This window comes from Candoia aspera, chromosome 2 (assembly GCF_035149785.1).
Source record: "Candoia aspera isolate rCanAsp1 chromosome 2, rCanAsp1.hap2, whole genome shotgun sequence".
Taxonomy (NCBI): Eukaryota; Metazoa; Chordata; class Lepidosauria; order Squamata; family Boidae; genus Candoia; species Candoia aspera.
This window is the reverse complement of record NC_086154.1, coordinates 46,751,061-46,823,149: the sequence shown is the minus strand read 5'-3', so window position 1 is coordinate 46,823,149 and position 72,089 is coordinate 46,751,061. Positions and strand designations below refer to the sequence as shown.

General features: G+C 41.2%; 1 protein-coding gene across 1 annotated transcript; it reads left to right on the top strand.

The window, feature by feature from the left end:
* The first annotated feature begins 50,591 nt into the window (after nt 1-50,591).
* IP6K2 (inositol hexakisphosphate kinase 2) lies at nt 50,592-69,624 on the top strand. The gene is made up of 6 exons (XM_063291724.1): nt 50,592-50,679; nt 62,780-63,077; nt 65,184-65,406; nt 66,041-66,216; nt 67,416-67,591; nt 68,825-69,624. The coding sequence occupies exons 2-6, from the start codon at nt 62,876-62,878 to the stop codon at nt 69,320-69,322; spliced, it is 1,275 nt and encodes a 424-aa protein (XP_063147794.1). The 5' UTR covers nt 50,592-50,679; nt 62,780-62,875; the 3' UTR covers nt 69,323-69,624.
* The last annotated feature ends 2,465 nt before the right edge of the window (nt 69,625-72,089 follow it).

The following is a 72,089-nucleotide window of genomic DNA, read 5'->3' as shown; positions in this document are numbered from 1 at the left end:
AGTGGCCTGCTAGAACCACCTAAAGGAGCAGAGCTTAACACAGCCGAGAACTTGTGCACAAAAAATGAATATTATCTAAAATAGCTTTAATGAGCACATCAGAGAAACATAGGTTATTGATCTTACACATTGAGCCCTCCCAAGCATAAAGGATCACACACTTAGACATAGTAGGTTTAAGATAAGTAAAAAGATTCTTACTGACTTTATTGTTGGTTCAGTTACATGTGAACCAACATGTAACTGTTGGTTCACATGTTCCTTGTATCTTCTGTTCTTGCTAAACTTAATTCACCTTAAACTCTCAGCCCTATAGCTGCCAAGAGCTGCATGGAAGAAAATGTGAATTCCAGGCTGCATGGTGCCCAGAAGGACTGAGCAGCACACAGCTGTGTGCTTCGCTCCTGGTGGAAGAAGGAGGAAGAGAGAGAGAGGAAGTGGGAGTGGCAACAAACAGCTTCCTCAATAGCATGGAGAATTTGCATCCTAGAGCAACCATCCATATGCTAATGAGGCATGCTGGATTTGCCAGGACTTCCAACAAACTTTTCCTTTGTCTTTTGCCTGGGCAGATGAGCACCCTTGCAAACAAAACATTTAGCTGCATTTTTATTTTCTAAGACTGTCTGAAGGACCTCTGGGGTCCACAGTTACTGTTGGAAATACAGAATATACTTAAAGGTTGTACTTTGCAACATCTAGCTTCCTATGCATTCTTTAAAATAAAAGAGTAGTTTAGAAATAATATTAGATAGAGCAGGTATCCTGGTGAGCACCAAGAAATGATCATTGAGCATAAGTCTGCCCCTGAATGTCTCATTGGGGACCCAGATCTTAAGCTAAATGGTTTAGACCAGGTGTCTGAGGAGAACCTCTGACTTACTGCTCCATCCATCCATCTATCCATCTGAGGCCATCTATCCTATAAAGGAGAAAGCCCTTTATAGGAATGCCATAATTTTGGGTTGTCCTTTTGAAGGGAATAATAACTGATGCCAGTTCTATTCTTTTCACTGCCAAGTCACAAAACAAGTATATATATATTTTCTAGGCATTCAAAATGGATTGTTTTGTTTGTCCTTAGGACAGTCATGTCTGTGGTTTTATTATATTGATTTCATGGTTATTATGGCAGTATGCTACATATTTTTTAAATTGTTCAATAAAGTAACAAAAAAAGGAACAAAAGTCTCACACATCTAATTTTATCAGAGAAACTTTTGAAGCTGGTGATTAAGGGTATTAATAGCATATATTAAGTTCCTTTTGGATCCATTGGGCTGTTTTTGTTAAAATTAATCTGAATCAACCACATCATTCAAGTGACTGCATGACCATAAATGCTCAGAGGCGTGGTGTGCGAGAAGCCTCAGTGGGTTTGCTTGATATTAAAAACGGTTGGTGTGCATTCTCAGAGCACTGAAAATGGAGAAAGGGAGGGTGTTGATGAATGGCTGGGAAATTACTAGATATACAACCTCTGGGGAAGTTAAACAGAGATAGCCTTTCATAATGGAAAAAATGTCACCTGTTGTCACCTGGAAAACCAAATACTGTATATTATAGCAGCCAGTGCCTTATTCATCACAACAGTCTCATCCCTTTATTTCTTCTGTACAAAGCTTCTGTCCCTTTAAATTCTAAGAAGTTGAACTTCAAGAAGGAAAATGAACCTTGAAAAGAAAAATACAATCTGGATAGCAAAGTAGTGGGAACGTCATGGTTTCTTCCCTTTAGGATGCCTGAAGTTATGCAAGAGAAAAGGAATGAAACAGATTGAGACAGCTAAGAAAGATAGTTGGGTTCTAGTCTAGGCTACCTGCTTCATCTTTTATAGTGGTCCCAAAATACAGCATTAGATAATCTATTTAAAATCTTTTTTTCCAATCTGCCATAAATTTTACTAAATCATACTTGACATGGCAAATCCTGGACAGATGTATATTTGGTGAATGTGGTGACACAAGAAAAAGAGAACAATTGGATAAAACGATTAAGCTTGAAACTTCTGCCAGATGTGTATCAGCCACATCTCCTTGCTTATACTGAGTACATGTTTCTAACAATGAATTAATTAATGAGCTCCCCATTTTCCTATCGCTCTTCCCAGCCAGCCATTGTGTTTCAAGCAGCAGCATTACAGGCAAAAATCAGCAAATTAATTTTTGCAATGAACGGAGGCAACTATTAGCTACAAGTGTCCACTCCACACATCTAGCTACTGTTCAAAAAGGCACAGCAACAGAACAGTTGGCAGCCATGCTTTGCCTCATCATTGTAATATGTAACTCCTATTTTTTTCCTGAAAATAATGCAAGGGGATGTGAATAAAATGAATATGAAACTGCAGTCTTTCTTGAACAATGTTCCAAAACTGTTTATGGCTTTTTCAAGTTCATAACAAGCTCCTGGTGCTGAGAGCTTTTGTAATGCTGAACATCATAATTAATTTAATGACATGTATTATTATGTCAGATTAGGTGTGATGGTTTCTGCTAAATGTGCATTACTCTATTTAAGTGGCCTTTTTTATGTGACACCCAAATTCCAGAATAACATGGTTTCCAAATCTATTATATAGGGGCTGATTTATAATTCTGGGTGAATGCTGGTGTTCATGCTGAAAACTCTCAAGAGAAACTATTGGGTAGGGTAACACCACTGGCACTGGCGGATCAGCGGCATGGAACTCAGCCGTGCAGGAGCTTATGCCTGAAACTCAGGGCATGGAGTTAGATGTCCCATTTCACAATCTAAGGCTCTGAAATAAAGGGACAGGCTCACTGAGCAACGCCTGTTTGTGAAGAGGCCTCAACAGGAACCGGGTATTGTTCAGGCCTGCCGCAAGAACAATCAAGAACAATCGGCCCCTTTCCTGGGAGTTCCCTTAGCAGAGAGGAAGAGGAAGAGGAAGAGGGAGGGAGGGAGGGAAAGGGGTGCCAGAAAAGAGGGAGAAGAGGAAGGAGTGGTCTGCTTAATGCCTGTTTAAAAATTCCCTGCCACCAAGCGACCCAACCCAAAATAGACACTGTGTTGTAGGAATAGAGTAAATTATATGGCTTTTAAAAAAAAGAATTGGTGGCAATACAGATGCTCATTTCAGACAGAAATACTACTGATGGCACTATTTGCCCTTGCAATTTGTAAATAGCAGCCTTTAGTTTCACTTCTACCAGTCTAAAATTAACTGGCATGCACATTGGCCTTTGCTTTATTTTAATGTCAATATTGTTGATGGTTTGCAAGTCCCTGTGATTTTTATATGTTAGGTTTTATTGTGTTTTAAATTTGTACAACACTCCAGTTAGGCTGAATAGCAGATAATTAAATTGTTGCATAAACAAAACAGTTACTGATCAATCCAGCTTACTATAACTTTCTCTCCTCTCCTTTATCCAACTCATACAGGTTCAGAAAATGATTTTTTAAGGATGATAATCCCTCCTAATTATGCATGAAGAGGTTTCCATATTTATCTGAAAGGAAATGACTCTGAATGTAAAACTTCTTAGAAAGAAAGACTGGACAGAAAAATGATGAAAAGCATCCAAAAAATCCTAACCAATGCCCAGTTTCCCAATTTTGTCAGGCTTCCAACTCCCACTGAAACTAAACCTGGAGATTTTCCCCCCTCTTTTTAATAAATGTGTACACAGGACACACTTCTTTATTCATGGATATGTGTTTTTACTCATATGTACACACATACATATACAGCAAGACAGATCAAGACAAAAATTGCCAGTGAAGAAAAGACTATGTTTATAAAACATACTGATGTTCCATCTGCATACACAAAACACAAGCCATTTTCTTGTACACACACACACACACACACACACACACACACACACACACACAATTACAGTCAGGCAGAGAAAAGCAAATTACAGAAATCTGGTCTGATAAAGCATAGATCTACACATGCTTACTCTACAGTAAGTACAATTGTGATGATGGCTCTTACTCCCACATAAGTATGCATCGACTACTATTATACCAAGGACAAACTCAGAAGACATAAGGAAAAAAGTCGACATATGTCTTTGTGGTTGGCTGCAGGCACAAAAACCAGCATGGTGTGGTCATTAAATGTTGGACTAGAACTGTGCACATCCTAAACTTTGCTATCTGTGGGGATCCAGCTGCAGCCTTCTTTGAATCGCTCCTCATGGGGGAATTGTCAGATTCATAAAGCTGAACTCCCAGGAAGTTATATTTTACATTTTCCCTTTTGCATCTTGTGTATTACAGTTCTTTGTATGCAGGACTCTTTTGTTGGATGCTTCCTCTTGCCTGGTGAGCTGGACAAAATGCTGCTCAGTAAGCAATAATTTGTAGCATCACTTGAGGCACTGCCTCTTGTTAACAACGTGTGACTGTAGTTCATGCTGGTCAGGACTGCAGGAGGGCTAAGCTCTAACGTGCGGGCACGTCCGTAAGTGTATCTTGACTTTTTAAACTGTTTCTCACCAGTTCAAATGTTCCCTCCACCGGTTCCTCAGTCAAAATGGTGCTATGAATTTATCTCTTTTTGACTGATTGTGCTTCTAATCTGTTCAATAACTGAAGTTTCCTGAATAGATTAGAAAGTTACTGAAAACATTTTAAAAAACAGTAAAAGCAGTAAAAAAAGTTTAATAAATAGCACAGGAAAGTTATAACACAAAATGAAGGTAGACAAATGCATGGATTTTTAAAGCTAAACTAATTAACAGAAGAAAATGTATATACACACATGGTATTAACAATCTTCACTTCAAAATTAATTATCATGGTAATTTTTTTAAAAAAAAAGGAAAAAGGAGAAGAAGAAAAAAGCTGGAAAATTATCTTGCACACTGAACAACTCCTAAAAGTTGATCCTTATTGTTCAAATTTTCTTCCTCGCCCTTCTAAAGAAAAACTCTAATTCTAATTTTGACAAACAAGACACAACAATCTATTGCTACAAATCACATACAGTTTTCTCCTTCCAATGTTGCATGGTCATTCTCTGAACATGTCCCACACCCAAAATATCCATAATTCTTGATTCCAAAAACTAACATAACAGAAAAGAGCATGTACACCTAATGAAAGTATAGCTATTGAATTTGTCTATTTTGAGTTAAAGCAAAAGCATTGATTACAGATCCGATATTGTCAGAAACTTGGCTTGGGAGTGGGTTGGCAGGGCCATATTACATTTCACTTCAACAAATATGCAGATGCATGTTTTCTACATAACAGAACAAACAGAAGCTTGGAGAAGGCAATCTAGATGAAGAAAAAATTGTGACCCAGCTCTCCACCCACAGACACACCTACTTTTGAAGGAGTTAAGAGATGAAAGGTATCACTTGGTTTGGGCCACAGATTGCTACTGAACATTTCTGTGATGTAACTCCTGAGAAACAACACAGCTCCCTTCTCTACCTGTAAATTATTGCAAACCTTTAAGGGATGCTTTTGGTTTTTTTTTAAAGTGTTCTCAAGCTTCTTTAAAGTTAAACCATCCTACCCAAATTTTGACAAAGCCAGATCAAACACATTTAGAGTTGCCAAGATAGTCCTTATTCTTTAAAGGGCTGTTAATGAAATGCATTAAACTTGAGGAAGATGGGCTGGATCTGCCTGAATGAAGAAATCCATGTTATAGAAGCAAAGCAACATGACTCTCTTCATGGAGCTGAAGAGGCAAGATCATTCGGGTCAGCAAGACCTTTGCCTTGTCCTGCAGCTTCACCTGGCAATTTGTGTGTGCGGGTGGGAGGGGTGGTTACTCAAGACTCAGAACAAAGCACTCCCTTCAAAGACCTCCACAGCCCCACAGCATCCAGATGCTGTGGACAATAAGCTGAAGTTATCACAGAGGTGTAAAAAAGCTGGAAACCCTCAAGAGCCAGGTCTGGCCACTTTCCCATTTGGCTGGTTCGGCTATTAATTTTAAAAAGTAGAATATTATTATCAAAAACAATAAAATTGTACAGATGGAAAGGACCTAGGGGAAGCAGGATGCTGCTCCCATAGTTGTGGCAGGTGGCTTTATTTTTTCCAACTCCAGGCCAAAAAAAGGAAGCTTTTCCTAGCTTGGGGATATTCCAGAATATGACCTGCATGACACTTGAGGCTTGGGGGCATGCTTTGTGGCCTGCCAGGAGTCCCCTAACAACATCTGGACATGGTTCTTCCATGACACAGTGCAATTAAGTCATCCTCCTTGGCTCCCTTTGGCTTTCATGTACTTTCCTATGTTATTGTCTTTGTTTTTACTTTTCCAAGGCATGAAAGGTTGTTGCTTTGTGTACAGTCTACTGAATGAAGTGATGCTGTTCCCTCCAATTCCCATAGCACTCCCTTTTGTGAAGAGGCTTTGATATCATGTAATTCATTACCATAGCAAAGTTGTTTTCATGGCAGCGTGGACATTTTTTTTTCCCTCTGGTGAGCATTGTTTTAACAGAAAAAACTGGACAAAGTGGCTAAAAATAGAGTCCTTCAAACTGTCATGCAGAGCCCTTGTGGAGAAGAATGCTGTTACATAACAGTTTTCAGAGCAGAAGTAGGACAATGCTGACATTAATGTTGCACCTACTCAGGAGTAACGTCTTCAGGAGAGACAAAAGAGTCAAGCTGGCAGCTGCAACTGTGCAAGATGGTGGCTGCATGACTCATGTAAGGAAGGGGCTGGGCTTCAATCATGCAGTCATGGCTGCCATCTTGATTGAATTTTCAGGCATTACCTGCAGACACCCTTGTGCCTCAGTCATGTACAATAGCATGGTCACTGACCATCATTGCCAGAGAGGATACTGCTAAATATAATTTAGTATATACGCTCTATCAATCATCATCTATCATCTATCCATCATCTATCCCAAATATAATTCCAGGGTCCTAAAATGATGTTTTTATGACCACTCTTCATGTGAAGGCTGAAGTTACCAAAGATGGAATCAAAGATCCTGAGATCAAGCATGATTGTTATCAAAGCGTGAGTTGCAAGTTCTGTTATCATGTAAGGGTAGGGGAAAGAAATCTGAGATTTATAAACCCTAAATATATAGTGGGATGGATTGCTAGATTATGTAGTAGATTATATTCTTTCTTGTGTGGGTTTCGTCTATCTGCAATAGAAGCAATTTATCTGCCCAAGCCTTGTCACTGACTCTTCTGCTGCTAAATCCTGAGTGCTGGTAGCGTTTTCTCAAAGAGAAATCTTTTGAGGGAGATGGGCAGTGACAAAATTTGAATAAATAAATAGATAGATAGATAAATAGATAAATAAATAAAAAATATTGCCATGGCCTGAGTGAAGCTTAGACACTTCCCCATCTTGATACCCTCTGGATATGTCAGGTTTTAATTCCAAGAATCCCTAATCCATTTTGGTGATCTGTATTGGGAATTCGGGGAGTTATAGCTTCAACACATCTAAAGATTACGTCCAGCTTGAAATGTTATACCAGGGCAATATTTTCAAAAAGCCAGAACAAAAACTAAATTTGAATTGATTTTATTTATACTTGATTGAAATTAATTAAGGATCCTCAGTATGTGGATGTATCTCCATGTACCTCCTAGTTAGTGGGATGCAAGCAACAATATGTTGCCTTGCAAAGTAGTCTCTGGATTTTATCCATTTTTTTTTAACCCAAGCTTTTCCCAAGCTTTCATTGAATAGCATGACCATGCTTGGTTATACTTGGTTTTGTTTGTTCCTGTGCCAGAATGTACTAAAACTGACTGGTTCCAAACTCAGTAGAAACATTCCTTTTAAAATTCAAATTAAATTTACATTTCCCTGAGCTACCTACTTTTCCACTGGAGCTTTTTTAAAAAATAAGTCCACCAGTGCACCATTGAAATACTGAACAAAACTTCCCTTCCCTTCCCTTCCCAGCTCACAAGTAGCCCAAATACTTACCACAAATAAGAAATGAATAAAATGAAAGTAATAAATGCTGTGAAAATATTGAAAATGATAAGGGTGAAGATGTGGTGGTGTGACTGGAGAAATGTTAAAATATGGATACGGGTTGCTTACGAAGCAGCTATATGATTTGTTTAATGTGTGTGTGAAGACCACATTTATGCTTGATGATTGGAAAAATGTCATTATTGTTCCTAATCCAAAGGAAAAGCAAGCAAGAGTGAATGCAAAAAACTACAGCAAGGCTGATTTGCTAAGTGTTCCTGGGAAGGTGTTTGGCAGAATGCTGATAGAAAGACTGTGAAAGGGGAAAATGAGGAAAATCTGGGTAGTGCAATGCAGGGGTTATGCAGACCAGAGTTTAGACTCTCTCATGGAATTGTTGAGATCCTGGAGAGAGAGAGAGAGAGAGAGAGGAGTAAGTTTAAAGAACAAAATTCGGTATATTAAATGATGGAAGCAAGGATGATTTGCATGGATAGAAAGGAATGAAGAGGTATAGTGAATGTTGTTGGTATAAACTCTTCTTTTTCTTATCTCAGGCCTTTAATTTTGTAGGCTTACTATTTCTTACACCATTTCAGCTTTCTTCATAATGTTGCTTACTCCAGAATGAAATAGCATAATGGGTACATATAAAAGGATGTATGTTAATGTGATTCCTCTCCAGTCATGGTTTTGAGCATTTCCTCATTCTATCCCAATTTGGTCACAAGTTTCTGGAGGATGCACAGAAGGCTTTGGGAGATCTCATGAAATAGTGAGGCCTCCAGTTGTGTACTTCTAATGTAAACCAAGGGGTAAGGGGTAGATTGGAATAACCAGGAGAAGATGATGACCTTCAGACAGCAAAAGAGATCTAGAGACTGATATCCCAGATCAGAAGGTAGTAGATGAGGTAGTGTTGGAACACACAGCAAGGCCAATCTATTGGTTAAGCCATCACTCCTTTGACCTCACATTCAAAAAAGGCTGATTATACCTTTTATAATAGCATTGACTTATAATAGCATTGACTGAGTCTCTGCCAACAGGAGTGTATTTTGAGATCCAGAGCTATAAGCCCAGATGCCTTGTGCTAAGATCAGAGGCTTCGCCAGCTTTGACATCCATGGCAGTTTAACAATTCCAGCCTTAGCCTAATGAAGAAAGTAAAAGCTGGCCTCACTTCCGAATCTGCTTCCCTGGGTTTTCAGCCCCTGTGTCATGTTGCTCATTTCAATGTTCTGTTAACATTGTAACGTTTCACATGTCAATTCATTTTCCGTGTATACTCGCTTGGCTCGTTCGGGGTTTTTCCATTCCTGCGCTCTCCTTTGTTTTGGATCTGTGGAATGTATGTTTGGGTTTGCAATCCTGTTCAAGGTTACTTTCCCAGGCGTGTGTAACGGTTCCTAACACCTGGGAGGGGGTGCGTGCTGACGAGCGCTTGGGGCGGAACTGGATTGAAGGCAAGGCTTTTAAAGTTTGTATTTGGCGCGCTTTTGCTCATTCTCAGCTTTCTCTGTATTTGCATACTATTCCTTTAATAAATCAGTTATCTTTAAGCCCGAGCTTGTGAGACTGAGTATTTGGGATTAGGCAACCATTACATAAAGCTGAGAAACAATTTCAATCATATTCCGCTAGCCCCATCCAATCGTTGGATAAGAGGGAATGCTAGCGATGACCGACCATCAGCTTCGCGCGAGCGAAGGGAGCGAAGAAGAGTTGGAGGCGGCAAGGACCTGGCCAGCTCTAACCTCGAGAGCGCAAAGAGCAGCACGTCGGGAGATGCGGGATGTCCAATTAGATGAGTTGCTGATATCTATGCAGGAGAGTCTGAGGAGTGAACACAAAACCGTGATGGAAAGAGCAACGGGGAGGGGGTCTCCACAACTATCCTGGGAGCCCGAAATCCCCTTGTCACCGAGGGTGGTGGTAACCAACCAACCCCTTGAAGAGCCGGTCACTCCTGCTCGTATGAAAGCACTCGAGGACAAAATGAATCTAATAGTGACAATCCTGAAGGATCTCCCCAGGGGTGCAGAGCCAAGCCAGGAAGATTGGGAGGAAGAGCCATCACAGCTGGCTTACCCCAGGCCCAGCACCCTACCACCCAGGGGGAGAAGCACGATTCGAGCATCCCGTCAGGTGGGGGGGCATGAGGCAAGACCTCCTAGGGATCGGCCACCCCTGGGGGCTCAGCGTACCCTGACATTTACGGAGCCACCACAGCCAGCGGAGCCGGTAAGAAACTTCCCACCATTTGGAGTGAAGTTCGATGGGGATCCCACTACCCTCTCCTTCTTTATCACTAACGCTAAGCATTATATGGAGGATTGGGGCCGAAGCTTTCGTTCGGAACACGGCAAAATCAATTTTATTGCCAATAAACTGAGAGGGAGGGCAGCCGATTGGTATGTGCAACTGTGCCAAACCGAGGCGACAGAATTAGAGGACTTCGATGACTTTTTGTGGGCGCTTAAACAGCATTTTGAAGACCCTCTAGCCCAAGAGACAGCCAAAAACTCCCTGAGGAAACTCTACCAAGGGTCCCTCTCAGTTGCCAATTATGCGCTCGAATTTAAAGCCTTATCAGGGAAGGTGGAAGATTGGTCCGAGCCAACTTTAATTGAAATGTTTAAGCAAGGGCTAGAACCAGAAATCCTCCGTTGGGCACTGGGAAGAGACGACCCTAAAACACTATACGGATGGATTCAATTAGCAGGCAGCGCCGAAAATGCCCTGCAGACCTATGCCCATACAAAAGAGCTTAGACAATCCCGAATTGCCAGAGGAGCGCGGACGACTGGACCTGCCAGCCGCCCCAAACCCAAAACCTGGGAAGAGGAAAGAGAACGGCGCTTTTCCAAAGGTCAATGCCTGAGATGTGGAAAAGAAGGGCATCGCGCCACTTCATGCCCTAGACGACGTCCAGAAGAACGGCAAGCAAAACCTTCAGGGAAGTCGCCTGCCCTACCGCGGAAGATGAAAGCTGCCATCGCAGAACTTGACCCACCAGAACTACCATTCGGGGAAGAGGAGGAGGAATTACAATTCGAACAGCCGGCGGGAAAAGCCTACCACCTGCCCTGAAGGGTGCCCTAGGGCAGGTGGAAGAAACCGGGCGTGACCACGATTCGGTGAGTGGGAATTTCCCTACGCTGACTGTAAAAGTTAAACTAGGCTCAAAGACCAAAACTGTGGAAGTTTGGGCCATGCTTGACTCGGGCTGCTCCCGCTCCCTTATGCACCCTGATGTCGTAGCGGCTCTGGAACTGCCTACGTTCCCTTTGCCAAGACCTATGATCTTCATCCAATTGGATGGAACTATGGCGGGGGGGAAAGCAGTCACTCATTCCACAGGTCTGGTGGCTCTACAAATGGGTTCCCATCGGGAAAAGCTACCATTTGTTGTAGCTCCAGTGGGGGGCCCTTTAGTGATTTTAGGTATGCCCTGGTTTGTACAACAAAATCCTTTTATCAACTGGCTACATAGAACTGTCACCTTTGCGGATGGATTTTACAAAGTACCCGAGAAGGATCTCCTAGATGACATGGAGGGTGGAGGGATAGCACACACCTCTGTACAAACACTTCAACCCCTTGAGGGACTACCCAGTCAATATCAGGATTTAGCTGATGTGTTTGGGGAAAAGGAAGCAGATCGCTTGCCACCCCACCGAAAAACAGACTGTGCCATTGAGTTTTTGCCTAATGTGAAGTTACCTCCCCCAAAAATTTACCCCATGTCTCCCAAAGAGCTAGCAACACTAAGGGAGTTCATTGATAAAAACTTGGCTAGGGGTTTCATTGAACCTGCTAACTCCCCGGTTGGGGCTCCTGTCCTCTTTAGACCAAAAAAGGATGGCTCATTGAGGCTTTGTACCGATTTCCGCGGGCTCAATGCGGTCTCAATATTAAATAAATATCCTTTGCCCTTGCTAAAAGATATGTTATCACATCTGGCAAGAGGCAAAATCTTCTCAAAACTAGATTTGAGAGAAGCCTACTTTCGTATTCGCATAAGGGAAGGGGATGAGTGGAAAACGGCATTTAACTGTCCTCTTGGGGCTTTTCAATACAAAGTTTTACCCTTTGGGTTGTCGGGGGCGCCTGGGGTTTTTATGCAACTAATCAATGAGGTCTTGCATGACCACCTATTTAAGGGAGTACTGGTATATTTAGATGATGTATTGATTTATACTGAAACCATGTCAGAACATATTCAATTGGTGCGTCAGGTGCTAGCCAAATTGAAAAAAGCAGAGTTGTATGCCAAACTGTCTAAATGTGCCTTCCATCAATCACAAATTGACTATCTAGGATATAGAATTTCCGCTAAGGGCATTGAAATGGACCCTGCTAAAGTGGAAGCCATTGTGGCATGGGAGCCTCCCCATACCAGGAGACAATTACAAAGTTTCCTTGGATTTGCCAATTTCTATCGGGCATTCGCCCAAAATTTTGCCGAAATCGCCCTCCCCCTCACTGAACTGTTGAAAACTAAAGCGCAGGGGGATACGCGGCGTTCAAAAAACCCAGGAGCGCTCCTTAAATGGACTCCAACCTGTCAACAGGCATTCGAAGCGCTTAAACACATCTTCACAACCAATTTTACTGAACCAATTTTACAACATCCAGACCCAACCAAACCATTCGTGGTACAAGTGGATGCTTCTGATTTCTCAATCGGAGCACTCCTACTGCAATCCGACCAATCTGGCACCTTAAAACCCTGTGCCTACCTCTCCCGCAAGTTCACCGAAACAGAGAGGCGATGGCATGTTTGGGAAAAAGAGGCTTTTGCTGTAAAAACGGCTTTAGAGACTTGGCGACACTTATTAGAAGGGACTTCAAAACCTTTTGAAGTCTGGACTGACCATAAAAACCTAGAGGCACTAAGTACCAGCCGCAAACTCAGCCCCAAACAGCTTCGCTGGGCTGAGTTTTTCAGCCGTTTTGACTTCACCCTTAAATTCATACCAGGCAAGAAAAACTTTTTAGCTGATGCGCTCTCCTGCCGGCCCCAAGATGCTGGCCCGGGGCCAACAGTCCAGGGCACCGTCTGGACAGAAAAACAATTAAGTTTGGCAGCGGTGACGCGCAGTCAGACGCGAGCACATCAAACACAAACTCCAGCCGCCCCGCCTCCCAGCGGCTCGCCGCGCTTGCCAGTTCCATTGGATTTGCAACAACAGTTGCTCCTCCACCTGAAAACTGACACTTGGTTACAAACGAATAGAAACATTGTAACTTTCACCGACGGTTTTGCTTGGTGCAACGATCGTCTCTATGTGCCTGAGGCTTTGCGTAAAACAATCCTCCAGCGCTGTCACGACGACAAGCTGGCTGGGCATTTTGGTTATTTAAAAACACTCCACCTCGTACGGCGCCAATTCTGGTGGCCAACGTTGCTCAAAGACCTTAAAGCATATATCACCGCATGCCCTATTTGTGCAGCAACGAAGCGCAAACCAGGCAAACCTCAGGGTCTCCTGCAACCTGTCGCCACCCCATCAGTCCCATGGCAAGACATCTCCATGGACTTTATCGTTGACCTACCCCCCAGTCAACGAAAGACCGTCATTTGGGTAGTCAAAGACTTTTTCTCGAAACAAGCCCATTTCATTCCATGCGCTTCAATCCCCACCGCGCAACAACTGGCACGCCTCTTCCTCGTTCACGTGTACCGCCTTCATGGTATCCCTGCCCGTTTGGTGACTGACAGAGGCACACAATTTACGTCACAATTTTGGCAGGCATTTTTGAAACTACTTGGCACCAAGCAAGCCCTCTCCACTGCGTGGCATCCACAGACGGACGGCTCTACAGAGGCGGTTAATTCTACACTTGAACAATATTTGCGAGCTTTTGTCAATTACCAACAAGACAACTGGGTCGACCTACTCCCTTTTGCAGAAGTCGCTTATAACAATGCCTTACATCAAAGCACTGGCCAGGTTCCATTTAAAACTGTTTTCGGTTGGGACTTCGTCCCTATCCCTGAACTTCCTCATCCACAACCCCTACCAGCCTCCCTCACTGACTGGGCTGACTCTCTCAAAGACTCATGGCTAAACATTCAGCAAGCTCTGCTCCATGCCCAAACCACTTACAAACATCATGCAGATGCAAAACGTTCACCTGAACGTGCCTTTACTGTGGGGGATAAAGTCTACTTGTCAACCAGGTTTATCAAGTCACCACAACCTTCCAAAAAACTTGGCCCTAAGTTTGTGGGTCCTTTTCCTATTGTTGCACAAATTAACCCTGTTACTTTTAAACTTGAATTGCCACACAACCTAAAACGTTTGCATCCTGTTTTCCATTGTAGCTTACTCAAGCCCTACCTGCCATCGGACCGCTGGCATCCCCAACCCATTCCACCGCCTCCTCTCATGATTGACAACCAGCAACATTTCGAGGTGACAGACGTCCTGGACTCTCGCCGCCAACGCTCCACTTTACAGTACCTCGTTCGCTGGAAACATTTCCCTCACCCTGAATGGGTTGCTGCTCCCAATGTACACTCGCCCCGGCTAGTGGCTCGTTTTCACTCTGCCTACCCTGACAAGCCCGCTCCTTAGCATTGTTTTGGGGGGGGGGCGATATGTCATGTTGCTCATTTCAATGTTCTGTTAACATTGTAACGTTTCACATGTCAATTCATTTTCCGTGTATACTCGCTTGGCTCGTTCGGGGTTTTTCCATTCCTGCGCTCTCCTTTGTTTTGGATCTGTGGAATGTATGTTTGGGTTTGCAATCCTGTTCAAGGTTACTTTCCCAGGCGTGTGTAACGGTTCCTAACACCTGGGAGGGGGTGCGTGCTGACGAGCGCTTGGGGCGGAACTGGATTGAAGGCAAGGCTTTTAAAGTTTGTATTTGGCGCGCTTTTGCTCATTCTCAGCTTTCTCTGTATTTGCATACTATTCCTTTAATAAATCAGTTATCTTTAAGCCCGAGCTTGTGAGACTGAGTATTTGGGATAGGCAACCATTACACCCTGCACTGAAAGTAATTGAATCAAGTGGGAAAACATTATGTTAAAAAAAATGCTACAGTGTAACTAAAATAGGTGTACACAACTTGTGACCTACAACACTGAAATGAGCCCACTCACTGAGGTTCCTGTCAATTCTTATCTGATGCTCTATTTTGCAGGCTAAGGAAAAGCAGAAGTCTTCAGCACAAGCAGAAGGTCACTGAGCCCAAGGAAGGCTACCTAGTTATTTTGATTTGGTGGGTCACAGTGTGTGTAGATCTGATCAGAAAACATTCCTTCTGTACCCTCCAGGGCCACAACTGGGGGGGGGGGCAAGCGGGGCATGTGCCCCAGGCACTGTGCGGGGGGGGGGGGAGGGTGCCAAAATGAGCGCTGGGGGGTGCCAAAATGGGCATGGAATCTGTTTGCCCCGGGTGACACAGACCCTAGTTGCGGGCCTGGTACCCTCCCCCTTCCAACTCTCTTCATTATAAAACCTGGTGTTTTCACATTGTGTGGGACTCACTGTCAGATTTGCTAGGAAGATTATGACTCTCTTCCCATTCTAACATCCTTCTTCTGGTTTCTTCATTTATTAAGTTTAACTGACCTGATTCTGTAAGACAAGGATGTGGAGTCTCTGGACTTGAGTTGTGGCAGAACTACTGTACAGTTCCCAGCAGCTTTCACCAGTGTTAGCTGGGGTTCCTGGGAGTTGCTTTTCAGCAGTATCTGGATGGCCATACATTCCCCATTCCAGCTCTAAGCCCTTACAAAACAGACAGTAGATTAGCAAGTTCAGCTGGGCCAGGCTATTTGCAGGACTTTCTTGCTCCCATTGTTTCTGCTCACATCACCAGATTTAGATTTTTGTTAGTGTGCATTTGTAATCCTTGTATGCCACCCATTGCCAGATTTGTGAGATGGGTGGCTATATAAATTATGTAAATAAATAAATAATTTCCCCCACCAACATGGGCTTATCTCAAACCCATAGAGCAGTGTTTCTCAACCTTGGCAACTTTAAGATGTATGGACTTCAACTCCCAGAATTTGGTGGTTGGGGAATTCTGGGAGTTGAAGTCTGTACATCTTAAAGTTGCCAAGGTTGAGAAACACTGCCATAGAGCAAGTTACTATCTCCCCAGTTGTTGTTTATACTGACTGGGTAATAAGAATTTTCATATATCCAGAGCATCACTACAGCAGAGTGATATCGGTACCCCCAATACAATTAAAGCCAACGATAATCCCAGACTAATGGTAGGTGTCAGGTATCTCTCTGTTTAAAAGCCTTCTTTGTAGTTGCAGCAGCTGTTCTGTGCACCGCTTCATCTTTTTTTGGATAACTTTTTAATTTTCCTTCCCCTTTCCTCTCATCATCTCCCATGAATCCCTTCATTTATATAGAACAAGAGAGAATTTTTTTCTCCTGATTACATGTGCCTCGCTTCTCCTGCTTTGTTCTTGAGCATGACGTGAGTTGGCAGCCCCATGGTTGGCTTTCTTAGCTTATCATTATTACTACTTGGATTGAAGTAGCAAGATTCCTGTTTTCTTCCATGGTTTTAATTCTTAAATATAATTCTGGTAAAGTTTTCTGACTCAGCTTCAGCCTTACCCCAGCTATTATAGTCACATACTTCTATACTGGATATAGCTTTGCTGATACTTCTCAGCCATGGAGGGTGCTTCCACTTTGCAGTCCACAGAGCTTTTTAATGTATTAAGCATACTTCTTGTGCAAATTTCATTGAAATTAATAGAGATTGGCACAAATATATATTTGTGTATCTGAATTAACCTGGTTTCAATTTGTATTTACAAACTGATTCAATATTTAGACTAAAAATTGTTCCAATTGTTCAGACTTTTACATTGATTTGGAAAAAGTGCATCTGTACATGTGCAAAAGCCTGTCAAACCTCATTCACTCTGGCCTGAATGTTTCTAAATTGATTCAGAGGCATCCAATTCAATTCAATGCTTTGGCTTCAGAGATTCAATCTGGTAATTTGAACTGAATTGTTGGCTTGGTTGAATCACCTTCAAATCAAATATTTCTAGGCTTACCCTAAGAGTCAAAGGCATCTTAAAGTAGCTTTTATGATATAATAAATTCCAAATATAAATACAATAGCACAAAATTAAATTAATCATTACACAAATATGAACCATTCATCCAAGTCAATACTGAAAATGAATCCACATTTACAACTAGAAGTACATTGAACTAAGGAAGACATGGAAGAAAAAACAATCCAGGAATGCATAGTTGGAGGCCCCAAATCTGTGTAGCCCCTGATTATTTTGGATCAGGTTCCAAAGGTGGCCCAGAACTTGCTCTTTTTAATGTGCCAGCAGGGAGAAAGCCTTAATAAAGTTAACTGTCTGCCTTTAATATAATATAAACTCCATTTAAATGTTGATTACACCAAAAACCTGTTTTGTCCTAGCACTGCCTAGGTATTGGCCTAACCATGCATACTTTAGCACATGTAACCCTTTTATGCCACTAAGATACCATAGTTGACTAGGACATAGTGGTTTACTCTAAAGTGGGTAATGCAATAAGCTGGTTTTACAGGAATCCAGGCCTCTGTTTTCCACCTTGGCAACTAGCCCCTGTTCCCTCTGCCTCCTACTTCCTGCACTGCTCAGCTGTTTCCATAGACTGTGGAAGTACTGGGAGCAAAATCTTGGGAAGACAGTTTGAAACCCCTCTCTCTAAGACTTTCCCTGATCAGCTGCTGTACCCAAAGCAGTTGGGGGGAAAATGGGATTTGGTGACTGGGTGGGGTGGGGTGGAGAGGACTTGGGGAAGGATTGAGGATTTGCTAAGGAGGCCTGGCAGAGGGTGCAAATGGACCAATAAACAATGTCACAATAAACGGAGAAGAAATGGAAGTCGTCAATGATTTCATTCTACTTGGATCAACGATCAAAGCCAAGGGAAGGAGTAATCAAGAAATCAAACAATGTATGGTGCTGGGAAAATCTACCATCAAAGACCTACTACCTAAAGTTTTCAGAAGTAAAGACATCAGTTTAAAAACAAAGGTGCATCTGACTCACGCCATGGTCTTCTCAATTGCCACATATGTGTCATGAGTAAGGACAATATGCCTGTGAAAGTTGGACATTACAAAAGGAAGATAGAAGAAGAATTGATGCATTTTAATTGTGGTGTTGGTGAAGATTACTGAAAATACCATGGACTGCCAGAAGAACAAACAAATCAGTTTTAGAAGAAATACAACCAGAATGTTCCCTAGAGGCGAAGATAACCAGGCTTAGACTCTCATACTTTCAGCACTTCATCAGGAAAGACTGATCGCTTGAAAAGGACATCATGTTTGGTAAAGATGAGGGCCAGTGGAAAAGAGGAATGGAATGCGATGGATTGATACAGTTACTGCAACTATGGATGCAAACATCGGAACAGTCAGGCATATGGTGCAAGACTGAACAGCATTTCGTTCTGTTATACATAGGGTCACCATGAGTCATAAACGACTTGATGGCAACTAACAACAACAACAACATCCAACCTCTGCACCAAAGGTTTAAAGAAATGGCTATGTGTTCCTAGAAACTGACAGAAGAAAACAATGGTCTATGACAGGGTTTCTCCACCAGGGTTCCATGGAATCCTTGGTTTCCACGAGAGATCACTAGGGGTTCCCTGGGAGATCACGATTTATTTTAAAAATTATTTCAAATTCAGGCGGCTTCACATTAAAGAGGTAAGTTTCCTTCTTTATTTTTAGTTTAAGAATACTGTTAATGCATATACACAGGCCTTGTCCTAACAGCCAGGAACCACGCTGAGACAAGGAATAGGTCTCTAGTGTTTATTACTGCTACATTAGACAGAAAATCCTAACAAACTGAAGAAGCGTGGGAAAAACCCAGACAGATAAACCCCAAAAGTCAAGGTGGGTCTGTTCTGTGTCTCTCTGAATGGCTGCTTAACTCCTCAGTACTACGCATGCGTTTCCCCCCCTGGATAGGGGCCCCCTGCTGCTCACCATCAGTGCTCATGACAGGCCTACCCATGAAATGAATATAATAATTTTGTAACTTGTGGCCTATATTTGAGCCTGAATGTGCAGGGGTTCCCTGAGGCCTGAAAAATATTTCAAGGGCTCCTCCAGGGACAAATGGTTGAGAAAGGCTGGTCTAGGATGTCAGCCGTGTGGGGGTCCAACAACACCCATCCCCTCTCTTCATATTATGCTTCAGGATTTGGGTCCGTGTTGTCTATGCAACTACAAAAAGTGTGTGCCCAAAATGAAATGGAAGATTTTGATGGAGCAGCCCAGGTTATAAAAATAGCAATAATTGCACAGTGCCGAGATTACAGTTCTCTACTTACTGTTTATAGGATCCAAAACAAGAAAGCAGCCATTAAAACAACCTGAGTGAGAAATTCTCTCCTATTCAGCAAACCCTCTGGTTTCTAAAATTGCTGACATTCGGTCGCTATCCCCCAAGATCCATCTTCTTCTCCCCGCCCCTCCACCCCTGTGGGCGCACTGCAAACCATGCTAGAAAACCATCTCTGGGCATTAGGAAAGATTTGGAAAAGCTATTTGGTAAGAAAACATGACTTGTCAGTTCTCAAAAAATGTGTAACAAGTAACAAATACTGTATGCAGTGGTGCAAAGACAAAGAAAAAATAGCAAGTGAGCAATACCATTAAAAAAAAAACAATAAGAAACTATTCCTTTTTTTCAGCCTGTTGCACACTTGAAAAATGGTTGTTAGAGTAAGAATAAGAGATGGCAGAGAGAGAGAGAGAGAGAAGGTAGGGAGACAGTCAGACTTTTGGAATTCTTCCCAGCCCTTTCCCCAGAAATCACCTGCATTTTCTTCTGTGTAACTGAGTGATGTTTCTGCGCTTCCCTCATACTGCAACTGTGTGCTATGTGTGCACTGGGAAGCCCAGGGTGGGCTGCATACACTCTCCCCTGGCTCACATGGTAAGTGTCAGATGCTCCAAAGCTGGCAACTTAGGAAACAAGAACCATTTGGATTTCAAGAAAGGTCTTCATTGTTAATGAGGTAATGCAACAGGATCTTGAAAGCCTGCCAGCACAGTTTTCCCACTGTATTTACACCTAGCATAATTAGGATGGAGTTGCTCTGAGTCTCTTTCTCACGCCTCTCCCCTCCCTGGGGCTAAGGTGTCTCTTCTGCCCCTCCTCCACTCTTCCATGGGCTGTTGGACATCCCATCACACTAAGGGATGAAGAAGGAGGGGGCTTAAAATGGAGCAGTCACCTGCATCTCAAGCCTCTGCTTGACAGCCTCTTCCATAGGATGAATTGGGAAAGGTTTTCCTCAAATGTTTTCCTCCACAGCCTTGGTTGAACTGGCCTGTTTTCAAACCCGATCTTTCTTCCCCCCAGCTTGAAACATGGTCCCGTTCTGTTCAGGCTTTAGAGAGTTATCGTGCTGATCGACAGCAGAGTCTGAAGGACCTTAACAGGAAGGCCTGCTAAGATATCAGAGGTGCATGGCTCTATGGCTGCTCTCAGACTCTGGAATTCTTGACCCTCAGAGATTTGTAAAGCCTCTTCTCTCATGGCATTCCAAACATACCTGAAGACAGTTTTATTTCGCCAAGCTTTCAACCCTAGTTAGATGTTGCTGGCATCCATCTTGGGAATTGATTTATGATTATTGTTGTTGTCGTTTTCTTACAAAATTATGTGTTGTAACCCACCCAGAATCTTTTCATTTGGGCAGACTATAAAAACTGTAAAATAAACTTTTTCTTCCCATCATTCTGTGTGTTGGAAAGAAGAAAAGGAGTCTCAGCTAGGTGTGTTCCTGGCTTTGCTCACACTCATCACTTGCTTCAGCCTCACCTACTACACAGAACCCAACAGATTGTACCCAAGAGAATGACACTGTCAGGCTCTGCCTGCTACTCAGTAAAACACAGACGCTAGTGTAGGCTTTAGGTTCTGGTTTTATTAGAGTATAGAATGCATGCCCTAGGAAAAGCTGAGAGTGAGTGGAATGCGCCGGAACGGGATTTAAATAGCCCGTGCCGGTCAGTGCTCCACCCCTCCTTCTCCGAGTGTCCCCGAGCCCCGTTGCCGGTAGGTGAGGGGTAGAGCAGCCCCTCCTGTGCCTTGGGTGTCTCCTTAATTGGTTTTCTCCAGCCGGTGATGGGCCATTGCTGGGCGATCCGGTTCGTAAGCTTTCTGACAGCTCGGGCGTGCCTCGTGGTCGGGTGTTGTCAATTACTTCTCTTGCAACATTGTATCTCTTCCTTCCATGCCTCTGGCTAGGATCGATACTTTGTTGCCAGCACCTGTTGCTTGCTTTTGTTAGTTGGTTGCCTTATCCCTTAATCCGCCCGGTGCTCATTTCTTTGTATTGTTATGTGAGCCGTTGTGATGTTACAAGCATCGCAACGGTGATCATGACATGCTGCCCCCCTTCCGAAAGGTTAAGCTGTGGGTTTGGAGGGGTAGGTGGTGTGGTAGGTGCGGATCAGGTCGGGAGCCTGGAAGTCATGGGCAGCGACCCACTCAGGATGTGGAAAGTGTTTCCACTTCACGAGGTATTGGAGGGAGCCCCGCTGCTTCCGGGAGTCAAGCACCTCTTTTACCTCAAAGTGTTGCTGTCCGTCTATCATCACTGGTGGGGGGGGGGCGCATGGGTGCCACCGGGAGGGATCACTTGCCGGCTTGAGTAAGCTTCAGTGAAATACCGGGTGCAGTCTTTTAAGATTATGGGGCAGGTCCAAGCGCACCGTGACTGGGTTTACTATTTGTGTTACCCGGAACAGTCCAATAAACTTGGGGCCCAGCTTTTTTGATGGTTGCGGTGATTTTATGAATCTGGTGGATAAATAGACCATGTCTCCCACCTGAAATGTTGGTTGCTGGTGCCGGTGTTTGTCCGCTTGGGATTTGTACGCTGTTTGTGCCTCTTTAAGCGCGTCCTTGATGACCAGCCAGGAAGCTGCGATTTTCTCACCCCAGTCACAAGCGGCCACTGTTGGGGATGGAGGCTGAGGTAGTTCAGGGATGGGGACGCACCCCCGGCCCGACACCACCCCAAATGGGTTTTTTCCGGTGCTCTGGTGTATCGCGTTGTTGTATGCGACCTCTGCGAATGGGAGGAGGTCTTGGTGATAGTTTATATAGGAGCAGAATAATTGCTCCAGTGTGGCATTAAGGATCTCTGTGGATCCGTCCGTCTGGGGATGCCAGGAGGTTGACAGGGCTTGCTGGGTACCTATCAGCTTCAAAAAAGCCCGCCAAAACCTCGAGGTAAATTGTTTGCCCCTATCGGTCACCAAGCGGGAGGGGCATCCGTGTAGGCGGTACACGTGAACTAGGAACAGTTTCGCCAGCTGTTGGGCTGACAGGATCGAGGTGCAGGGGATGAAATGCACTTGTTTTGAAAAGTAGTCTTTTACCACCCAAATGACCATTTTCTTTTGGCTGGGCGGTAAGTCGACTATGAAGTCCATTGAGATTTCATCCCAAGGGCGGGAGGGTTCAGCCACGAGTTGCAGCAGCCCCTGGGGTTTGCCAGCCAGTCGCTTGGCCATAGCGTACACTGGGCAGGACGCCACATACGTCTTGACGTCTTTCCTCAGCGAAGGCCACCAAAATTGCCTCCGAGTCAGGTGTAGGGTCTTCAAGAACCCGAAATGACCAGCCTGTTTGCTGTCATGCGATCTGTTGAGGATCGCCTGCCATTGTGAGTCGGGTACATATAGCCTTCCTTCCGCCCATGCGAGATCCTGGTCCATGGTGACCTTGCTGGGGTTGGCGAGGAGCCAGGGGTCAGTTTTTGATGCCGTTATGAAGTCTGCCCGTAGCCCGCCCGGTATTTGAGGTTGTCTGCATCTGGGGGCGGGTGGCATTGTAGTTGTTTGTGAGGGGGGGCCAGGCTGTCCCCGAGTGTGAGCCCGGGTGACCGCTGCCATACCCAGCTGGGAGTCGGAAAGTACCATCCCTATGATGTCGGAGATAGGCTCCGCATCCTGGGGTAGTCGGGAGAGTGTGTCTGCCAGGAAGTTCTTTTTGCCTGGTATGAACTTCAGTTGGAAGTTGAACCAGCCAAAGAACTGTGCCCAGCGTATTTGTTTGGGGCTGAGGTGTCGGGGCGTACGGAGCGCCTCGAGGCTGTGGTGGTCTGTCCAGACCTCAAACGGGCAAGTCGTCCCTTCCAAAAGGTGACGCCAAGCCTCCAGTGCTGCTTTAACTGCAAACGCCTCCTTCTCCCATACGTGCCACCGCCTCTCAGTCTCCGAGAATTTCCTTGAGAGGTAGGCGCATGGCTTAAGGATTCCTGCGGAGTCCTTTTACAGTAGGATGGCACCTATTGAAAAGTCAGAGGCATCCACCTGCACCACAAAAGGTCATTTGGGGTCCGGGTAAGCTAGGATTGGCTCCGCTGTGAACTGCGTTTGACAGGCAGGAGTCCAATTAAGTACGGCTCCCAGGTTTTTAACCTTGCGCATCTCCCTGACGCCCTTGGTCTTAAGTAGATCGGTTAAGGGTAGGGCTATTTCCACGAACCCCCTCGCGAAGGACCTATAGAAATTTGCGAACCCAAGGAAGCTTTGAAGCTGGCGCCTGGTGCGTGGGCATTCCCAGCTCAAAACTGCCTGGACCTTCACGGGGTCCATTTCTATGCCTTTGTCAGAGATTCTGTACCCTAGGTAGTCCAAGCACGATTTGTGGAATTCACACTTGGACAGCTTAGTGTAGAGTTTGGCTTTTCGTAGTTTGGCGAGGACTTGCCTCACCAACCTTTTGTGTTCCCTCTGCGTCCTTGTGTAGATGAGGACATCATCCAGGTACACCAGCACGCCCTTGAATAGGTGTTCATGCAGCACCTCATTTATGAGTTGCATGAAGACCCCCGGAGCCCCCGCAAAGCCGAATGGCAGTACCTTATATTGGAAGGAGCCCAAGGGACAGTTGAATGCCATTTTCCACTCGTCCCCTTCCCTGATGCAGATTCTGTAATATGCTTCGCGGAGGTCGAGTTTGGAAAACACCCTACCCTTTGACAGGTGTGCTAGCATGTCCTTTACGAGGGGTAGTGGGTATTTATTGGATAGGGAAGCGGAATTTAATCCACGGTAATCGGTGCATAGTCTTAGGGTGCCATCCTTCTTTTCTCGAAATAGGACGGGTGCTCCGACTGGCGAGTTTGCTGGTTCTATGAAGCCCCTGGAAAGGTTTTTATCCAAGAATTCCCGCAGCGCCGCTAATTCTCTCTGGGTCATGGGGTAGATCTTGGGTTTGGGTAATGGGACGTCTGGGAGCAGCTCAATTGTGCAGTTCGTCTTGCGGTGGGGGGGTAATTGGTCCGCCTCCTCTTCTCCGAATACATCTGCAAAGTCTGCATATTGCTCTGGCAGTCCTTCTGGGGGGGGGTGTTGTTGTGGACGACGGCTTCTGCCCTTCCCACTGTCAGAGTAGGTGGTTTGTCCGGTGTCGGTGCCTGGTAGACCCCGTCTTTGAACTTGATGGTGTGTGTCCTCCAGTCAATGTGTGGGTTATTGCGTGTTAGCCATGGGATCCCCAAGACTATTATGGGTTTCCCTATCTGGGTCACCACGAAGTTTATTGGTTCCTTGTGGGTGCCCATTGTCAGGGTGACCATTTCGGTCATCTGGGTGGCCGGTCTCCCCCCCGCTGTAGAACCGTCTAGTTGGTGGAACACCAGCGGTTTAGGGAGGGGGGCACAGGGCAGTTTGAGTGCAGTGACAATGTTCGGGTGGATCAGATTTCTGGAGCACCCAGAATCCACCATAGCTTTGGCCGCAATGACTCTGGGGCTGTAAGCGATTTTGATTGTCCCTGCCAGGATGGAGCAGTCATCACTCACTTGTTGCCAGGGACTGGAGCATGTGTTCCAGGTCTCGTACCTTGGCTTTCAGGGTCGTGTCCTCATCTGCCGCTGGCGGGGACAGGAGCAGGTGCTCAAGGTATCATACTCTGGCTTCTAGAGCCATGACCCTGTCTGGCATGCCCTGGTCATCTGATGTCGGTGCTGCCAGATGCTGTCCGGTACGCAGTCTTGCGCCTTCCTGCTCGGGCATTTTGGGGTAGCGGAGCCTCCAGCTGGGGTAGGGTGTTCCTGTCTGGGATCCAACTCCATCGGCCCAAATGAGGAGTTGTTGGTCCCCGACCTCGTCTTCCGTCGGGGTTCTCCCGCCTGGGTTGGGGCTCCAGGTCTGGAACTGGGGAGCGGTGTGGGCAGGGAGGGTGTCCGCGTCTCCTGTGGGGTGCGCCGCCTCCAGCTGCCGTCGGGTCGCCTCTGCCTCTTGCGGGCCATCCTTCACGCCTCTGGTGTGAAGTGCTGGCTCCATCACTGTCCCCGATTCCATTTCTCGCCAGTTGGTCTCTCCCGCGGAAAAATTTTCATCCGGTGGAGCTTGGCGATTTTTGGCTTGGTGACTCTCAGCTTTATGTCAGGCTCTGCCTGCTACTCAGTAAAACACAGATGCTAGTGTAGGCTTTAGGTTCTGGTTTTATTAGAGTATAGAATGCATGCCCTAGGAAAAGCTGAGAGTGAGTGGAACGCGCCGGAACGGGATTTAAATAGCCCGCGTCGGTCAGCGCTCCACCCCTCCTTCTCCGAGTGTCCCCGAGCCCCGTTGCCGGTAGGTGAGGGGTCGAGCAGCCCCTCCTGTGCCTCGGGTGTCTCCTTAATTGGTTTTCTCCGGCCGGTGATGGGCCATTGCTGGGCGATCCGGTTCGTAAGCTTTCTGACAGCTCAGGCATGCCTCGTGGTTGGGTGTTGTCAATTACTTCTCTTGCAACATTGTATCTCTTCCTTCCGGTGCCTCTGGCTAGGATCGATACTTTGTTGCCAGCACCTGTTGCTTGCTTTTGTTAGTTGGTTGCCTTATCCCTTAATCCGCCCGGTGCTCATTTCTTTGTATTGTTATGTGAGCCATTGTGATGTTACAAGCATCGCAACAGTGATCATGACAGACACTTTCAGTAGAAAAAAAATGTTTGACATGATTCTAAATAATTTCTTATTCAGGGAAATCTTTAAAACAGATTATCATTTTGGAACATTTTGTAGAAATTTATTTTAACTGACAATAGTTTATTGTTTCATAATCCAAGGAAATATTTTGCCGATTTACTATGTAAACTCATTTTGTAACTGCTGGTTTCAGCTAGTGAAAGAGGCAGTGAGAAAAAGAGAAGCATGTCTCTCTGAACATTTTTACTTCATGATCTGGCTTGCCTCAAATACTGGGGCCAATTTTTAAGTGTTCCGTTGAAGTGTTAGTATTTCCAGGAAGTGACATTGCAGGAGAACCATATTTACATGGTAGCTGGGGTTCTGCTCTTTTCAGTGACTCACTGAATAGAGATAATCTTGTTATGAAGCTGCTAGTATGTCCCCTGGGGACTGTCCAGCAAATGCCAGTTGAATTTTCATAAAAGCACATCCCCTGACTCATGCCATAATTGGGTAAGCCCTGGACCTACTTGTATTTGTTGGATTATACCATCATTTGACATTAAGAGGACGAGATGAGGCTGGACTGCTCGAGAAGTCAAATGGTGTTAACATATTCCAACATGTAAAGAGACAGTCAGATTTCTAGGTATTTAAAGCCCTTGTTTTACTGATGAGATTGAACCTTGATCTCAGCTATACTACCTATTACCGTCTGCAATTTAGATGTCAGAAGCTCATGTGACAGAAGACTTTCCCAGGAATTAATCATTTCTCCACAAAAACAAGTCAGGGAGAAGCTTAGACTAAAAATAAATCTTCGCTCTTCTGCTTACCATCTCATTTTTGTGTAGTAGTGTTTGTGAATCTCCACATGCAATGTTTATTAGTTTTTTTATTTAAAGGAAACAGTTTTGGTGATTAAATTCAAGAAGGGATCAGCAAAAGAGGAGGGTGACCTAACTGTCTTCTGCCATTTGCCCAAATAAAATTGGGTTAAAAAATGCAGGAATCCATTGTCTTTCTCCTGTTTATTGCGCATGCTAATATTGTAACTTTGTTTTTTACAATGCCTTAAAGTCACTTTGAAGAAGCAGGATAGGAAGAGTATTGACTCTTTGGGGAACTTTGGTATTGGAAAGGCTCCCGAGAATACCGTGGACAGCCAAGAAAACAAACCAGTGGAGCATCACACAATTCAACTCAGAGTTCTCATCTGAGGCACAAATGGCCAGGTACAAATTACCCTGTTTCAGATGCATTATGTAGTTTTTATTTATTTATTTATTTTATTTATCAAATTTGTCACCACCCATCTCCTCCGAGTGGAGGAACTCTGGGCAGTTTTCTCGGAAAAAGGCTCTAATGCTGGGAAAGGTGGAAGGAAAGAGAAGAAGAGGATAACCGGCAGCAAGGTGGATGCTCAGTTACAGTGGCAATGAGTGAACTTTTGGAAAACCTGAAAGGTCCGTTAGGGACAGATCATCGTGGAGAATATCTATCTGTGTGGTCGCTAAGAGTCGACACAACTTGATGGCACATAATCAGTCAATCAAACTCACTTGATTTGCTGTTGACAGATGCTCAGAACCATTTAAGGTGTCTTAACTCCTAAAAGTTACTGTTTAAATGACTAAAATATCCTGCACTTTCCCTGAGGACTCATCAGCTGCGTCCTTTCTAGGAAACCAATCCTTAGTTACTGAGTGAGGCAAAGGGAACCCAACTGAATGTAACTGGTGGATGAGGGGGATGTGTCTTTTTTATATGGTTTTACAGTCTGGGTTACTGTGTCAGGTCTGAACATGCTATCTGCTACTTTCCCTTTTATGAAAGAGAGTGAATGATAACCGAATGGTGTTCTTTAAAAGCGAGTCATTGACAATATATTTGTCCTTTCGAAAGCCCCAATAATACTGATCGTTTTAGATTCTCATGAACTCTCCAAAATAAGCTTTACTACTTTTTAAAAAATCATTTGCTCCATCATTTTACTAAATTTCCAGTACTTACTATTCAAGAAAGAAAATAAATTATTGTCTAACTTGAAATGAGAGTAACAGTTTCAATAATAATTGCAATGAACACAAGAAGCTTTGAAACTTGGGTTTTCTTGACCTGTACTGCAAAACAACATGTTGCTTATTGAACTTTGGCTGATCTCCTTCATTATGATGTTTCAGCAGTAGCAGTCCTAAAGAAGTGCAGTTTCAAATTAAGAGAAAGTTACTCTTTACCCTCACTAAACTCTTTTTATCTATGGAGATGCAAAGGTTGCTAACATCAAAGCAACTGCTGAAGTAGTTTCAGTCACAGTCTGTTGATAATGTAACAACCATTATTACCCATAATAAAACTCAGTTTGTGGAAAAGCCAATGCTACAGCCACCTATATTGCTTTGGAAAAGATGATGCAGACACACGTGGAATAGACATGACTGGCGTCACATCACATTACTTCATTTTTTAAGTTGTCCATCCTGTAGATTACCATGTAGGACAATATCTTGAACTGTGGGATAGTATTATTCAGCAACACAGAGGACAGGGAGGTTGTTAATTAATAAACTCCCTATCCTCTATGCCTTCTCTGTCATAGCACCTGTGCTGTGGAACAGCATCCCTCCCTGAAAAAAAAATTGGATAGCCCCAGTCCTGTTGGTCTTCTGCAAGGCATTGGGGATCTGACTTTTTCCTCAAACTCTGGGGCCATGTGAATAGGTGAGCCCTGTTGGTTAGCTGTTGCTATCTGTTCTTCTATAAGATGGAAGGGAATTTTTTTGAGCTGTGACACTATGTATATTGATTGTTACTGTAACTGTTTTTAATTATGTTGGATTGTTGTTGTTATTGCTTTATTACTGTTAGCCACCCAGAGTCATTGCAGCAAGATAGGTGGTCATATAAATTGATGATGATGATACGTCTTAAGCTTCTTCCATGAGGAACAACATGTGCTTTATAAATATGAATGAGTTAAGCCTCTTGAATCCCCTTGATGAAGGAGAAACACAATACTGTATAGCCCTTCTCCACCTGCTGGGTCTGTGTGTAAAAACGTGTGTGCATGCCAGCTGCCTTGCCCAATCATGTTGCTGACATGATACAGTTTCTCACGTAGCCTTTATTCTCTTTCCAGTTTAACCTTGACCACAGGGCAATGAAACTGCTGAGTTCATGATCATAATGATATCAGGAATGGTCCAGATTGGGGGATGCCTGCTGACCAAGCAGGGAGAGAAATCTCAGGGTATGTTCCTAAAGCCTGTTCCACAATTTTGCTAAATGGATTTAATTAAAGAAGGGCAAGTACTGAATTTGCTATTCTTCTGTTAAAAGCTGCTAACCCAGCCTTTCTCAGAAGCACTGCCCTACTTGAAGTTTGAACAGGAGGACCAACCCTTGATTGCCTATCTCTAATAGCTAGCTTCTTCCAATATATTTTAAAGCTTGTTTCTTAGGTAGTCAGGACCAATTGCTGAAATGCAATTCTTTCATCATCTACCAGATACTGCTTGGAGAAGATATATTCATAAACTCTCAGAACCTCTCTGAAGTTGAGTGCTGTTAAGACAACACCAAACAGTTTCACCAGTAACACATGTGGAATCAGACACAATACTTTGTAGATTAACACAGTTTATATATAAACTTTATTCCTACATATACCAAAGCACCTGAAGAACACACTGCTGAAATGACTGGATCTGTTGTTCAGGTTAAACATGCTAACATCAGGCTGCCCTCATTCCACCCTGAAATCCCCTCAAAGCCTCCTGAATCACAACAAATGGGCCCAAATGTTCACTCTGCTTTCTCCAGGGTACCACTGCCAGACTCTTGCAACTCACCAGCCAGTGGGGAGATACAGCTACAGCTACAGCCCCCAACCTGGAAAAGTTGTTCACACCTGAAAGTTATTAAAAAGTTACTATTTATTATATCAATATAATTTTGTTTGTGTTTGTTTATATCTTTATATAAATATAATCCTACTGATGATAACAAGACTCTTAATTACAATCATACTCATCTTGAAGAGAATTCTTCCACATTACACTGGAGATACAGGAGAAACAAAGCTTCAATTTCCAATTCATTCTGATAATTAAGAAAAACTGGAGAGGGAGATAAAAGGGAAAGCATACAAAAGGAAAAAGGAAATTGAAAATAAAAATAAAAATAAAATCCACTGAAGGGTGCCAGAAAATTTGTCTTCTCTTTTTGCCTAGGTTTAAAAAATGTGCTAGATATTTCTAAAATGGGATGTTCCTTAAAAGAAAGCATAGGATTCAAGTCAAAAGAAAGCTGTCCTAGAAAAGAGGCACAGGGTTATGCAAGCAATCATAAATGGCCTTTAGCAGCTACCAAGGCATTGGAAGCATTTCTGACTGGAGACTTTCCCCGGTGCCTGCCTGAAGTCCTGAGATGAGGCTACACTTTCTCAGCTCCATTAGGAAATGGTGTCGTTTACACTCATCCCCAGAACTATCCAAACAGGAGGAATGGAGCCATCTGTTAATGACTGACTGGATCTCCAAGCATGCAGACAGGACGTTTGCTGAGCTGTGGCAGCGAACATCCTGCGATGACCTCAGGTGACGGTGACAAGAAACAGAACGTTTTATCAAAACATTTCTCCCTGCCCCTTGGAGCCATCTGGTTCTTTTCAAAAGACAGTAAACAGCATGATCATGAAATGGCAAGGAGTCAAATGACCTCTTTATCACCGAATTCCCATGGCCAGGCAGCTGTCATGGGTGAATTTGCTTACAGAAGGTTCAATCCCTAGCATGAAAAACACCTGCCTGAAGCCCTACAGACCTACTTCTCATTTGGAAAGACAACAAAAGGAGCAATGAGAGAATGATTGCGTAATATCAGCAAATTTCAATGTTCCTTTGGAAGAGCATTATGAGTCTATCACTCAAATAGCAGAGTTTTATTAGCTGAGCTTTGTAAGTCACTCCAGAGAGGTGTCTTGGTTATAACCTTCAAAATATAAGGTGCTACTATTCTATCAATACCTGGCCTAATTTGGTGAGTTTGCTACTTCTCCTCCTATCTCCTGATGATGAACTATATGGAACATAAAAGCTTCATTTATTTTTCAGGAATTGGTTGTGCCCATTGTAGATATTTCTGGACCTGTGTGCTTATATTATATGAAATATTTTTGAATATGTGTGTATGAGTTTTTTTAGTAGATTAATGCAGATCCAGATTATTCATATGATGAACAGGCCCACTGAATTTACTTAAGTCATAACCAACATCTCATTGACTTCAGTGGGCCTACACACAGTATGACTAAGTTGGGATCTAACCTACTAACCTGTCCTTTCCTACTTCTAATAGTCATTTCTTAAGTTACAAGTAACACAAATATCAAGTAGAGCTATATGCACATGCATAGTTATCAGACACAAATGCATGTTTAACTACAACTTTGAAAGTTAATCAACAATCCTTACTGAAAAGAGATCTCATGTGCATTCTTATCCATAGGATGTGATTTCAATCGAAGTGAATATTTGTAGCTCAGGATTGAACTGTGGAGTCCTTGGTGCTCTCTGAGCCTTGTTGTTTTCTTGCAGATGTTTCATTGCCAGACTAGGCAACATCTTCAGTGCAAAGAGGGAGTGGGCCTTGCTCTCAGTGTATATACTGTGGCTTGCCCTGCTTGTGTTGGTGGGGGTGTTGTTCTCGCCTTGGGAGTGCCTTGATTGGGCTGTTGTTTGCTGCTTGGTTGATTGACTGAGTTAACATTCTTTGATTAGAGTATATTGTGCTTTTTGATTGTTCATCTGGTGTTAATCCTAGTGTCAATCTTTGCATATCTGGGTGTTGATTGCTGGTGAGGAGGTGTTCTGGTATTTTGGCTTTTCTGTTGTCTCTTTTGAATGGTGTGTAAATGTTGTTTATTTCTATGTGTCTGTTGATGGCTGCTTTGTCTGAGTGCCAAGCTTCCAGGAATTCTCTGGCGTTTTTGGATTTGGCTTGGTTTAGGATGCTCACAGTTTCCCAGTTGAAAGTGTGGTTAAGTCTGTCCATGTGTTATGAGATTAAGGAATTTTCATTGTGTCTTCTGATTGCCAGTTGGTGTTCATGGATGTGCTCTGCTAGTCTTCTGCCTGCCTGTCCTGCATAGTGGCTGCTACTGTCCTTACACTGTATGTTGTAGATAACTCCTGTTTTTTTCTTCTTGGGCTATGGCTTTTTGATAAAGTTGAGGGGGTCAAAAAGTGCCTTACCACTCAACCCACTATAACCCAAGCAACAGAAGCTACGAAAAGGATAACACTGCCAGACATCCAAACCAGCCCTGCTTTTTAAAATGTTATATCTGGCTCTGCCTAAATAAACGTCCTGGTTTGTTTTTATTGTGGATCAACTGAACATTTTCATGTGTACTATTGATCTCCATATGGATCTCTTTCATATATAATTTGTGGTTTAAATTGATCATTTTTATTGTGAATTTTTGTCTTTTGAAAAGGCAAAGAAAGTTGTAATCTGTTACAAAAAAACTATGTTTTGAAATAAATATACTTTATATTTTAGAAATGAATTATTCGGTAGAAGTAAAGTGGAAACCTGGGCCTAGTAACATTTCAAAGGAGTGACAATCCCTTTGTCATAATGTACCTAAAAGTGCAGAGGCATCAGGGGCTTCCATATCAGTACAGCTGACACTATTAAGCGTTATGATATATATTTCACAGGGTGAAGGTTACATGGAAAGAAAACCAACTTTTCTTTCCTTAAAGAAAATCAGGCAAGATTCACAATGGCCTCATTTTATATATGGGAAGCAATGAAGTACATGTAGAGAGTGCAGTTCTGGTTAGCATTTATGGAGTTAAAAATTGCATAATTGAGTAACTGTAAGGGCTTTTCCCCTTCTAAGTTTGGCGAACAGCTGTTTCAGCTGACAAGTGTGATGCCATATTGAGTTCCACTGTCCATCATAAGTTGATGTTCTCCTCATGCCACTAAATGCATTCAGGGAACTGAAAATCTATTGTACTATCATCCAGTGAGAAGTTGCTCAGCAAAGACTGAGTGGCCATTAATTTCTTAGGGGAACTGGAAAACCAGTGAATCTGCTGTGCTAAAAAGCAATACATGGTTGAATGAAAAGTTGTGCTGTCAAGCTACTGAAACCTGGTTAGATGAGAAAATTGAATATTAGTCAGCAGCAGTTACTGATGTGTGAAAGGTCCCCTGTGCAAGCACCGAGTCATGTCTGACCCTTTGGGGGGAACTCCGCTTTCATGACATTTTCTGGGCAGTTATTAGGAGAAGTAAAAAGAGAAAAGAAACGCACAGAGAATCTGAAAGAAAAAACAAACAAACAAACTGAATCCCTGATGGCATCAGGAAGCCAGGTAGAAATAATGGGATTGGGAAGCTGTGAAGTCCCATCTCATTGAGTTGGTCCAAGGGGCAGTATGGAGGAACCATGGGTGAAGTTATTGTTGGAAAAGATTCCTGCATTCCCATCATTGTGATGAAGTCAGCCTGCATGAGTCAGACTGTCATTCTCTTTATCAGGATGGCAAGGCAAAGAGTAGGTAAGGAATCAGTTTGCTTTGGAGTGGAATTTAATAGAAAATTACATTTAGAGAACCAGTTTGGTGTAGTGGTTAAGGCACCAGGCTAGAACCAGGAGACTTTGAGTTCTAATCCCACTTTAGGCATGAAGCCAGCTGGGTGACTTTGGGCTAGTCACTCTCTCTCAACCCTGGGAAGAAGGCAAAGGCAAGCCACTTCCAAAATATTACCACGAAAACTGCAGGGACTTGTCCAGGCAGTTGCCAGGAGTCAAAACTGACGTGAAGGCACCAACCCCCCCAAAAAAAACAAAAACCCACCAACCACCATTAAGATTTAGCTACATTTGACCTGTATTTTAAACGTAGACATGATATAATTCCATATAACCCAGCTGCCCCTTTTCTTTTCCTCTCTGTTCTCCACCAGGGCCAGATTAAGGCCAAATGATGCCTTAAGCACAGCCCAGCAAAGGTGCCCCTTGGCCCTTCCATTGCTTAACTGACAAGATTTTAAAATCAGTAATGCTGAAGATGAAATAAGAGATTAAAAATTCAGGGTTTTCTCAAGCCAGACCCCACAACTATCTTAAATATAAACTTTAATTTTTAAAATTTATTTAGCACTAATAAAGTCAGTAATAGAAATAAGAAAATAAAGAGCTTAAAGGTCCATTACACAAATCAGCCAATGAGTTAAATGCCAGCTAGACCCAGTCAGCTGTGTTTTCACTCAATGGAAGCAAAAGTCTCATGCCCTGAGACGCAACAAATGTGATATCCGATGACATCTTCAAACCAAACTTTTAAACTTTAGTCACTCACCAAGCCAAAGGAAATGGTTTTGTAACAATGCAGATTAAAGCTGAACCCAGCAGATAAGGACCATCACCAAAAATTCAGCTAAAGTTGAGTGGGGCAGTGAAAGGGTTATGGGCATGATAGCTAGGGGAAAAAAATCTGTGCCCCCCTTCCCTTGGTGCCCTAAGCATGTGCTTCTTTTGCTTAATGGTTAATCCAGGGCTGCCCCCCACCCTGCAGGGTTGTAATGAGAACCAAAGTATTGTAGTGCACACCGTCCATCTGATTTTGGTTCTGACTGACTGGGTTTGTACAACTTGCTAAGCTAAAACATGTTATGCTGCTTTGCTGCTCATTGTGTCACATGAACCAGCACATGTCTTAGTTACAGTTCAGTGTGTTGTATGAACCTATGTTCTGGCTTTGTTCTCTTTCAATTATAGTGGCATTTCATTAATTCCTTGGAATTCAGTCAGTTATTATGCCATCCTGTATACACCCACATGGGATCAGGGGCTAGAAGTGTATCCTCTTAGAGAAGCTACCACTGTGTACATAGAAAACACTTTCCCCCTTGAGCTGAATTGGAAGAACTGTTGTTTTAGATACACCAAAATTCCATTGCTTATGATCAGTTTGCTGAACCATCTCATTTTTGTGTAATTGATATCACACGAGTATAAATTTCAAGACTCTGTTTCTTTTTCAGTTTGTAATTTACAAAACAAACACTTCTTAAATTGCACATTACACATTAATTAAGGTTTTGCTAGATATGATTAGGCCAAATTAAAATGAACTTAAAGCTAGGTAATGATCATCCATTAATTATAGCCTTAAGCTCAAAAAGTACAAATTCAACACCTGTTGATTTATCTCTCTCTAGCTCATTGGGAACAGCAGTTGCACTTCCCTCTCCTGCTTAAGGGAATTCCAGAAGAGAGTTAATTCCAGTAAAAAAAAAAAGCCCTGAAAAAAATATAGTTTTGCAACATGTCTGAGTGCTTTGCCAAGAAGACCTTTCAGGCTTGTGCAGAGCCAAGGTGGCATCTTTTTTCAGGTTTGCATGGAAATCTTGAAAAAAAAATCAGACTGCTTTAACAAATAGCAGAGAGGTGTTATGTTCATGCAAGGTTTGAAGCACTTCTCAATCATTTTCGATATGTGCACAGGCTTAATCAGCTTGCCGGTGTCTGTGATAAAATTCATGCTTGTTTTGTTGAATAAAGCACAATTTGCTGAGTTCACACAACATTTTAAGCTATAAATCATAGTTTTCAGACCACATCATGACTTAATTAATGCATGTGCCAGTTTAGCTGAATCATGGCTTGTTCAGTCTAACTTTCTGGGGTTACACAATAAACTGAAAGGCTCGGCTGTGTGGCAGCCCATAGTTGACCTTCAATGATCTAAAAATGCTAAGTAGGTTCTGACCTGGTTAGAACTTAGATGGGAGACCACCAATAAATGCCAGGGCTGTTGGCTAGATTAGGAAGTCAGTGGAAGAGGGCATGGCAAACTTCATGGCAGCATCTATGCAGTCACCAGCTGAACTCAACTGAGAAAAGACTTACAATAAACTAGACCCAAATCAAACCACATGGGTTAGGTTCAAGTAAAATGCTATACTAAAAAGTAGTTGGCTATTCATGGTTCAGTGTTTCATCTGAACACAGCCAATGTTTCTCTGCTGGTTGCTGAGAAAGGACTTCTTGTCCCCTGTCTTCAGAATGAAATGTCAGGTTACCTATCTGAGTTTAGCAGGCTAGCAAAAGTAATTTGCACGCCAGAAACAGGTATTGCTTTTATTACTAGGCTGCGTAAGATGCACAGGCCAAGGGAATTCCACTTTCAAACAACCAAGTGCTAAGGTATCAGAAGATTTGCTAGCTCCTTGAAGCAACAATTTAGCAAAGTGAAGTGATGCAGAGCAACCCAGAAAAGTTTCTGCACTCACTCAAAATAGCTAAGCACTGAGAATAATGGTCTTTGTGTTTTGTAGTGGCTGCCAATCGTAGATCCATGGGACATTAACATGTTTGTTTATATCCAAAGTGGCTTACCAAACACACACAATTTTTTTTTAAGATAAGAACAACACAAATAATCCAATCCAAGCACAAAAGTGACATATCCATTAAAAGCAAAGCAACCCTTAAAATGGGAGTTCATTAAGCATTAATCTTGCTGAATAAAAGTGCCTTGATGACATGCCTTAAAAGAGAACTTTGAAGCAGCACAGCAATTACACAAAGGGAAGTAGTCAAGCATTTACAAATACAAAGCATTGTTACTGTAATCCTTTCAATGATTCAAGCACTTAATGTTCTTTACTTTATAGTCTTCCTTACAAAAACTCTGAGAACCAGATAAGTATTATCTCTCCCATATTGCAAATGTGAGGCTGAAACAGGGTCATTTGCCAGATGTTATGAACTGCAACGCTAATCAGCCCCAACCAGCATGCTGAAGAACAAAGGATACTGCAAGTGGTAGTTCAGCAAGTTTGAGGATCCTGGGTTCATTATACTTGCTAAAGTCATGTAAAGCCCTTCTCTGCTCGCATTTAACCATAGCACAAGCCTCTTTTTTCTGCTGAGTCCCCCATGCTGCTGCCTTCATCTTGTCCACAGCTCATGAGGGACACAAACTCAAGTCATCCTTAGCTGCAGTGGTATTGAAATAATGTTTCTCCCTTAAGCTGATAGTGTCCAGCAACAGTAGCAAAGTGTGTACAATTGGTTACCCTGTGCCACCTATTATGTTGGAGGTGAAGTCAGGTGACAGGTAGTGTGTGGGACCAGTGGTGGCTATTGGCTCTTTCAGACTCATATGGGAACATTCCCTCTGCTGTGGCTCCCAGTCAGCTTAGTCTGACACTGCTCTATTGTCCTCCTAAAGAGCTGGATGCAGCAGTGGTCTGTCGGAATGGAGTAGCAGGGCTAGCCTGCTCAACTAGCAGGTCAGTGTTTGTTGCCTCTGTAAAGAAAAAAGGAAGGAGAAGGGAATCCTAAATAGGAATGCTATTTGTGACTCAGGAACATTCATGGCATCAGTGTGCATTTTTAAAACTCTAATCAGCTTTGATCACAACAGAATGGGGTATAGAAGCAGGGGCACAGGAACCTAGAGATGACAGAATCCAGCAGCCATTCCTGCTGTGGTGTTGTCATTGCTGGCTGCTTCTCTTGCCAGCTGGTGATGTGCAGTAGAGAAAATGCAGCAAAACTGGAGGAATCAGCCAATCATTTTTCTTAGCATGCACTACATGTACAAAATGAAAACAGTACCATGTATCAATTTATTTTTCTTTATTTCATTTATTTTCTATCCTGCGTTTATTATTTTTATAAATGACACGGTGAACATACCTGATACTCCTTCCTCCTCCTATTTTCCCCACAACCACCCCCCTGTGGGATGGGGTGGGCTGAGAGAGAGGGACTGGCCCAAGGTCACCCAGCTGGCTGTCATGCCTAAGGCGGGACCAGAACTCTCAGCCTCCTGCTCTCTGGCCTGTTGTCTTAACCACTAGACCAAACTGGCAATATGTCAGAATAGAGGCAATAAAGGCAGGATAGCAATATGAGTGGTTAATGTCATGCCAGTGTAGTTTTCTGTGGGCTTAAGGATGGGTGGAAAGGCCCAGAGTGGGAAAGTGAGAATATTATATACTCCTAGACAGACAGCCATAGACATACAGACAGACCGATTACATTAGCACTTCGAGAACATTAAATTCTGCTAACCCTAGCTGTAATCCAGTTCCACTCTTTCAGAAGAAGTAATACACCTCATATGCTGGTAAGCCCCAAGGATGATAAAGGGTTCAAATTTATGACGCTAAAAGATTACCCTATTAATGAAGTATCATGCTATAATTCACCCATGTGACAAATCTGGAATGGCTAAGTCCTGACAGATCAGCCCAACTGTTCTTGGAGAAAGAGGGTAGCTGTTTGGGAAAGGAACACAAGGCACAAGAGGGTGCTGGGCAAAATGGCAAGCATGGCCATCTTTGGGCCAAGGGCTGACTCATCTTCTTATTATAGACTCCAGCTATAGCGGTAGATAAACTGATCATCAGTAAGCATGGGAGGTCAAAGCATCCAAATGACCTGCATAAGCTGGAACTGAATCTCACCTTGCTAATTAAGATGGGCAGGGGAAAAAAAGCAGTGAGGTCTGAAGAAATGTAATATGACTATAATAATGTGATCATTATCCTAAGCCATATGGGAGGGTAAGATAATCACCTATCTTCCAATAATGGCTTCAAAGGGCTGTAACTTAGTGCTCACCTTCCACTAATTGTTGAAGACAAACAAAATGAGCACGTTGGGACAATTACTTAATTTATAGTTTTGTGAAGACAGCATTATAAACTGGGACTAAGGGCTTATGCAGAACATGAGTGAATGCATGCCCTCGCTTCATCTCAGTTTTTGCTGTGCATAAATTGGAGTAGAAAAGAAAGATAGCCTTCAAGAATGGTCACAGCAGATGACCATGGGATGAGATCTGACCATCTTCAAAGTGAATTTACTGATCTGGAGAGGAAAGGAGAGGAGAGGAGAGGAGAGGAAAGGAAAGGAAAGGAAAGGAAAGGGGGAAAGGAAAGGAAAGGAAAGGAAAGGGGGGGAAAGGAAAGGGGGGGGAAAGGAAAGCGGAGGAAAAGCAAAACAAAGCAAACATTTTGTGTAATGAAAGCTGTTGCTATAGGCAGAAAGCTAGATGGGCATTCTCTGTGATAGACTGACGCAGTGGGGACCTGTTCATAATACAATCGTATTTGTGTCTTCTGAGATCCCTACTGAACTTCCATAAGAGTTATACTCCTGGATTATTAAGTACAGGACTACAGCCTTAATCTTTAATTCTAAAGCAGTGCAAGAATAAAAAGAATACAAAATTATGCAAACAAGAGTTGGTGGGGTAGCAGGCCCGGTGTAGCTGTGGCTTGGGTCCAGGGGTCAGTCCTTTGAGGCATGCTAGGCCAGGAAACAGACACCACAAGAACTACTGGAACTTTATTGTTAAAGGTTATAATAACAACATCTTGAAAACATGACAGATTCCCTCTCCACCATCTTATACCGAAGAGAATCTAGTTAGATCAATCTCCCTCTTCCCTTCCAAAGCTAAGCAGGTATTTACATAACAGCTGTTGAATACCTTCAAGGCCATCTCTGTACTCCTCTACAGACTGGGAAGACCCAGGTCCAAGCCTAACGTCAGCCTTAGAATTTCACTGGGTGACTTCAGGTTAGTCATTATCTCTCAGTCCAAATTATCTTACAGGGTTCTTGTTCTGGCAAACATTAGAACAGGGAATGGTAAGTAGGTTTGAATTCTTGAAGGAAAAGTGGGATATAAATCTAATGCAGGGTTTCTCAACCAGGGTCCCATGGAACCCTAGGGTTCCACGAGAGGTCACTAGGGGTTCCCTGTGAGATCACGATTTATTTAAAAAAATATTTCAAATTTGGGCAATTTCACATTAAAGAGGTAAGTTTCATTCTTTATCTTTAGTTTAAGAACACCGTTAATGCATATATACAGGCCTACACGTGAAACGAATATAATAATTTTGTAACTTCTGGGCTATATTTGAGCCTGAATGTGCAGGGGTTCACCGAAGCCTGAAAATATTTCAAGGGTTCCTCCAGGGTCAAAAGGTGGAGAAAGGCTGATCCAATGGATAAAATAAATGAAATCAAATAGCCACTATTACTATCCCAGGCTATACTGTATGCAAAAGATGGCCACGGTTACTATGTTATTATTTGTTTTGCATGACAACTTCAACACTTAATACAGTGATTGCAACTGGCTGCACCATTTAAATCTGAGTTTTCTAAGAGGCCATTCTCAAATACTTTGTTTTATTGCTGACAGTCTGCTACTTCCTTCTTGGGACTAACTTCAAATTATAGATTGTATGCCTTAAACATGTGGGGCAATGTTTGAACTTTCTTCCTTTTTCCTGTATTGTTTTTTGGAGTAACTTGCCTATGAAGAGTTCTGGAGAACAAAACTATCCACAGAAAGCCCAAGAAGTCAAGATGGAAGCCACAACCATGTGATCAAAGCTCCATCCCATCTTCATTTTTTTGTAACTCCTTCCCCCTCACAAGTGCCCTGCTAGAGAACATGACAGTTTGCACATGTTTTGTGTTAGTTTGGTTATTGATAGTAAAAGTATCACCTCACTATAGATTTTGGATTTTTCCCCATGGACCAACATAGCTCTGATTGCTTCTCAAAATTTGACATTTGTTTTAAAAAAAAACATTATAACTTCTTCAACACATGAACTCACAGCCACAACAAGAGACATGGACAAAAAGGAAACTATCTGAATTCCACACAACAAAAAGTACCAAATGATTATTTTTAATGCAAAAAGAGGAAGAAAAAGGAAAAGTGCACAAAGCAAACCCAAGTCATACACTCAACAAGGATCAATAAACAGCTTCACCTCAGTTGTATTCACCTCTCTCCTACAAAAAAAGTCTAATAGAACAGAAAGATCTTGAAATATTCTTTAAACTATAAAGGATTGGTCCATGACAGATGGAGATCTGGGGGTGGTGGCTGTGAATACCAGAGATTCTTGCTGGAAATAATCAGATCTACAGACAGATTCATTTGAATTCTTTGGAGAGTTAGGCTCAAATTTGTTTGGAACTGGCAAATGGGAACAGCAAAGAATTTCATCTGTCAGGAAGTCAGGAGCTTGGATCAAATGCATGCTTCAATCTCAGAGCTATTTTCTCAAGTAGTTTCTGGACTATAGTCATAACTGTAATCATTATTTCTGTAAATAGCAGTGTCATATGGTTGAATGCCAAAAAGAGCTAGATGAATCCTGAGGCATGCCATAGTACAAAATGTTTCCAAACAAAAATGAAGAGAGCAATCTCTCTTTCCAAAAGCCTTAAAAGAAAACTTGAATATTCTCGGTGGCCACTAGAAGCCATGGAACATAGAAGGACAATAAAGAAAAGAAAAAAGAAAAGAAAAGAAAAGGCTAAGCAATAGCTGTGATATGGCCTACTGTATTTCAGTGCCTTCATCATTGTTAGTATCTTGATGTGGATGACCCACGAAACAGAAGCACGTGGGAGGATGGGGAGATGCTACAAAATTTTATTCCAGGCTCTACCTGATTTAGAGAATGAATGTCACATTCTGATAAAGGCTATACCAACAAGTGTATCCTTCTCATTCTGCCTCTATTGCCTCTATGACTGCACATCACTCAAACCCTTTAATCTGTCTTATCTAGCATAGATCACTCCAAGGATAGTATGGCCATGACCAATCCACACCACCGCCTTTTAGAGCCTAAATTATTCAAGCAACTTGATCTTTCATGTCCCAAAATGCTGTTTGTACCAGGCATCCCAGGAATCCTCCATTTTTAAGAAGTGATCATGGGATCAACATCCTTCTGTAAGCTAAGCTACCACTCTTTTTTACCTCTTTATTCTATCTATTTTCTTGCAATCTACCAATCATTTCATCATCTCATCTCATCTCTGCTACAAGTGACAGACCTTCATCAGCATTCAGAATATATCTGCAAGCTGAAAGTCTTATATTGAACTTGTTATAAAGAATAAAGCTATTTTGGACTATCAGCAAATATTATGGAATGACTGAGATTAATGTCTGAATAGTGAAATTCCAGATTTCAGATCAACACTCTTATGAGGTCAGGATACTTTTTGTTGATTAAGAAGCTACACAAACATTCTGATTTTGGGAGACTGTTAAGCAGCCCATTTTCTATCTCCTACTTGACATCTAAAACAATCCTAGCACCTTTGTTGGATTTTTCAAGGGAATGGCTCAGACTTTGCTTATTTTTAATTTTGCCTTAAGAAAAACATTTGCAGCTTCTATGGGGAAAGTCAAAAAGTCAAGATGGTGGTCATGGCTATGTGATTGAAGCCCTGCCCCCCTTTTACATGTGTCTTATGTGCATCACACAGATAAAAAGGGCAGAGCTTCAACTGCGCAGTCATGATAGCCTCTTGGGGTTTATTTTTTTTGCTCTCCTTTGGCCATCCTGTATTAAAATTCAAAAACATGCTACAGCAGCATCTCATGCTTGACTCATACAGCAGTTCTTTACAAATACTTCAAGATGTCTGAATATTGTTGCTGATCAGATAGAACTCTTAAACATGCCACAAGGGAGAAGGAAATGTCTTTGCTTCAGCCCATTTTAGCCTGCTGACTTTTGAAATGTTTAATATTAGCCCACAAAGCTAGTAATTCCATGAACATGATTAACTGGGTGGAATAGGATAATTATGTTAATTGTCAGAATTCCTGCCACTCGGCAAGCAGATCAGTAATATTTGCAGCTGCTGTTCATGACAGCTCTGTTGACCTGGCACATAGTCAGATGGTTTCAGGAAGGATGACATATTTAACACCTTCATACACAGCACCAGTTGCCCAAAATGGTTATAGAGAACAGTGGATGGGTGAGAAAAGAAGCGCACAAGAAGACTTGAATAGCGGAGCATTACACAGAACTCAGGGAGAAATAAAGCCAGCACATTTTAACAGAAGGCAATATGTTCATTTTATTGCAAGAGACTGTGTTAAACATTGACAGCCAAAAGTTAAGAAAAAGGGAATTAATTATATAAATAACACAATCTGGAATAAAAAGGTGGTGGCTATGAACAGTGCTAGATTAGGCCTATTTGATTTATTGCTGGTCCCACATGGACAGAGTGCAGCCCACCCTCCCTCTCTCCCCCAACTTTGGACTGGAGCATGTGCTGGGTGGGGAGAGAAGGTGGCAGGGCTCCGTACTGAGTTTCAAGTCCTTTTCACGTCAGACAAGCACCTGAAGAGAGTTACAGTTAGTCTCATTCTTTCTTATCAATATCTGACAGAGCTGCAACCATGCTGTTCCTTCACAAGTGTTTTTTGAAGGAAGGAAGGAAGGGAGGGAGGGAGGGAGGGAGGGAAGGGAAGGGAAGGGAAGATGGAAATATGAGAGAGAGAGAAAATTGGTGAATGACACCATCTGGACATACTCTCCTCCACAATTACACAAAGGAAACATGAAGACTGTATATTAAAAGCAGCGCTTTGAAGTACCCTATAATACAGGGCCAATATAAGCGAGAGGTGAAGTTAGCTTCCCTGATTGGTCACTGCCCATGTCAAAATCTGCCCTTTAAAAAAAGATGTAAAGACTAGTGTGAAGGGATTGAAAGGTGTGGAGACTGCATTTCTCTTCCAGTCTTTCAGGGGTCGGAGGAAAGGACATTATGCACTTTAAGAAAAGACAGAAACCTGCAGGAAAAATAGAGATTGACAATATTATATGGCTGCCCCCACAAGCGTACTGGAGGAGTAAAAAAGTCAAAATGGCAGCTGCAGGATTGAAGTCCTTCCCCCCCACTTTTTTTTAATGTCTCATAGTGTGGTTATGACCATATTTCCTGTACTTTTTTTGACCCCCTTCCTGTTGAAGTCTCTGACTACCTCCAAATATTTGATGTTGTGAAGCCTAATGATATATTAACACCTGCTACTGTTAACAAGGAAGGCTGAGAGAAGGAAGATAGATGCTTTTGAACTGTGGTGTTGGAGGAAAATTCTGAGAGTGCCTTGGACTGCCAGAAGATCAAACCAGTCCATCCTCCAGGAAATCAAGCCAGACTGCTCACTTGAGGGAATGGTATTAAAGGCAAAACTGAAATACTTTGGCCACATAATGAGAAGACAGGACACCCTGGAGAAGATGCTGATGCTAGGGAGAGTGGAGGGCAAAAGGAAGAGGGGCCGACCAAGGGCAAGGTGGATGGATGATATTCTAGAGGTGACGGACTCGTCCCTGGGCGAGCTGGGGGTGTTGATGACTGACAGGAAGCTCTGGTGTGGGCTGGTCCATGAAGTCACGAAGAGTTGGAAGCGACTGAACAAATAAACAACAACAAACTATTAACATGAGAAATGTAAAAATAAAAATGTAAAGGAATGATGACCTTTAAATTCATCAGCATCTGCCTGTGTCAAAATGAACACCTTCCTTAAATGAATAAGGACCTTAAGTAGAAAGGATTGGCAGATGATCTTGAATAATCCATATGAAAGTCCAGGGTTATGAAAAATTAATTACCATTGCAGTGAATTAAATTGCAAGGATGTTTTAATTATACAAGAATTAAGAACATTATTAGTATATAATCACTCTGGCTCATATATTAATATAGCCACTGAGTGAGCTCCGTTTTTAAAATCCATCTTTTAGCCACTCAGTCACAGCTGAGTTTGACAAGGTTTTTAAAAAAGGGTTACAAGTAACTGAAAAAGATCAGGGAGCAGGGAACGTATTGGCTGACTGTATACTGAGGTAATATTGTTGATTCTGGCTTAGCATGCTGTATGGCTGCACCTAGTGTAGCCTGCAAACCATGGTTTATAGCAGTGTCCATAAAAACCATGACAACATCAAAACGATGAAACGCATGGTCATGATGACATTGAGCAAATGATGCAATCACATACAAAATTTTGTGATGACACCATCATGATGTCATGATGCACGTTCCCCCCGCTCCTGCTGTCAACCTCTGCAGATGCCCATGAACTCAGCCATGGATACAAGGATTCTGTCTGTTAACAGAAAAGGCTGTAATTCAGCAGACGTTCCATCTGGAGGCAATTTTTGTCATTTCTCACATGGTTCTAAGGGGTAAAATTAGGAATACTTGGTAAAAATTAGCTTCCTATTCCTTTTCTCCAGTGTGAACAAAGTTCTATTCATGGGAATGCTAGATTTAAGTGCACTGGAGGGAAGGTTCAATAGTCTTGCAGGAATTGGGGATATGCTAAGAGAGAAAACTGAAGGCCACGTGGCCAGGCAAAAGATATTCCTGCTTCTCAGGTTTTCTGTTCAGGAGGCTTCCAGACAAGGCTTTTATTTTGCAGTCATGCAGTTTTCACCGGAATCCTCCAGGATTTATTTCAAAGCCAATCACCATTTTCTCTCTGCCTTTTTTTTCTTACTGGCAAAAAAAAAAAAAAGGCTGGTAAAAAGAAATGAATGCTTGAAGTAATACAGCAAACCTTTTAATTAGTAATGGTAGGAACTTTCCATCCTGAGGTATGCTCAACTTACTAGCACCTCTCTCAGTAATAAGGGACAGTTTATAGATGGATAGCGTTGTATATGACTCTTGCAGGAAAAGCAGGAATAACACTGTGGCAGCTTACAGAAAGGCTTCAGCTCCTAGCCTGGGGTTGGTGGTCCCTCCCTTCTGTCTGCCTCTCCCACTCTCAGTGCCACTAGCATCTTCCTGAAAACAGAAGGGTATATTGTAACCTGAGGCTTCAGATTTCAGCCTTGGGTCCGGCCTCCGAACTCCTCCAAAGAATTGGTCATTTTAAAGGAAAGGACATTTATTACCTACTGTACTTAGAAAATAATTTCATTTAAATTATTAACTTATTTGATCCCTTTCATCCCAAGTAAGACACTTGTCTTCCATATTGGCCAAAATAGCTGACAGTGACTTTGGGGCACCATTTTCACCCTCCCCCCTTTTTTTTTACAGAGTTGAGGGCAACCAGTCAATTAACCAGCTAATTCTTCTTACCCCCCATCCTGCTTTGTGGTTTGGGGCAGCCTGGTTGAGATAACCTGCTTCTTGAGGTTGGTAAAATCCAAATATTCACAACATCTCCACCCCACAGAACATGAAGGATGCACCAGGAAGTGCTCCATTATGATGTATCCACGTGCCCCCAGGTCAGTAGCTCCTCTGCCAGAGTTTTGCACCTTCTGCTGGAAAAAGTTGTGGTATTTGGTCACCATGAGGTGCATTGATTCACATTGGGCCAATTGCCAGGTATGACTTATCCTGCGCAGAATCAGCTGGGGCCTCTGACTGGTTCTGTGGATGTGCTTTGCGACTGCCTTCTTCCCCTCATGCCTGAGCCACTATCTCCTCTGCTTATTCAGGGTTTGCCTGTGTAAAGATCAGAATGAGGAGTCACTTCCCCAACTTTAAAAAAAAAAGTTCAGATCAACTGGTCAACTGCATGATGGCACCACACAAGCACACATCTTCCTCATTTTATTTCATTTCATCTCATCAGTACCAGTAGCTCATACACTAAAACAGCTGTTCTGTGGCCTGGTAAAATGTGAATTCCCCCTCATGAAGTTAATATCATATATAATATATATTAATAAATATATAATATATCCTGTTGTTCCAATGACCAGGTCTCAAAACTAGCTGCATCAGGCTGAATCACAATGAACTGTGGGGCCAGAGGTGATACTTGGGTGTGCTTTGTGAACACATGTGCTACATGTGCTTTGTTCCTTCCTTCTGAAGTGTGGTAGTGTTGCTATGCAGGGCTTTGTACCTGAAAACAATTCATGGGGAGGTTTGGAGCTGCTATGGCTCCCATAGGCTCTCATGGGAACTGGAGGCCAATTATAGGAAAGTGTGGGCAAACTGGAGTCCAGAAAAGCCCATTAAACCACTCTGCCACTGCAGAACTCTCAGAAGTAGGAGCTCTTACAGTAGCATTAATTTGTTTGTGGGACGTGTAGTTGCCTCTTTGATCTCCCATGAAGGCAGCTGAGCTTGCTTTCTCTGTTGCCTCATTGTCCCCTTAGGTTTGCCTTGCTAATTGTCCTTGCTGTTCCATTGCTGCTCTATTTCTGTGTCCCCTTGGTCATCCCAGAGTCCAGCATTTTTACAATAGTTAATGCAGCTAAGATCCCAGCAAAATCTCATGGTGGGTGGGGGGCGACATGGAGGAGGGAGAAAAGTACTACTGTGTTTAAAATCTGGGTTCTATGCACTGGCTCCTAGCTAGACATGGTGCAAACGGTGGCATTCTCCCTATGCACCTCCTGCCAGCCCAGGATCCTGCAGACTCATGGAAGGGGGCAACACCAGGTCCTTTCCTTCTCCCAAGCCAGGGTTCTCCTCCACCATGCCAGTGTCCCTCGCTGCAATCTTTTTGGGGTGGTGGTGGCACATGATGGGCCAGGACTGGTATATCCCCTTATGCACTGCACAGTTCTCTGTGAGACAGAAGTGCTTGCCTGGGTTTTCAAGCATGACAGGTTGGAGACACTTTGCTGATTACATCTGGGTAATGTGGGGTGAGAATTGCCACAAGAGTGCAGCTTTGTATCCCTCTGTTCCTTCCAGCTCAAGACTTGGCTTGCAAAGTTTTGGTGATTAAATGGTCTGATTTTATAGAAATAATTTTACTAAGGTTTAACTAATGATAAGAGATTGTATTTGTAAATGCATTTATATCTGTATTGGAGAAGATCAGAAGTCACTTCCTTTTTCTTCTTTCTAACTTTGCACTTTTATGGTTTTTCTTTTTTCTTTAGTTCTGTACTCTGTCTTTTCTATATTCTATATTTTGTATTTTAATTATACTTTGAAAAATAATAGTTCTTTAAAAAAAGACTTGGCTTGCCAGAAGGCAATCTTACTTCTAAGATCTAATATGAAAAATGATCAACACTTTCATAATCCATGTTTTAAACATTCACTATATTTCCAAATGCCTTATGTCAGCTGCGGTCCCCAACACACTTACTTGTATGACTCATTGATTCCAGTGAGATGTGCTCAACTAGTGACTGCATTTTAGACATGCAACAGTACTGTCTAACTTGTGAATTAGAGGAATTTATCAGAGGATGTAGACATAAACAGGGCAGGCTCCATGCTTTGTACTGAAATCTAGAGTATCTGAATACCTAAGAGCCAAGTATATAGTTCTGCCCCAAGTGCCTCAGTTTGATTATTCTGCACAACAGTTCAAGAAGTCCATAATGGAATCTGTCTCATAAGTCCTTTAAAGAGCCCCAATCTCATGGAAACATCACTTTCTGAAAAGAATCTCTTTATAAGAATTTCTGCTTCTTCCTATAGCATCATCAGTTCATCATCTGTCCTTTTTTCAGTGTCTCCTCAGCCCCATGTCTGCCTGGAACTGAGAGCTTTATGTAGTTCATCTTCAGTGCACTGGAGCATAGTGAGGCTGTCTAGTGGGAATAACTTGTTTTTGGATTCTTGACTGCTTCTGTAATTTCTCCTCCTCCTAGTTCCTCGTCAGTTTCACATACTGTACATGGACCACAACATTTGGAGTTGTTTCAGTTCTGTCATGATGTTCATATTAGTCCCCTAAAAAGTATTTGAAAACAACAAAGGACGATTTGTACATATGATAATACAACATGCACGTTTTCCCAGTTTATTGCACATGACCACAAACTGAAACAATAAAATGAGGTTCAGTATCATGTGGTCATGCACTACACTTGGCTGTTTGCCTCTGTTGATGACTCTGTCCTGGCAGTGCATGGCTGGGCTTCTGTTGGCTCTTATGAAGCATCACTCTGTGCTGGTAGAGCAGCCAAAAGTGCATTTTGGGTGGTGGTGGAATCCAGAGAAGAAGTGGTCATATGATATGATATCAAACCAGACATGACTGAGGACCAATGACAGGTGTAGAACATTCTCTCTCCCCCCTCCTCCATAAACTTGCTGGCTGCTGAACAGCCCACTTTTCCTTCCTGTGGCTCAACATCTTCTGGGTGCCTTGCAAAGGGAAAGGCAGTGGTGAGGAGGCATGGCCCTTTAAGGCATGGTCATGAAGAGAACCGCCTCCTGTGCTCACCTTGCCATGGGGTGAAGTGTATGAGTATGGACCTGCCTGCTCAGCCTGTCCAGCTTCAGAAGCTTCACAGCCCTTTGCCTCTGCACATCCTTGCCATCCTGACTTTGTGGAGGGACAACTTGGGCACATGCCAGTGGATAGTTGTGCTGTGCAGCATAACACAAACATTTATCTCCTTGCACAGAAACCACCCCTGGGGAATTTGAATTTGAATAGGAGGTGAAGGAAGACTCATGCAGCCTGTGGCATGCAGCAGGAGGAGGGTATCATGCCATGAGGATCAGTGCTGGGTGCAGGTGTCAATACCCATAGCCTGGTAGTCCTTCCAGCATGGCCGGTCACAGTCACCCACAACTTGCTTATGGTTGGGGACCATGGGGGCTGGTGGGCAAGGGGCAGTTGCCGTAGTGTTTGCAAAGGAGCCTGTTGAAGTCCCCCTTGAGCTACTTTAACTTCGTATGGATTTGCAAGCTGATACGGCCATAGCACTCCGTACCCAGGCAACAAACCTGTGGACTGAAGAAGAGGGAAAGCATCTGTTGGCCGGCATGGTTTTGAAGCTGCACCATGACCTCAACTTCACTGGGTTACCAGCACACTGCAATGGGGAAGCCTTGTTCTGTATGGAATTCAGAACACTGAGGGGCCTTGGGAACTAACAAGAATATAGCACTGCCTAGCAAGAATCACCATTACAACCTGCAGTTATGGTCCCACCGGAAAGCCATATTGGAAACTGTCTGTGCATCTGCAGAGGAAGTTCTGTACAAAAGGACAATGTTTGGCAGCAGTGTGCAATCACTGTTGCCAAGCAACAAGCAAGTTTGCACTATTGCAATTGACAGTGTGACTTACCTAAAGTCATGAGATTGACTATATGATAAGGAGGGAAAAATTCTAAAACCGTTCGTCATGCCAGTTGGTGGTGGCTTTACCTGTGCTTGAGGGGAATGGAAATATAACAGCCAATCAGGTGCTCTGGCACAGGGTGGCAATCTGAATAAGAGCACTGCACACAGTTTTTATGAGTGCACGGTCAAGGGACAACATGCAGGTGAGTAGAAATCAGGCACCTTCTCCATCTGGCACCTAAGTAGGAGGCTGACTGGGATGCACCACGGTGTGTGGTTTTGGCGTAGAAAGTTCTTTCCGTATTAACTGCTTTAATGAATTCTGGGCTCTAACGGATATAGAATAATTGTGCTTTATTGCTTCTATTACCCACATCAAACTTGCTTCGAATCCAGGCTCTGCCGCATGAAAACAAAGATGGACATTGCCTAAGGCAGAGGATGGCAGATGTTGGCAATCAAAAGGAGGGCCAGCACTTGCAACAGCTGAAGGGCTCCAAGCAAGCCTAGCCCACAGTGGCTTCCATGGGGCTTTCATTCATTTACAAAGAAACCTCCCGCTTTCCCCTCCGCTTGTGGCTGCCACCAGCAGCTCCGCCACTCTTTCGCGTCCCTTCCCGCCCCACCTCTCCTGGTCAACCCTGTCCTCATCTCTCCTCTTCTGCCCTTCCCTTCCTCATCATCACGCGGCGCACGATGTCTGGCCCCCCGCCTCGGCTCCCCTAGCAACAGAGTCCGGCTACCTCACCTCCAATCAGCAGAGGCTGACTCCCCCTGAGCCAATGGGGACGGGCGGGGCGGGGCTTACCCTCTATCCGCGGGGGAAGGGCTGTCCGCTCCGCACCGCCATTTTGGCCTGTGAGGAACAAAAGAGTTCAGGTGGCTGTTGGTTTGGAGCTGGTTGGAAGGTAATTAGGAGGCTTTATTTGTTTTCCTCTCTCGGCGCGCTCGGCAAGGTGGCAGATCCGGAAGAGCCTCATCGCCTTTTAATCCCTGCAATGGGCACCAAAGTCTCCCTTCCGTGTATCTTAAAATAGCTGGCAGCGGTTTGGGCACCATTTTCACCCTCTTTCTTTTACGTGACTGAGGGAACGCAGTCGAAACTGGCTTATTCTTTTTACCCACATCCTACTTCATGGCTTGCGGGCAGCCAGTTTGAGATAACCCGCTTTTGATTTCAAGGTTGGTGAAATCCCGGTGTTCCAGACGTACAAATGTTGCTCCTTCTCAAGCAAAGTTTAAAGTGGGAGTGGGGTGGGGGTTGCAATAAGGAAGCAAATCGCCTGTGCCCCGGCTGCCAGAATGCACTTGGGATCTGTATGGACTTTGTCGCCGGCTTCTTTCGAATGACCAGCCGGTAGCAATTGGCTTTGCAACTCCAGCTCATGCGGTGCCATTGGAGTGTGATGCAGCGTGCCTCGAAGGCATTTAGCAAACAGAGCGGGAGGGGGGATGGTCAAAGTAATGGCAAGCAAAGGAAGCATCCTCCTTTCCTAGTTTGAAAGTTAGCCTTTGGGTATAGAAGATCCAGCCAGGATGATAAAATCTGTGCTCAGGACCAGTATGTCAGAAAATGATGGGTTAATTAGAACTTGTGTGTGCATCATGAGTTTCAAAGCTTCTGTTGTAATGGGAAATAGATGACTCATTGTTAACTGGGGAATTTTAAAAGATATTTCAGATGTATATATTGCCATTTTCTCTTCATATATTCACTTCCTCTACTGTGTTTACATTTTGCATTAACCAATTTTGGAACACCTTGAATGCATTTTGTGCAACCCTATTCCCTATTCTGTGTTGATTGCTCCTAAAATAGAAAAGGACTTGAAATGCACTTCTTTGCACTTAAATAAAAACAGAGATACCTGCTTTTTGTATTGGATTGTTATACTCTAATGACATTAATGATGTTATGTATTTCCACTCTGATCTTTTAAAACTGAGTTTGCTTTTATAGGTCATTCTGAACTATATACTGTGATGCATAACATAATTAATATAGCAAAATATAAATAATATGAATCCCCTTCATGTTTTAAGGATCAGCCCAATAAAGTTTGAACTATATTTAAAATTTGCTGTAGAAGACACCCAGCCAGAGGAGATCTATTCCATAGAATAGCAGTTGTGCCTGTTTCTACATGCTTTTTTGCTTTCATAGCTTGGTACACTGACTAAATGCTGGATTCTTTACATTCATTTAATAACAATAGGTATGTGCTCCTTTTTTTCAGAACAAATATCTCGAAGCAATATATAGTGATAGTAAATAAAAATGCAGATACAGCAAAATGAACAATAATAAAAAGGTATGCAGGAAATAATAAAGGAAAACCACAGCCATATTGTAAGATATAAAAACCTTCATATAAAAAAAGACTTCTCATTAATAAAAAGAATGTTTGCTCTCGCTAAACTATAGGGTTCACCAACCACCATTACATTACAGAATAATTGAGAGTTGGGTGGCAAACAAGTTTTAATTTATTATTGTTATTGTTGTTATTACTAGTACTACATTGATTTTGTCAGCTCAGTATTGTGTGATTCCTCACTGTGGCAATCAGTAATGCAAATACAACTACCACAAATAGTTGAGATGTTGGAACCTAGATTCAGGATCACCCTTGGGCACAGAAATTCACTTTGTGACTACAGGCAAGTCATTATCTCTCAACTAATATATGTCAAATATCCTGCCTTGCAAGGAGGTCACTGATGAAAATCTGGAAGAGGGAATATGTATGCTACATAGAGCTCCTGGAGGAAAGACAGGATATAAATCTAACTAACAAATAAAAAGCACATGGACTTAATTACATTTGTCTTGTTAGATTGAATAAATAAAAGTACTATACAGGAATTGCAGCTCATTCAGGGAATCAAAGATGTGATCAGTTTAGAAACATGACAACCTATCTTTCATGTCTTAGCCTAGTATTGGTTGTGTTCACATGACATAAAAGTAAAAACTCTCTTGATATGAACTCAACTCCTTAGGCACAATTTACTGTATGTCTTTTTCTTGGCAACAATATAGAAATGGTTTTCCATTGTCTTTTCCTGAGCTGTCTTTTTTCTTTCCTTTTAATTTCTTTCCTTTTAATAGGATTTTATAGTGGTCTTGCATCCAAGTATTAATGAGGACTGGCCCTGTTGCGATTTTTTATGGTTCACGTGAACCATAAACTAAAAACATTGACTGGGATTGCACTGTATCTTAGGCTAAAATATGATAAATGGGGAAGTTCAAAACTTTCCATGTAGTTTAGTAGAGAAGCTAATTACCCTTTTACTAGAAGTGGTCAAATAGAGACTGCACAACCATCTGTTGGTTTAATCTGAACTGCTGCAAAGAGCAGGTGGTTGGACTTGATGAGGTAATGAACCTGTATTACTGTATTTATCAGTTTCAAAGAATTAATGGAACTGAAAAGTTAGCTACAAGAAATGGACCCCCCCTCCATAATGTTGTATGAATATGCTTTATTGATTTGTCCTTTCCAGTGTGCAGGGAAAAACATACATGAATATCTTACCCTAGCCATTTTAGATACGGTTGTAAGCTATTGCAGCTGATACATTCTTAGAGCAGGAGTCACAGAAATAACTGGTATTGATATCAGATGTGTAGAGGTTTTGCACAAACCAGGTAATAACAGCTGCAGTATCAGGCATTTGAATTGTGAACAATCTCAGTGGCTCTAATGTTCAAATCTGAGAAATACAGAAAGTAATAAGAATATATTTGGATATGCAATGTTACCTTTGTACCAAATAATTCTGATTTTTAGCTTATATCCACAGATGATGCAAACCTGCCCATGTAGACCTGTCAAAATCATTGGGGGCAAGAAATATACAATAACCCTTTTCCAAGGAGAAATTTTATTTTCTGCATTATTCATCATGTTGTTTTATGGGAACGAGTGCAATTCACCATTATATCACAACACAGCTTTTCATATATGAACATACTGGCTTGGGATTATGGGAGCTGCAATTCAAAACATCTGGAAGGCACCAGGTTGCAGGACTTTGCTCTAGAATATACTTCTGGCATATGTGGGATGCAAGCTAAGCCTTTTGAGTTTTCCTGTTGAAGTGAATGGAGGGTGCTTTCTGGATCATGGCCAGCACTCATGTACCTACAGAGAAGGGAAGGCCCTGGGAAGATTGTGGAAGGGGACAAGCAGTTCTGTAGGATACCTTGTGCTGAGACATTGCCTGTTGGGAAGGGAAGGGGTTGATTAGGGGGTTATATTATGCTGAGAAAGGAGGAAAAGAAGTGTTGCCTATTTGAAATGACTCAGGCAGGGCTTCCAGAATTTCCTGGTTGGTTCTGAGTTTATTTTATTTATTAATTATTAATTAAATTTATATCACCGCCCATCTCCCCCAACGGGGGACTCTGGGTGGTTTACAATAAATAGCATTAAAACATAGCCAGATAAAAATTACACTGAAACAACATTTTTTCTGCTTCATACAAACCTCTATAAATTGGCATATTTGTGGTTCATACATACCGCACTACAAACCTGACAATCAGATTTTAGTCTAATGTGTTGGGCAAATCCAGTCCGTGTGTTCTGTTTATAGTGCAATATATTGTATAACATTGAGTCAATTGAATACAAGTGTTGTCAATTCTTTTCATGTATAAATACAGCCTTAAGAGCCGGTGACTAAAGTTTCTTACAGCTAGGCGAATTGTATTCCTGATTTCCCCAAATACTTGAAGTCTTTCCTATAGGTCATCTGTTCGAGTAATAAGTTGTAGATGGACTTTAAATGCAAACAGTTAATGATTGTGTAATGGGAAAATTGGGACTACTCTTACTGGCCAGCCCTTGCCATTTTCTTCTGTGCTTTGGAAGAATGCTTATAAAAGGAGCCTATTTTCAACTGGTTCTACTCTAGAAGTTTTCTGCAAAACAGTGATTCTTATTTTTAGTGGGTCTTGGTAAGGTGCTAACAGAAGTAGGACAAATGGGCATCACCTCCAGAGTCCCCCAAGCAGGATTTTCATGTGGTCCTTTGAAGTTAGATATGAATTTAAGCTGCCTCCATGCCGGACTAGGGATCATATGAAGGTGCAATAATGAGAATATGTCCTCTAAAATAGGGCATCTTCATATTGTGAATAGCAGGACATGAAGATGAGCCCTTAGACTCTGCTAGATGCTGTAATTGTATCAAGGACTATAAGAAAAGGAATAAGTGGTTGACTCCACATTTTTGAAAATATGTGTTATGTAGGTGTTTCACATTTTTAACTGAAGTTCAGATTCTTTGGTAGATGAAGACCATTGGCAGAAGGTAACTAAAATGTAAGTTGGGATAGCTTTAGTTAGTAATATCAGTATCTTCACTTTACTAATCCAAGTTATCTAATTACCTTAATGTTGATCTCACAAATTTATATGCTGAAATTTAAATTGCTGAAAATGGCCCATATTCAAGCTCTACATGTTGTGCTTTTGTTAGATTAGGATTTTGTACACTTGCTTAATATAGGGTTAATACTGTAATCTTTGACAGAACTCATTACTTATTTGGAATAGTTGAAACCAATCTTATTTTCTTCCCTTTACTGTAATTCAAAAGACTAACATTAATACAGTGTTGGCCACCCTTGCATGTAGCAGCAGCTGAATGGTATGCTGGTGGATGCATGGATTTGCAAATATAAAAAAAAAGGCTTGTGGTTGATGAGGTGTTACTATCTTAAGAAGGACAAAAGCCTGCACACAATGGCATTATTGTTGCCTCAACTTAATACATATCTAGGATAATATTGTATATATAGCATTGTTTGCATACCTACAAGTAGAATATATTAACTGGATCTGTTTTGCTGTAGTTTAGTATCACATGAGAGCCAGTTTTGTGTAGTGGTTAGAGCACTGGGCTAGAAACCGGGAGACTGTGAGTTCTAATCCCACTTTAGGCGCAAAGCCAGCTGAGTGACCTTGTCCCAGTCACTCTCTCTCTCAGCCCTAGGAAGAAGGCAATGGCAAACCACTTGCGAAAAATCTTGCCAAGAGAACTGCAGGGACCTGTCCAGGCAGTCTCCAAGAAACGAGCACTACTGAACAGATTAAAAAAAAGTATCACATAATTTATTGCAGTCTTCCGGAGTAAATGTATACAGTAAATTATTTCAACACTCATAGAAGGAATTTAAAAATAGTCTCAATGAGTGATTTCTGGATGCTCAATGCAGAGTCTGTAGGCACCAGTTTAGTTGGTGCCTGCCAGGCTCCCTGCACCACCTGTTATTTTTATTAACATCCTTATAATGATAAAAAATGGAAAGGTACCGTGCTGCAAACAAAGCACCAACCTTAAGTATCATCTGTTTCTGGATTCTACATAGACCCAATAGGCATTCTTATATATTAAAAAGGTGGGTAGGCTGCAGCCCAGGAAAAAAGACAAAGAGAAATGTAGTTGCTAAGAGAGCATTCTGGGATAGGAAGTAACCTTGCCACCAGGTAAATGAACACTTGGCCATCCTTATCATGGCACTCATTTGCAAGCGTGCCCATGACATGCTCTCAGAAGTCCGAATGTGCTCACCAGTACAAAAAATTGAGGGGCTCAATATTTATTCAGGCAACACAGCAAAATTTGTTTTCTTTAAAAATAATTCTGTCCTTTAAAAATGTGCATCCAAACTTTAATTATGCTATTTGGTATTAAGTAAGTTTTCTTATACTGTAGAAAATCACCAAATTTTGCACATCCATTTTATCCTGCTTCTCTGTGTGGTGGCAGCACAGTTGACAGCCTTAGATTAAGTTGCACTGCAGCACCTTCCCCTTTCCATTTTGTGCCCCATTTTCCCTATTCATTTTTTTTAAAAAATATATCAGATATGTGTTAAATTAATGAGTTAGCAGATGTGAATTTTAAGTAGATTTTTATAATTGAAGTAAAAAAAACCCTTAAATCTGAATCTTGGTAATTCGGTGTAAAATGGGTTGTTTAAGTAGAATCAAACATTATTTCCTTTTTATAAATGTTTATAAACAAGCGCCCATCAGAAATTTGAATTACCATATATACTCACGGATATGCCGAGAATTTTAGGTGCCGAAATACATCCCCCAAAACAGGTTTGGCTTATCTGCAGATGGGCTTATCTGCAAGTATATGGTAATTCTTTCAAAAGTACCAGTATTTCCTGTATGTACTTGCATATAAGCCCATCTGTGGATAAACAGACCCTAACATTTTTAACCAAAATACCTTGAAAAATGTGGCTCAGCTTATCCATGGGTGGCACATTTTTCACGGTATTTTGGTTGAAAATTTGAGGGTCAGCTTATCCATGGATGGGTTTACCTGCAACTATATATGGTACATTCCATCTTCCCCATAAGATGCTTACACTAATATTTCCCTCCACTTTATCCACACAACAGCAAAATTGGGCTAAGAGAGAGTGTGATTGGCCCAAATAAGAAAATGGTCACAATTGTCTTGTAAATTATCCTAAAGGGTAGGAAAAGGGAAAATATGAAGTGAATGAAGAAATAATAAAGGAAAGAAATACGTTAGGACATTAGTGATTAAGAATGCAGAAGAAGTGAAAAAAGAATGAAACCACATAGGAATTAATGGAAGAGAGGGGCAATATACAAAAATAAATAAAAAAGTAATCATACTAATAAACATCTCTGGGATCCTGAACCGTTATCACCACTGCCATTTCTCAATGCATTTCTTGATTATTGCACTCTTGATTCCGATGGACTTGGGAACAACAACTTTTGACATAACTCCATTTTAATTCTTGTACGCTGCTCAAAGTCATAGTTGTGAGATGGGTGGCCATACAGTATACATTATTTAGATAAATAAATTTCCATGTCAGGGTGGCATAGAGATATATCTGAACCACATCTGAAGCTTTATTTTTAAAACAAAGCTGTTCCATTATGATAGAAAAGCAATCTTCATTTGCTCAAGAGTTTTACTTGCATTGAGAATAAATTACTGGATTGCACCAGGGCTTCTCAAGGCTTAATTTAAGGAATTGGTATGTCTTTGAGGGAATAAAGAAAATCATTAATAACAGTTCTATAAAAAGGAAGTAAAATAAGCTTTGGGAATTGAACTGGGTTTTTAAAATTAATATTTGATCTTTGTGTTGCCAAGTGAACCGAATTTGAAACTGGTGGTTTTGGGATACATTGGGCATTACATCAACATCCATTCATTGTTTAGACTTCTTTCTTCTCATGCTCTCCAAATCTGTCCCAGAAAGTCATCTAATTATTCAGAATATATGAGGTATGCGGGCATGCAGGAAAGTAAGTAGGATATGCTGTACATGATGGACACATCCCTTATGATTAATTTCCGCTGTAGGTTTTATTCTGTAATGTTTTTAGTAATGATCAAATGTACGTATTGTGAATGTGATCATATTTCAAGTTTAGAATAATTAAAAGTAGGAATGGAATAGATAATCTTATATTGTCATTAATAATGATACTATGAATCGTAAGAACTTTGCAATACCTGAAGCCTTTAAGAAAGTATTTATTTGCAACAAAGGTATACAGTAGTTTTAAAATTGTTTATGTTGGACAACATTTAATCTTGGCCTGGTCTGTGTTTGTTGCAAACTTCAACCAGCATTCATAGTACATCCTTTTTGTTAATTTCAGGTGTATAATAATCATGCTCCCATATCATTTATTTGATAAGGTTTGTAGAAAGATGTAGTGAATGTTCTTGATTAATCTATTATCCATTGCACATTTATATCATTTTCTTCCTGACTTGTTTGGATTTAGTTTTTTTTTAAATCAGTCGGGCTCATTTCTTCCTCTGCTGCTCACTTCTGGGAGTTTTGTTTTATTAACTTCTTGAAAAGTATTTATTCATATATAATATCCAATGCTGATAGACTTTTAGCCTCTTCAGCAGTAACACTGAATTAGGGTTTTCTAACCAGGAAGTGACAAATATGCTGAATCAACCAAGATCTAAATCTTGGGAGTTCTCTATAGCCAAAGCTTGTCTATTGTTCCCTGTGTGGTTAAGAATAGAAACAAAATGTTTTCTAGCAATTGGTCTTGTTATGGATAGCTACAGATGCTTCCTATGATTGAGACTTATGGCTTTTCCCTTTATTCACTTTAGCTATTCTAATTCTTGAGAGGTAGAGGAGAAATTTCATATAATAGAGGCAAACCCTGTCAAGTAGAAAAAATGGTGTATGACAGTGATAGAAAAGTTAATCAATCTAGATATCCCAGTTGCCTTAGAATTGTCCAGTCTTCACCATCCACTCCCTCAGTGGGAGCTGGGCCATTCTATAGTTTATGCAAGATTTTTAATTTCCTTTTGGGTAGAGAAGATGTTGCATAGGATGAGGTAGTAAAGTACTGTGAAGGCTCAGCTGACAGGAGGAAACTAAGTATTTAAGAAAGATATTCTATTTGTGAGGAGGTTTGTTCATATTTAAAATAACTTATTTGTATTCAAAAGATTTAGAGGACATTCCCCCTTTGAGATAAATCTGATGATAAAATAAAAAGTCTTGTTTGGAATAAAAAATACACTGTTGTCATCCAGAGCTTGAGATATATTTCCTTTTTCAATAGTTACTCTCCTTGTCTTGAACTCCTTTTCCTATTCTGCTATGAATACTTCTTTTCGTTGTTCTGAATTTATTAAAATCCTATTAAATCGAAGATACATGTTTGACTACTCTTAGCTCTAGTTTCCCTCAAATCAGGAGAAGATTACATGATCACTTAGTGTTTCTGTTCTTTCACTCATAGACAAAGGTTAGGATCAGGTCAAGCCGATCCTCTTGTACCTTCATTCTCTAAAAGAGAAAGAAAGAAAATATTCATGTATTTATAGGATTTACATGGCCCCAGAACTCAAAAAAGGCAACTCTGAGTGGCTTATAGCAATAAAAACAGAACATAAAAAAACCCATAAGAACAACCAAAAAAGCCACAACAACAGAACAATTGCAGTGCCCCATCATCACACCACACAGGATGAGCTCATCAATATCCTGACCCCAACACCCAAAGTAACGTTCAGGTTTTCAAAGTCTTCTTAAGGGCTAACAGGGTTGGGACTAGTCAAAGTAGTTAGGAAGATAAGTCAGGATTTTATTGGAGGATCATGCTTTGTCTTCCAGTTGTAAAGAAAAGTATGTTTCATGCTCTTTGGAAGATCTGCACTTTGCTTTTGGAAAGCATAGTCTATATATTTTCTCTGATTAAGCAGATGAGAGTAGATGTCATCAACAGTATTTATATTTGCTCTCCACTTATTTTATCCCAGATGTTCTTTGAATATTGCTACATTGATTCACTTGGATTCTTGAGCAGCACTGGCTAATTTAACATTAGTGCAACAGCTCTCTTTCTGTTGTTTCTGTATCTTTTGAACAAATTATATCCTTCATTTCCTGTATTCCAGTTCAGAAGAGTCATCCCAGCAAGCCTGTTTTATGCTCATTAAGTCATATTTGCCTTATGAATATTTTTCAGTCATCAAGGAGGTGCAGCATCTTCAAGGGCAATTTTAACATTGACTAGGTTATTACAAAATATTTTGTTACAAATGTACTGAGAAAAAATGGATAATTAAAGATAGAACTTTAATGATTATGTGTGTTTGGGGTGCAAGATCTGTTGAATCATGCCCTGGCTAACACAGAAGAGGTTTCAGGTTTGTAAATTCACAGATTTCAAAATTCCCTATGGTCTGTGTTTGGTATGCTGAAAGAAAACAAGTTATAATGAGCTCTCTCGGGATGATTGTGAGTTGGGAGTAGTATGCTTTTTTATCCATGTATGCTTTTCTCTGAAGAACATGAGATCTGGATATGTTTTTGGCGTTTTCACTGTGTGACATGTTTTTTTTTCCTCCCTCTCTGAATTACAGTGTTAGAGTAAAATTGTTTGAACGTATTTCATATTAAATATAAATCAAATTTTAAACAGAACAGCATAGATCTTTGCTTATTTGGAAATAAGCCCCACTGGGGTTTTATGCCCCAGCTGAGTGGGCATAAATAAAGTCAAGTCTTCTTCACATTAAATTTAACTCCTAGAGACCTAATGGACAAGTCCCTGCTTTTTTCTTGGCAGCATTATAGAAATGGTTTGCCATTGCCTTCTTCCAGGATGTGTTTCGATTTACCAGGTTGCTCTTACATCTTAAAGAACATTGGGGGTTAAGTAATCTGCCTTGACAGAAAAATAATAATAAGAGTGCCATCTTCTGGATACCTGTGTGTTACAGAAATTAACTTGATGCAGTAACAATTGGGAACTTTGGGATCCAGTAACCTGCTAGGAGAATAAACATTAATTATGCTTACTGCTTATCTTTCAGATGAATGTTATGTTAGAGTAGGCATAACATTCTTCCATTCCATATATTTCAGTAAATTTAAATAACGTATTTTGCTTAGTAGAGTTTCTATTGATGGTATCATGATGATCTGCTAAGTTGACTTGCACAGATTCTGTTATGCAATATTGAAAGCCTCCCTTCCTCACCCTCCTGATACTTCTGTGAAAGTACCTATTGATAAACAAAATAATGAATGGCTTTTGTAATCTCTTGGCATTAGTTACAAGATAGTTGCAATTCTGGGTGGACTTATTTGGAAGTAAACATAACTTAATTCTGTGAGATTTGTTTTTGACTTAATATGCTCTGAACTGTTTTACATTGTGATCCTATGGTTAAGTATATCTAAAAATAGGCTTGTGACCTAGAACACTTTGTGGTCTCTTAGAATTAAGTGAATTATTATTCATGTAATGCTCTTTAGTACTCTACAATTAAGCACCAGGTTGTTTTTAGATATGGAAATTAGGGATAAAATCAGTAGCTTAAATTGTATAAAGCTCTTTATATTTACAGAAATTATCTTCTGTTTCTTCCAAGATAATATTTTGAATAATACAGTGGGTCTTTGAGTTTTTAAATGTACTATTTAAAATTTTAAATATTGTTTGTTTGCATAAAGAGAAAAACCTCTATACATAAATTCTTGCTAGGTTAAATTTAAAATTGTCCTTTACACTTTTTGGACATTTTTGTTAATGGTAAAAATATTTCTATGAAACTACGTGGCAGGTTTTGAGAAGTCATAAAAATGAGGAAATCAGTATTTCGGTTTTTTAATGTGATCGCTATGCATGATTTTCTCCCCGCCCAGTTTTTTCCCCAAGGATGCTTTCATAGAGCATCTTTGGAAAGGCTGAAGTTGTTTTTCAAATTACTTTTGAATTTAAAGTTGATAGTTTGACTCAAGAGGTTTTACCAAGAAAGATGCCTGTGCTGTATTTTTCCCTGATGCCCACTTTGAAAAGACCAAGGAATTAAAAGGAAACCATTATTGAAGCAATATTTGTGGTTCTCACAGAGTTGTTTTAGACTATAGCCAATAATTTTATTTTAAATAATATGTGAATGTCTATTTGCATGTATTACATGATAAAAGAAAGGGGAAAAAAATCAAATGGAAACTCTAGGCTATAACGCTGACCTGTACCGTATCAGTTTTTAGTTTGTTATTTGTATTGTGATATAGAGAAAAAAGTAAAAATGCGTAATACATCTCCTTTTGCCCTGTGGAACTTTGTGTGATAAGAAACTTGGCTGAAAGCAAATATGAACACTGAAAGGAGTGTGAGTAACATTTCTCCTCCCTTCTTTCTGCTGACATCCTCTTTGCTTTGCAAGAGACACACCTAGTAGTTCTGTGCTAATGCTCATTGGCTAATATTATATGGGGCGTGGTATGCAGACTTTTGCATGACCTCACTGCTGTTTGTCTCAGTCTCAGTGCTCAGATCTGGTTGGCTGTTTTCAGTTGCAGCTTTTGTACGGAGTTTCACTTCTGCTTCTTTTCCTGGACGCTGAGAAAGAATCTGTTAGCTTTGCTGTTTCAGACAAAATTGAATAAACACACAGGGATTTCTTTCTTCTTTTTTTTTTTAGAGATTTGCTAACCTGGAATAAATATTTTCTGGAGGAACAATTCTGTGTGAGTTGCCTTCATCACCGTCCCATTGGTCTGTCTAATGTCCTACAAGGATGAGTCCGGCATTTGGAGCTATGGAAGTGGAGCATTATTCCAAAGGCGTCCTCCTGGAGCCTTTTGTTCACCAAGTTGGAGGTCACTCCTGTGTCCTCCGGTTTAATGACAAGACCATCTGTAAGCCCCTTATTCAGAGAGAACACCAGTTCTATGAGACTCTTCCTGCTGAAATGCGTAAATTCACTCCTCAGTATGAAGGTATGTTGCCAACTTTAGAAGGGGGCTGGGTTTTTATTCACTTGGTAAAGTCAAATGTTCTTTTTGTCCTTAAAATCTCTTTTGCATAAGAGATTTTAGGGGGTTTCTTTTCATATATTTTGATGTTGTCTAAGCCAGGCTGTGGAGATGCAGGGTGGAGATGCTTGCCAGTGGGTCTTTGGGCTGACTAACAGCATTAGAGTAGAACAACACTGCTGATGATAGCCTATAGATCGCCCTTAGGCACAGGTAGGTAAGTATATTGATAACAGCTTGTACATGTTTTCAGTAATAATCTTTTTTTCTTTCTGATTTTTAAACCATGTATCTTTTTAAAAACTGGTATTAAATAAACTGGATAAGGCATGCTGTCTAATGGAAGCTTAACAAGGATTTTCAGATGATCTCTATTGTTTACATTATGGTCATGCTATATAAACCAGTTGTCATAGTAATGAAAGCTAAAAATTACTGTTAAACATAATCAGCTTGTTTTTACCCTTAAGGAAATGGAAAAAAAAAAACTGTGGCCAATAGGTAGGCAAAAGGTGAAGTACTGTTGACAAGGCTGTAAAAGATGATGGTATGTAGAAGTGGATATTCCAGTTCTTTTTACCATTGTATTAGTTGACCAAGACATTCAGTTTTTCATCCTGCACTGTTCCAGGAATTTGATTAACAATAACTTGAATTTGAAATTCTGAACTTTTGATATTGTATTCTATTTCTTCATTTAATAAAGAAACCATCTTTTTCCCAATTGTATATATTATTTGGAGGAAAGACTAAAATAAAATGCTTTTTAGCTGTATTTCTGTAATGGTGTGCATGCTTACTGAACATTTGAACGTTTCTCATTATGAACTCTCAATTAATGGACGTGTGCCTTATAATGTTGACTAAATGTAATAAATTGTACTAGCATATGTGGTTTTTCTCTTGAGATGTATGGGAGGGATTAAGTGCGGGAGGGGGAGCCTGATTTGGTCCGTTTCTGTTGTTTTTTCCAGGATAAAGCCAAAGGCCATTTTCTAGCTGGCTTCCCCCCTTTCCTGTAGTTCTTTCTCGTATGGGCAGCAGGACTGTCAGTCAGAGCTTCTGCACTCCCTACCCTTGCTCCTGTAGGCCCCACAGCTGCCTGCCCTGCTCAGAAGTGCCAGTCTCTCGCCACGAACTCTAGTGATGAGCGGCAAGAATATGCAAATTGATTGATTTCAGGATAAAGAGAGAGAACTGAGGAAAAAATATCCCATTCAGCCAGTTGTTACAACTTCTGCCGTAACTTTCCTATATGGCATGGGGCTGCATTCCTGTCAGAACTGTCCTCTCCAAACATAACACAGTGCTCTAGAGACTTTGAGATGAGGAGGCAAAAATGATTTCAAGGTTCACCATGTTTTGATGTATCTTGAGTTAAATTTGTTTTGTACTTCATTTTGTTATTTCATTTATGAGATGCTACGAAACTGAAACCAATAAAATATATTCCCCAGAGGGGGGAAAAATCATTGTAAATTAAACGTGGTGATTCTAAGTGGAAGCCTTTGAATTAGTTGTCTGTTGTAATGTGTGATGTTGTTCTTGTTTTGCTCTACTCTTGCAAGCTTTTCCTATTAAGAATATTCCCAAAAGCCTGTGTTTGGATGAATGCTTTTAGATTTGCTGTGCAGCAAAACTTAAAGCTTTTGGTGTTTCTCTGCAGGGCATATTCCCCTGCAAGATGTAAATATGTAATGTTTTACATCTCTCCTAGGTCAGATAAGCCAGGTTTTTTAAACATAATAAAATTTTTCAATAATTGAAAATGTCTCCTGTTATTATTTGATTCTTATTTTGCTCACAAGAAAGAGAAGAACCTCCTGTATCATTAATGTGTTGTCTTCATGATAAATTGTCTTCTCTGTGAGGTGTCACTTTGTCTAGATGTTTTGATATTTGTTAGGTTGACAGATGAGTTTTGGCCTGTGGCAAGATAAAAAACTAAGGATTTGGGGTAAGAGAAAAACCAAAGTTGCTATATTCTTAGTGTAAAATTATGTTGTGTTGTAATGTTTGTATTTCTCACTTCTCCTGTTCTTAATTGAGTATCTCATGTTTCCTCTTAAGGTGTGGTATCTGTAAGCTTTGAAGAGGATGAAGATGGAAACTTGTGTCTAATAGCCTATCCATTAAATGGAGATCATGATAACTTGGAAAATCTAGATAATTCTGACTGTGAACCCAAAAATAAATTGCTGCGGTGGAGTAATAAAAAGACTGTTTTGCTAGAAAATGAAAAGTTAACCAAGGAATGGGTCCGGCAGCATAGAAAAGAAGAAAAACTGAAAAGGTAATTGATAGACTGTTTTTTGCTTCCTCATATCTTTGCATATGTATACTCACAACTCCTTATAAAATGCAGCACATTCATGTGCGTTTAATTTGGAACATGATCTTACATTTTATTTCTAGGAATTTTGTGTAGGATCACAGCTACCTGTGTACTTATTTGGGAATAAGGCCCATTGAAACTAGTGGAATTTTACCTTGTAACGTTTGATTTATGCCATAAGATACACATTATAGTTTCTGAAGTGACAAAATGCTCTTTAACAATTTTTGCAGCACCAGATTACCATAAGGGGTTTAATTTTGAGAGTACTACTGTCATGTCAATTTGATGCTCAGAAAAGACTAAGAGCATATTCTCGCCTTGAAAGCTATAAAGCATATTTTATGGTGCAAACTTTCGTGACCCAACCCCCCTTGATAAGATGCAAGTGCTCTTGGGAAAAAAATGGTGAAACCTTGATTGAGAGAAAATTTGAGCAGATTGTTTAGATAATAGAAATGATTGTCATCACTCAGTTATAAGCATATTATGAAGTAAGGTGAAGGCTGGCAGCTTATTCAATTCACAATTCAATTTATATTAGAATTTGATCCTTGCATTTGACCAAATATTATTTGTTTTTATGTTTCAGTCATAAGTTAGAGGAAGAATTTGAATTGCTTAAGAAATCTGAAGTATTGTATTATAGTGTTGAGAAAAAGGGGATTGTCAGTTCACAGTTTAAGCATCATAATCCTTGGAGTATGAAGTGCCATCAGCAGCAGCTCCAGCAAATGAAGGAAAATGCAAAACATCGGAATCAATATAGTATCCTTTGTGTGTTTTATACTACATGAACAAAGACTGCAAAAAGCTTAAACGTTAAATTACTTAAAGCAGACATACGATTCAAATTCTGGAAGACTGGTGCATTCATTACTGCTGTGTTAAAGGACTATTTTCTGCTGTTGGGAATTCTGGCTGTTGTAATATTTCTTAGGAGGTATCTTCTAGCAGACCCTTGCAAGTCAGTCGCCTCTGCAGTATCCTGTGATTATCTTGTGTCTTCTATTGTTTGATGACAGGACTGATTGCCATATGGGTTTCTGCAATAAAGAAGGAGCTCTATCAGGTCAGAAGGCATTCCAAGATAGCCATCTGTATTTAGGCCAGTTCGTTTTAAAGTTGAGAATATGCTGTACTTCAAATCTAGGTTATGAACTGGCTGTTCCAGTGCCTTCAGAGGCACTGATTCTGCCTGTCATCCTAACAACTTCACGTCAGTTTTCTTTCTGGTTTTGTCAGTAAAAAGCAATTTGGCTTTTTATGAATAGTTGTATGGATACAAGTACATATTTCTTAAACGATGGAGTTGTTTGCTACTGTTCTTACTCCATTTTATATTTTCAGGAAAATATCTGCTCATTTCGCTCTTAAATGCAACTTAATATAAATTGATCACGACTTGATTTTGAGGGGGGATGTTGGTTGAAGTGCCTGTACATAATATTTTAGTAGAGAATCTGCAGGGATTCTCTACTAAAATATTATTCTTAGTTTCATCTAAGGTGATCCAGGATTCTGTGCTCTCTTATAACATTTGTCACCTCACCGGACTTTTTTTTCGTACAGTTTGGAAATCAAGACAGTAGGCTGTAAGTGGCTTAAGTGCAGCTAGTCAAGTTTAAAATGGTAGTTCAATAATGTCAGTATAAACTTACTCATCATTTACAATGAACATATAACTTCAGTTGAAGACAGATATTTCAGTTAAATCCACTGGATTAGTTCTACTGACCAGTTCCGCAGAGAGATGACCCCCCCATACAATCTGGTAGAGACGGTCCCCCAAACCTCCAGAACAGATTTGGAGGGAACAAGAACTGCCCGGAAAGGAGGAGAAAGTCCCATCAAACAAGTTAGATTTCACTCACTGATAATTCCTGTTATTGTTTACAAGATGTCTTTATTTTTATTTCAAGTGTAAAAGAGTTGCCATTTGTATTATTTTTTCCTTAACCAAATAGAATTCATTTTACTGGAAAACCTAACCTCACAATATGAGGTGCCTTGTGTGTTAGATCTCAAGATGGGAACCCGGCAGCACGGAGATGATGCATCTGAAGAAAAGAAGGCTAATCAAATCCGGAAATGCCAGCAGAGTACTTCAGCAGTTATAGGAGTTCGTGTGTGTGGTATGCAGGTGAGTTTTAAAAGGGAAGAACAATCCATATTTGGTGTAAACAAATCAACTATGTATGAAACCAGTATCTACTTCAATTTTACAGCAGTATGAAAACCCTTAGTTCAGTACCTGTTTTGTTTGAGGAACATGAGCTTCTGTTATAGCTGTCATGGAATAGTTGAATGAAAGGGGGTATGAATTAATATTTTTGGGCATTCTGTAAAAAAATCCTATCTTGAATCCTAAATGCACAGTAGTTCAGTTATATTCTTTTTTCTCGTTTTATAACCCTTCCTCTTCATACTTTTGTAGCTGATACTTTCTCCATCATCTTGCTCAAGAAAGCTCCAGAACATGGCCATATCACTGTAATCAGTTGGATGGGCCATTTAGAGCAATTTGCATTTTTTAAATTAAACTAAGAATTTCAAGGAAGATTTTGGAAGATTTTTGTGAAACAGTACGCTACTTTTCAATGTATAATTTGTGATTGTAGAGAGTTTGTTTTTTTCATTCACATATTTTTCTGCAGAGAGAGATGATGGAGACCTTTAGCCTTCTTAACTGAGCAGATGCAGGTTCCTTCAGCTAGCTGTGTTGCTGTTCAAAAAATATAGCTTGTCCATATTTTATAAAATTACAGTGGAGAGAGAGTATGATGCATGAGGGTCAAGACATGGGTTATGTTTTGGTCTGTGTGGGCTGGCTGGTCTAGTTTCACTGTAGTAAAATAGTAGAAACGGTTGCATTTTGGTCAGTTCTTTCAGACCGTAGATTTCTGCTGTGTATTATTTTAAGTGTGGTATAGGCCATCATGTTGTTATAATTTTAAATACTATTTTTCTCCTTCATGGATAGGCCACAGGGTATTCTAAGCAATAGTACTTAAGTGCCAGTAACTTTGCAAGCAGAGTTAACAAGCATAGGCATGATACTGCTATTTATGGGCTGAGTTATGGAGTGACATTATGCATGTTAGGACTTGATTTTCAAAACAGTGGCCAAACATATTTATAATCCTACTTAAATTATTTAGTTGTTTCTCTTATTTTTAAACAGTGTAAATCAGAAAAATTTACTTTGCAGGGGAAAAATGCATTGGAGAATTGGTAGCAGATAGGATAATCTCCACTTTCCTTCAGCTATGGCAGAGTAGCTGGCAAATAAACCAGTTAATATCTACAGTTTTGTTTCAGTGCTTCGGTTGCGTTTAGTGCTAACAGGTCCTTTTCTTGTTTTTTCTTCCTACAGGTTTATCAGCCAGGTTCTGGCCACTTAATGTTTATGAATAAATATCATGGGAGAAAACTTTCAGTCCAAGGATTTAAAGAAGCACTTTACCAGTTTTTTCATAATGGCAAATATCTGCGACGAGAACTCTTTGAACCTGTTCTAAAGAAACTGACTGAATTAAAATCAGTCTTAGAGAAGCAGGAATCCTACCGCTTTTACTCCAGCTCTTTGCTGATTATTTATGATGGGAAAGAATTACAAGATGTAGCGGTGGACTCGGACCCAGAAGACATTGAAGGTCTTTCAGAAGAATCATCAGATGAGTCAGCACGTGCATATGCCTACAAGGCTACAATTAGTTCCGTTGATGTTAGAATGATAGACTTTGCCCACACTACATGCCGGTATTATGGAGAAGATAGTGTGGTGCATGAGGGCCAAGATACGGGTTATGTTTTTGGACTTCAGAACTTAATAGTTATTATTAAAGAAATAAGGGACGAAAGTAGTGAATAAACATATAGAATGCAAAACTGTAGAAAGCACTGTAATGACTCTTTGTATTCCAGAAATACTGACCACTTTCTCGTGGTAGCAGCCTGTACAGTCTCTGTTGGGGTAGCCCCATCAGAGGCAGAGCTGTTCATGTTCAATGGGCATTTCCATTTAGTGGTGCTAGATTTAGCACTGACACATCTGGATATCTTTATTATTTATTTTAACTCTCGTAAACATTCCATATTTGATTATCCAGATACCTCTGTTATTCCTGTGTGTGTATGTATCAATAAAATGTTTTTGTTCATTGTAAATGATGATGTCCTCTTTCTAATCTGCCAGTCATTTATTCAAACGTCCTGGATGTTACTGTTACACTACACACTCTAACTTCAAATTGAGGTCCTCATGAAACAAACAATTATTTTCAAAACACAATGCTAACGTAGTCTTAATATTATAGTTGGTCACAACAAATATGGTAAGACAAATGGACACTTCTTTCCCACCTTCCCAGAGGAGTGTAATGAGGTGATATGTGGGATGTCTCACCTCCTTTTTAAAATGCCAGGAACTAGAGCTATGCTTCGTATCACGCAGGTAGATGTTAGAAGTTAGTGCCAGTTTTATCACAGTAATGTGTTTCTGCCTATATCCGTAGGCTTGATCTGTCTAATCTTCTGTTTTATGCTTTTCTTCTTGACTTGTATTTTTGAGGTTCCCTTTGCTCAGGTGGCATTCTTAGCCCTCACTTTGGAACTTTGAGTAGGTCTATTGGAAACTTAAGACTCCCTCTTCGCAGTGGACAGTACTCTTCGGCATTTTGCCCATTGTAGACGGTGTTTGGGTTTTATGCTTTCTCTGCTTGTTTGCAGACTACGTAGTTCTCTTTAGTCAGTGTTCTCCATAACATCTTGTGTGTACATAGTTTAAAGACTAGGAATAGAATTCCTTCTTTCCTTTTTATACTTCAAAATTCCTAGTATTGGGAATAATCCTAGTAATCCTTCAGTCATAAAAAGCAAATACCATTGGTAATGTACTAGATCCTTAAGCCTATCAACATACCGCAATAACTGAAATTGGGAAATACTAAAGGGGTCTGCAAAAACAGCTTTAATAATAAGATATACATGGTTTGTACATTTTCTTAAGATTTATATAAAAGCATTTATTGAGTTATTGATGTATGTAGGGGTTTGACACTCAGTTTGAGCACCCAGGTGTTAATTTTTCCTTGCAGACTGCTGATTTGCAGATAGTGTAGCAAGTGCTTCCTCTAACAAAAGGGTTTTTTTTTTGGTCATTAATTGCTCTTATGATAAAGTTAATATGAGAACAAATGATACAATGTAGAGATGGGAAGAGGGAAAGAAGTCGTAAGTTCTACATTTAACATTTGGTTTCTATTTTCCGCGTGAAGTAACTCCAGCATGGATAAGAAATACACCATCCTCACCATGCAGTTCTCCAAAACTGGTCATCCTGTCTCATCTGAATTCAGTCAGATATTCTTGCCCATAATGGCATCCACAAGCTCAAGATACTGTTACTTTATTATCCAGTGAAAAATTAATGGAATGCTGAATTTTCTGAACATTACCAAAGCATCTGCATTGATTTTTAAAAGTGAAAACTTCACGATGACTCCATAGAGCACCTCACATTGGATACAACAGGGATCACACCACCCCTTTTAAAAGTGCCTGGACAGTTAACAACCATTGCAAAGCAGTGTCCTTAGCTTGCCCTACACCCAAATCCTTCAACCAGCCCTAGAAAATGTGCAAATCCACCCAAATAGAGGCTATCAAGTCATTGATTAGTCATTGATTAGTCAGTCATTGATTAGAAATTATTTTTAAACTCCCAGTTTAAAACCATGTAAATACAAATGGAGGTCAGTTTTCCTTCTAGATGTGATGGACTGCAGTTCCCATCACCTTCAATGCATTAGAGGGTATCCAGTAGGGAATGGCTGTATGGTACTTGGCATTCTCTAGTCTTAACCATTGCTTGCCTGTTGTGAGATAGATAGCTGTGAAAATCTATCAGGTATAATGATACCTTTCTTTTCCTGTTCAGTCCAATGGAATGTTGGAAAGCAATTGTGTAAACCGGTGTTTCTCAACCTTGGGAACTTTAAGAGGTGTGGACTTCAGTTCCCAAAATTCCCCAGCCAGCATTCTGGGACTTGAAGTCCACACCTCTTAAAGTTCCCAAGGTTGAGAAACACTGGTATAAAGGGTCTTGGAACTCTGGAACCAAATTTGATGTTCAGGGAGAAACTGGTAAAAGAAAGACTGAGTTTGAAAATGGGCCATATCAAGCTCAGGGTTGTAGAGAAAAACTTCTCAGAAAAAATTCCCCTAATGCAGCCCTATGGGAGGGGCAGCTGGGCAGTGGCTTGGGAGTGTTGCTCCATTCTAAACCTCTGCCTTGCCTCCCTCCTTGTCACATGATCCAGAACAACACTTATGAAGAAAATACAGAATCTCCTATAGTTACTGGTGGTAAAAGAGTTGGGGAAAAAAATCCAGAAGCCATTGTGTCTGTGCTTCCTTACCTGTTTATGATGAATTTCAGAAATTAGATTGATGGTAAATGAAGAGGGGCCATTATTGTAGTGGTACCCTAAGTTGCAGAGTTCCAAATCCCCAGGACATCCTTATGGCACTTTTGATGATGATGATGATGATGATGATGTTGATGCATTCTATTTCATTGTTCTTTCTACCCACACACTCAGGACTAGGCCTACTGCATTCAAGTTACGGAAAGGGCA

Coding starts and splice junctions, on each gene's coding strand:
- IP6K2 (XM_063291724.1), top strand. CDS start 62,876: ATGAGTCCGGCATTTGGAGCTATGGAAGTGGAGCATTATTCCAAAGGC. Junction 63,078..65,183: donor ATTCACTCCTCAGTATGAAG/GTATGTTGCCAA, acceptor TTTCCTCTTAAG/GTGTGGTATCTGTAAGCTTT. Junction 66,217..67,415: donor AAAACATCGGAATCAATATA/GTATCCTTTGTG, acceptor TTAACCAAATAG/AATTCATTTTACTGGAAAAC.